This window comes from Zalophus californianus, chromosome 1 (assembly GCF_009762305.2).
Source record: "Zalophus californianus isolate mZalCal1 chromosome 1, mZalCal1.pri.v2, whole genome shotgun sequence".
Lineage (NCBI taxonomy): Eukaryota > Metazoa > Chordata > Mammalia > Carnivora > Otariidae > Zalophus > Zalophus californianus.
Window position 1 is genome coordinate 198,262,916 of NC_045595.1, and position 72,089 is coordinate 198,335,004.

The 72,089-nt window shown below is 40.2% G+C and overlaps 1 protein-coding gene across 5 annotated transcripts; it reads right to left on the minus strand.

The window, feature by feature from the left end:
• Nucleotides 1-1,156: 1,156 nt before the first annotated feature.
• Nucleotides 1,157-55,494, minus strand: ADAMTS5 (ADAM metallopeptidase with thrombospondin type 1 motif 5). 5 transcript variants are annotated; one of them, XM_027584304.2, is made up of 11 exons: nucleotides 53,146-54,989; nucleotides 42,226-42,358; nucleotides 31,313-31,480; nucleotides 22,674-22,957; nucleotides 21,290-21,473; nucleotides 20,744-20,919; nucleotides 18,721-18,896; nucleotides 13,832-13,950; nucleotides 8,371-8,444; nucleotides 5,530-5,640; nucleotides 1,157-1,578 (listed from the first exon to the last, which is right to left on the minus strand). In XM_027584304.2, the coding sequence occupies exons 1-10, from the start codon at nucleotides 54,241-54,243 to the stop codon at nucleotides 5,551-5,553; spliced, it is 2,502 nt and encodes an 833-aa protein (XP_027440105.1). In that variant the 5' UTR covers nucleotides 54,244-54,989; the 3' UTR covers nucleotides 1,157-1,578; nucleotides 5,530-5,550. The 5 variants fall into 5 exon arrangements, with proteins under 5 accessions (XP_027440105.1, XP_027440106.1, XP_027440104.1 ...); XM_027584305.2 differs by lacking the exon at nucleotides 5,530-5,640 and having other exon boundaries at nucleotides 1,558-1,578; nucleotides 53,146-54,987; XM_027584303.2 differs by lacking the exon at nucleotides 1,157-1,578 and having other exon boundaries at nucleotides 4,834-5,640.
• Nucleotides 55,495-72,089: the final 16,595 nt, after the last annotated feature.

Genomic DNA, 72,089 nt, shown 5'->3' on the forward strand with positions numbered 1-72,089 from the left:
AAGACTTTCATGGGGGGAGGGGAGAGGTAAAAATGAACCTTCATAGTTATGGTACTTCTGAATCAACTGTGTTTGGAAGAAAAATTAGGATGTAAGAATGGTAGAGACGTTTTTCTACAGTGGTCCTTATTTTGACCAACTTACTGGTTTTAAATCTACCCTCCTGGTTATATAAAATAATCATAATTTTTCCTCCCCATTATTAGCCTGTAAACTATATGAAAACATATACTATGTTGTTCTAAAGTCCCTTTCCAACTTTTTTCATCATACAAAGTAGAACATAGTTTTAAGTTCATTCATCTTTCCCATTTCTTTCCGTAATGGAGTTTCAGTCTGCTGATATAATTCCTAAATTAGGATTTCCAGGATTAAAATAAAAACTCGAATCAAGTAAAAATGCTTTCGTCTGCAAGAAAAAGAAAATCTAGTAAGGACTTAAAACCTTTAAAAAGTTCCCATTGAACGAGAATTTCACAGACGGTTGACTGTTGGCATTGGTTAAACTGCTCAAGGACCCAGTCTCTCCCTGACCATCTGCCCCACCATGGTGAATATGGACACAGGAAGGAGGGTGGAAGGGATGTTAGCATTAACAGCATCTGCAACATGCAGAAGAGAAAGAGGATTGCTAGGTATAGAGTTCTATCAATGAGCTTCAGGAGTCTAGCTCTTTTCTTGGCGATTATATTGCATGAATGACATTGTTTTTTTTTTTTTTTAGATTTTATTTATTTATTTGACAGAGAGAGAGCACAAGCAGGGGTAGCAACGGGCTGAGGGAGAAGTAGGCTCCCCGCTGAGCAAGGAGCCTGATGCGGGACTCGATCCCAAGACGCTGAGATCATGACCTGAGCCCAAGGCAGATGCTTAACCCACTGAGCCACCCAGGTGTCCCAAAAGACACTGTTTTTAACTGTATTATAGAAACAATTCTACTACAATACGATTTCTCTGTCACTTCCATATGCATCTCCCTGGCTTTACGTCCTTGAATCCTGGAACTCTGTGTTATTTGCTAACATACGCCAATATTATTACAGATCACATTACATAAGTGATCAGTACATATGTTTTTAAAAATTACCCATGTGAACTAAATATGCTCTAAACTTAGGAGCAAAATTTTCACTTGCAAGTTGTTTATTAGAAAATTGTCATTTAGAACATACATATTTTTCTTTCTGTTACATTGGAATTACTTGTTGAGCTACTGGAAGTCCATGAATTCTCTAGAAATTGTACATAATATTTTGTGTGCGTGTGCATTTATTAAGTAAACCTCAGATTTAGTCAGGTTATTAAAGTATTATTTGGTTCAAGAAATTTAAGCTTCTTATACAATATAGATTTAACCGAAAAAAGGATAAATGGAAGATCAAAGGAAAAGTACTTTGAGAGGAGGATTATTTTCAGGAAAATAGGACAACCAGAAAGGAAACTTTGTTGGGAGATTTTCGTTTCTTTCTATGATCCTAAAGTTAAAAACAAACAAACAAACAAAAACACCTTCAGTAACAGGCCTGGGTTTCATGTCAAATTCTGTCACTGAGCTCACATACTGGAGAGGAGTCAATGCTGAAATTAAAAATAAAAAAGTGTTAGGAATCTATCTTTATTGGATTATAGGCATAAAATAATTGGCTCCCGAAACACTCTACTCCAATATTAAATGGTTTTGTTCTTTCACTAGGAGAAAGATATAATACACAAGTGTCCTTTCTAAAAGCTCCTGATCCATTCTCAGCAGTGCACACTTTTATAATCTTGGTTGATGGATTTATATATTGATTCATCCATAATCTGACTGGCCCCCGTAGGACCAATGGCAGAAGAACTGGTAGGATTAGAAGCAAGGTCCATCACTTTAAAGGAATTTGAACTTGACCATTACATAAAATAGAGTTGTATTAGATGCTATTTGTATCTCTTAAATGACACATTTTCTGAGTCCTCATCCTTTTAAGGTAAAGTAGAAGGGTTTTACTTGTTCGTGAAATGACTTGTAGGTGATTGAACAATTTATTTTGCTATTATATACATCTGGCTTAATATGTTTTGGAAAAAAAGATTTATTATGTGTTCAACTCCACATGGACGATTGATACTAAAGCCTTTCTTTACAACATTAAATTTTGGGCCTTCTTAAGTCAGGCACTTGTGGTCCATAGAATGGCAACAATTTTTAGACATGCTGAAATGTTATTTTAGGGAAAGGCATGCAGATTGTGAAAACAAAATCAAAACAAATAACAATAAAAATCAATTCATCTTCCCCACCCAACCAAGGAGATTCCCCAGAGTCAGGGCGGGTACACCAAGTTAATTACAAGACTGTGTGACTTATTGTCTGTAGCTTGCTTGTTTTATACAAAAATAAATATAAAGGGTAATGATTTCCACTTAATTGTTAACTATTATGCCTTTGCAATTCTAAACAGTGTTGTTTCTGAAATGAAAACCTCCATTTTTATGTGTGTAGAAATGACATGTTAGCAAGAAAAAATAACTTTAAAAGGCTGATTAGCCAAACTACAAAAAATGGCATATTGTATGGTATCAACTTTTGGAAGAATCAAGAAAAGATCTCTAAGTGTGGCCAGTTCACACATAGTGGGATTTTTAATTAGTTGTGTTAAAACAGAATGTTTTGAGATTTACAGGTCTCAGCCGTGAGAAACCCTGTAGATTCCACTTGGTTCTCTGGAAACACCTGTTCTTGGAACCCAGAGCCACCTTGTAAGAAAACGGACCATAACTTGATGAAGATAGCACAGGAAAAGGCTTGAGATTACATAAAAGGCGAAGGGCAGGGCTGACATTGACCCTCTGACTGTCCCTGCCAAGACACTAGGCATGTGAGGGTGTGAGGGAACCAGTCTTGGCCACTCCACTCCAGTCCAGCCACCAGATGCTTCTCACCAAATGACCCCAGTTGACCTGTGGAGCAGACATGTTGTTCCACAGAGCCCTGACTCACAGAATCATGAGGTTCAATAAACCGCTGTCTTAAGCCACTAAGTTTTGGGATGGCTTGTTAATAGCAATATAGAATCAAAACATCCTTGTTAAATTTTTAACTTATTTGACAAAAACCTCTCTTCATTTATATACTGCAACAAAGGATTTGTTAGCTGCATTTTGGAAAACATTGTTTCAGGTGATACATTTTCCCGTCCATCAGCTCCTGTCCCTTTTCAGCCTGTTTTTGCTTGTTCTTATCACTGTGATTCTTACTTCACACCAAGCTTTTCACTAATCCTGTCCCCGAGTCAGGGTGTACATATGGATCTCTCGTCCAGCAGCCCAAGTGACTCCATATCAAACTTAGCTTAAATGGGCGTCTCATCCCATGCCTTCGTCTGTGCCAGTTCTAGTAACTCAGATTCTGTGTTTGTCTTGTGTTTCGCCTTTGTACTGTAGCCCCAGTAACTGGGCCGTAACCTTGTTCCTTCTGCTTAAGGGTCTAATCTGATAGTCTTTCTAATATTCTATTCTAGATTGGGATCCCTCCTTGTTTTCACCTGCGTTTTCATTTTCTATAGGTACCATAAGAATTGCCACACATTTAGCAGCTTAAAACAACACCAATGTATTATCTCCCAGTTTTATAGATGTTGAGGCTCAGCCTGGCTCCAGTGAGTCTCTGCTCTGGACATTACCAGGTTGGCATTAAGGTATTGCAGGGATATACCCCTTTCTGGGGACTCTAGGGGTGAATCTGATCGCCAGCTTCTTCATGTTGTTGCTTGAATCCCATGCCCCGCAGTGGTAGAACTGAAGTCCCTGTGTGGGTTGTTCTCAGCTTCTAGACTCTGCAGTTCCTCGACTGGTGATTACAGCAGGCCCTCCAGTGAATCCAGAATAGTCACCCGACTTTAAGGTTTGTGGGTTGGTAGCATTAATTCTGTCTGCAAAATACTTTCACATCAGTACCTGCATTAGTGTTTGATTGAATAAACAAGGGATGGGAATTATGGAGGGATATCTTTAGTATTCTTCTTTCTACAACCGATCATCTCAGGAATTAAAGATCTGTCTCAGAATCAAGGAGCTGAGTGCTTGCTACCACCCATCTACCCTGGCTTCTCTGTTTCCCTGGCCAAAATTGGCTTTCCTTTTGTCTATAATGTCAGTGTGACCTGTTTAAAATATTTCCATTACCGTATTTTGCCCACTCACTTCGACTCCACTGACAGTTTCCTGAAGCCCCCCGATGATGATTATTGACCTGGATTGCCATCTATTCATCCATTCTTCATTCCTCCATTCAACAAGGACTTATTGAGTACTTATTATATGCCAGGCATCTTCCTAGAAGTGATGATATGGCAGTGAAAAGAACAAAGAGTGCCCTCAAAGTATGTACACATATAAATGTATGTATAATAATACCAGACATATGCAATGATTACATAATGCAATTTCAAGTGTTGATAAAGGCCATGAGGAAAAATGAAGGAGGAATGGTTCTATTTGACTTAGGGTGGTCAGGGATGGCCTCTCTGAGAGGTATCAATTAAGCAGAGACTTGAAGGGAGGGAAGAAACAAGTGTTTCTCTGGGGCAGAATGTTTTAGGTGAAAGGCTCTGGATGGAGTTCATGCTTGGTACGGTAAGGAACAGCAGCTGGAGCGATGCATCAGGGTGAGGGAACTAGGAGGGAAAGTCAGGTAGAAGGTAGGCAACGGATCCCTGAAGACTTTGAAGGCCTTGGAAAGGTGACTATTTTGTACTTCGGATAAGGTAGGAAGATGTCAGAGAATTTTTAGCAAAGAAGCTAACTGATCTGACTCCTGATTTTCTGTGATCAGTCTGCACCATAGGAAGCAGGAGGCCTGATTAGGAGGCATTTGTCGTTGTTCAGGGTAGAAAACGTTGGTGGCTTGGACTAGGGGGATAGCGGTGGAGCAGCTAAGAAGCAGCTGTTCTTGCATAATCTGGTGGAGGGAAGGGAACTTTGTTGCTTGTTCCTGGACACTAATATCCTATCTGGCACGCCCACTGCGGTTACGGCTCCAGGCACCTCCTCTGGGTTCCACCTGTGTAGACTCTTGCGTCTTATCTTCTGCCCAGTCCTACCCAGCTCTAAAGTCTGAGCTCTCATCTTGAAACCGCGCCTAAAACAATGCAATGAAGATCCAAGGAAGCGAAAGAAAACAAACACCTTTGAAGAGGCAAAGAGATAATAAAGAGGCTCAAGAGCAAAGGAACAATCTAGGTACATTCTTACAATGCCTGGTAGGTACCAGACATACGTAAAAGATGAGTAAGTTAACAGCCCCCAATGCTTTTGTAGATGAAAAATTCGGTTAACCTAAAACTAGTTCAGCCGCTGTTTTTGGAATGAGTCTACTTCCAAGTGATTAAGGAATACACTTTCCTGCTCCCCAAGATTGAGATGCTTTCAGTAATGAACAACCACAACAAAAGGTCTGTAACTCCAATTCAAGGCAAACCCTGATGAAGGCTGAAATAGGGAGACAAGATGCTATGGGCATCTAGAAGTGAAAAGAGAAATCAGTATTACAGCAAAGGTTATGAATTCATGTCAGATGAGGTCCTGGGCCTGCTTCGTATCTTTCTCCATTTCCAGGAACAGCCCGGATAGTTGATCATCCTGAGATTTGATTCTTTTCACCTGTGAGATTGACATGACGGGGGAACAGAGGAAAAGAAGTTACAGCCCCTTGCTTGTGTCTGCATTTAGACAGGTGATCATTCATTCTGTGGGAAAACATGAGTTTAATTGAACAGCTAAAACAATAAAACATCAAGAAAGATTCTCACGGAATCTAGGAATTACAGATGATTTGGACCTTTCCAGTGTCTGTAGTGCCATTTCTAACCATTCTGTTCACTCTCCTCCTAATCTCAAAGCTCCCCTCAGGACCATTTTTATGCCTTTGACCTTGTCTGAACCAGCTCGTTATGAGCTGTGAAGGAGTTTGCAAGGTTAAATACTGATTTTTTAAAAAAAATTCTTCCCAGCAATTTGCTAGTTTTCTAAGTCGAATTCTTCTCCTCTCTCCTTAAACAACAGTCCTTTGTACACTCTGAGCACTTGCCTCTCTTCTCGCTGCTTCTCTGATTCTCCATAGTTTCCTTGCTGTTTTTATTGGAATTTCAGGACTGCTCTTGCATTTACTCAGGGGGCCTACCACACATGGGGCCATCGAAACACTCCCCACATGTCTCCAATCTCACACAGTCCTCCATTCACCACACAGTTGCTCCCTCAGACTCACATTCCATGAGGACTGAAGACTCTCAGTGCTTCAAGAAGCTAGAAATTGATAATAAATACCTAAAGTTCTTATCACAATGCCTGACACTTGCTAACGGCTAGGTCATCATTAACAGTTATACAACGTGATCGTCATCTGCAATATCGGGATCTTAAGACCAACCTCATACTGGTCATGGGGAGAAACACGTGGGGGAAAGTTTGTGAGATGTCTAATACAGGGCATGACCCAAAGACATGGTCAACCAATCTTAGCAGTATTATGATGACGACTAAGTTTCTATACCATCTTTTAAAAGTTTAGGTGTTTAGAATTACTTCTTTAAAATCTATATATCCTACTAAGAAGGGAATTTAAAGCACAAGGGTTCTGAAATATTATTTGATATGAGGGAGAAATTCCATGTTTGAATGTATACTAAACAGTAAAGATTTCAGGTTTAGAAGGAATCAATGTCCTTAGGAACCTTAATGCCATAAATTTGTTACCAAATGAATAGGCTTTTCTAGTGAATGAATGCCAATTCTTTTTGAATTTCCATGCATGCATTAGTATTGACTCACTTTTTATGTGGCATAAGTTTATCTTTAAAAAAGTAAAAATGAAGCAGGTAGATTGTGATGCTTGCTGTTCCTAATTTAACACCAGAGTTTCAACACTAGACAGACTTTAGGGGGTGATAGTCTGGTAAGAAGAACTTAAAACAGAAAGTCCAAAGTCCTGTAACCATTGTAGAAGAAGTATGAATTGTCTATGCCAAATGGAAGAAGAATGGTAGAAATTACAGAGACCCTAGGGCTTCCTTAAGTCCCGGCTTGGTCCTACTGTTGTTATGGGAAAATTAGAAATAAATGGACAATAGCTTCCAACTCTAAAACATATTATATGCAGTACATACTTTAACCTAGTTTACAATTAACATTTATTATGCCCACTGAAACCACAAAGCCAATGTTTAATTTTACAGTTTAAAGTCACACATAGGGAAATGCTTTACAAAATAGGATATTGTTCCTTAATGAAAAATATTACAGTATACGTCCCAAACGACTCAGTTCAAGTAGTTTTCCTGAATAACAGAGCTGTCGTGGAATGCAGGCTACAAGACACAGTAATGCTTTCAATAGTCAATTCAGGTTCAAAATTTGCCAAAACTGAAGAGACATTTTAAACAAGACCCGTCTTAGTTTTCCAAGATTTTGGTTTTTCAAATGCATTAACATTTATGGAAAAATATCATCACTTCTGAAAAGTTGAAGATAGTAAGCAGTTTACATTTTACTGCTTATATACAACAACATGTCAATCTTCAATATTTTACTCTACCTTGAAAGCATGTTTCAAGATTTAAAAATGGCAGTTGTACCCACTTAGGTTGATCACCTGTCTTAACTCACAGACTCTACTATAGGAATCAAATATTTGTGCCACTGGTTACATCAAATTAAATACATTTCTGCAATCTGTTTAGTTACCTGGGGTCTATTTACAAAGAATGCGTATGATTTCTGCTCATACATCATACTAAAATGTAAGCAGTATTTGTCAACTCCTACGTTTATATCATGCCTGAGCGTGTAACCCAAAAACACCATCCAGAGACAATGTATTTTTCTTAATCAAAAGTCTAGTCTCACAAAGTCACACAAAACATGATCTCGTATTCTATTCTTCTATTCTCCTATACTCAGTCTGGGTTGAAGTGCTTCTAATATGCTGTGGATTGCTAAAGAAAAGACCAAGAAGTAGTAGCCAAGTGTTTACCATGGACACAAAATATCGCAAAGCTAAAAAAAGTCAGGCTAAATATACACACAAGTTTGTATATAGGAAACAAACAAGTTTGTTTGAAAGGCAGGTTTGAAAGGAACACCGATGGCTTAGTAAGTGATGAAACAGGACTCCTCTGACAGTCTGTTCTTTAGCCTGACACTCTTCAAGTTTTGATGTCACCTTAAACATCCTTGATGTACCCATAGCTTATGTCATTGAACCCTGCTAATGAGACTGACCATTAGATGCAACTTCCCAAACACTGAGTATCAAGTTGTGCCCTGCCTTGACCCAAAACTGAGTTCTCTTTTGCAAATTGAAAAATCATGTAGAATAAAATAGTAACTCACAAATCCCACACTTGACAGTTGATCGCTGAAGATATTAGCACCTTGATAAAAATTACAGTTGTTCATTGGATGTGCTAAAAGAAAATGAAAAAAGAAAAAAGAATGCTGCTTTATTTACAAATCACAGTTTTCCTCACAGTGTTAGACTTTGGATCACTCTGATGTGGCCATGCCTTAAGATGGTGGGCCATTTGGTTTTTCATTTGACCTCTAGCAGTCCACATGGACCAGTTGGTGGAGCTCCAGGATCAGAACCACAGGTAGCCAAGTTATTGCTAAAGTGCTACTATATTAAGAAGGTGCAATTAACTGGGTTAACTAATATGTACATTTCAGGCTTAGTCTCTTTTAAAACCAACAACTTCTAACAACATGTTTTTATTTTTTCTCCCACAAAGTCTTCATTGAGAATTATGGTATCACTGCACCAGAAAGACATCTGGCAGATCGAATACTTTTGTGATCTGAACATAAGGTATATTTGCATTTTTGTCTCACTAATGCAATCGGTTCTTGTTTCAATATGTTCCCATATGTTAATGGACTAGAAGATAATTATACATTATAGACATATGTTTCGTGATCCTATAACTTGAGAAGTATTTCTCTAGTTCATGCTGGCAGGGAGATTATTAGGAAGATTTTTTTTTCAGTGGACTAATTAGCTAAATTGATCTACCTGTTTGACAGTCTAAAACTACAGGTTGTTGGCAAATAAGAAAAATGATAAATAGAGAAAATATACAAGTTCCTTTTTGTGTTTCTAAGTAATAGATTACCTTGACCCTGACCTTGGTTCTATGATAAATTTGGATAATCATTTCTGTACTCATGGTTATTCATTCACTAACTTTGAAATGTTAAAAAATATAAGGGATTTTTTATCACCTCAAGTTTAATTATAAATAGATTAGTAATAGTCACCAATCCTCAGCCATAAACTATTAGCAAAATTTGGCCATTATAAATTTCAATCTTACTTCACAAAAAAAGTGAACTCTTAAGTCATACACGGGTTCTGGACTTCACTGAATCTGGTTGTTGTGCTCACATAAACCATTACAATGACCTTGTTACTAAGGAAGGAGTCAAGGGGGGGAATGTCAGAACCAGAGATTGATCTGGTCAATTGTATATCCAAGGGTGCTTTGCCTTTTTGCTGTGACCAGACTGAAATCCTAGTCAGAGGCAAGCTGATGTGATCAAAGGTGTCCCTGCTTGTCCCAAGTCCTATTTGCACTCTATGAAATTCATTAGTAGTAGTACAAAGTCACACTCTATCAAATGGAGACCCCATAGTCACAGAACTATCCATGACTACTAATATTTGAAAAACTTAAATTCAATTTGTTTACTCTCACTATCGAATCCTACCAGTACTAGAGACTAAATGATTTTAACTTTTAAAGAGTGTTTTTAAAGCAGCAAAGGACAATATTTGGTTTTATTATCATCAGTGTCTCTTGGGAAGTTGTATGTATACAAATTTCATATAATACATCAACAGCTCCTTGTCCCGGTTTATCAGTGAAATGAATGGACCTGATTTTCAACTGTGTCTTAGCTTCTATGGGAAGCTTCCAGGCTATCTATATATCAAGTTTAGAATTAGACCTTAGTTGCTTGAATAAGTGTTTTTCTTATCTGTGACTTAGAAAAATTAGTATTAATGAAACCCAAAAGACTGATTAATGTAACTACAAGTAATGAACACTACTAGTTAAGAAAGATTAAATTTAAAACTTCCTTAGAAAGGAAAAGTATATTATCAGAATAAGGATACGTGGAGAATATAAACATATATGCCTGTTTCACGCAGAAAGCCTTCTGTAAAAAAATACGAAAGCAACCAGTGCTGTATATTATGTAAACTCACAAAGTGTACTTTATACACAAACATGAAGCATAAATTAAAAGTAGGACAACAGCAAAACATTTTAAATATAGAATTTGCACATATTTTTGTTAAATAAGAATAAATATTTTTATCACACAAATTCACATACCAGTCGCAAAAACAATAAATTACTTTTTTTCAGTGCTGCAACTTTATTTTTGTTTGTGATAAATCCCTTAATTCTTAGTTTAATGGGATAAAACTGTTTCCACAGGAAGGCAAAGGAAGTTGAATTGACTGAATAGATCAAAATAACACCCTTAAACCTTTAAACAACAAGGCAGGGCTTAATTTGGCCTTTTCTGTTCCAGAAGAAAGAAATGCTGTTTTCCTCTGGGCTCCCTTTTTTCAGTGAAACTTAATCTGGAGTGTTTCGTTTTGTGGGATTAGATTCTTACTAACCTGAGCATTTTCAGACAAACTTTTTTTTTTTTTTTCCCCAAGGAAGGAGCCTCAGCATCATGAATCTCAGACTTCTTTTCACGATGCAAGTCTGTAAAGGTGAAATGAATAGTCCAACATCCAACTGGACTGAACTAGATTTCATTATGGAGGATTTTCCCTTTATCATTCTTTGTATCTACTGAACACTCCATTTCTCTGAATTTCAGTTTCTAGTCTATATAGTTTTTCTCAGGAGTTTAGATAGACATACATTCCTCAGTCAATCTATTGATACTCATATGAAAAAACTAAAGAAAACTCCTTAAAAGCATGGAATAGTGGTTTATTCCTTTTAAGCTCTCTAGACTTGTTTCATTGAGAAGTGTAAAACTTCTTTATATGCGGGAAAATAATGATAGGTCATGCTAAAAACCTCTATGAATACAGTAGAGAGGAGCAGAGTAGGAGACAAGCATGTTTGCCCTTCAGTTATTTCTTAATGTTGCTGTGAATATAGCCACAAAAGATAAAAATAAACTTTATCAGAATTGAGTTAATTGATAAAAATTATTTCAAAAATTGGGAAAAAGTAACGTTGGCCTCACTATTAATTCTCTCGGAATAGTTAAATAGTTGGTGTAATTTAAAATTTTTCTTCTGACTGATTTGACTAGCTTCCTTCCGTCTGCCTTTTATCTGGTGACCTCCATCAAATGTATGGAGGCCAAAAGTTCTATATGGGCCTCATTTCCCTAATTAATAATTTATTAAGAAAAATGACCACGTCTAAAGCAAAGACAGTCTATGAAAAGCCAAAGGATGATTATCAGTTTTGTAGAACAATTATTTGTTTTACCAAATAATTGGTAAAACAGCGAGACATCCATTCTCCTCGCCCACTAAAATGAATGTGATATAGCTAGATCAATTACATAATTCTTTTATATTAAAAATATCTTCTAATAAAAATAAACTCTTGTGAGCTTAAGGGAACTCAAACAATGGTCCCCTAACATCTTTATATGCAAATCTTTAAGAGTAGGCACATTTGGTATGATTATTATAAAAATTTATAACAAACAATTGGCTTTGTAATATTTCATAAAGAAAAAGGAATTCCAATGAAATTGAACACCTTGGATTTTCTGAGCTATGGGGTGGAGGGGTGCAGTTTACTGTTTAAAAAGGGATTTTTATGCATGTGATTGTAAAACTTTTCCATATCTAATATCCAAACTTAACAACCTACCTAGACAGACTACAGAAATAGAAGAGACAAACTTCTCAAAAATCATCACATTTCATCACTCAAACACTTAGGGGTACAACCAAATGCTTTCCAATTGGGAAAAATCTTAAGTTACAGTATCAGTAAACTTGGATTTAAAAAGAAAATGCAAAGAATTATTGCCTGTAAGGTGTGGAAACAGTCTTATTAATACTAACCACTATTTTTTTTTTTTTTGCATGAGCCACATTAATGATAACCACTTCTAGATGTGGCTAACTACAAAGTGATCTTTAATACTCCTATCAAACTAAGTCAACAAGAAGTACAAAACATTGTAGGTCTTACAGAACCCTTAAACAGACAAGCAAAAACAAACACATTTTAAAGGCTTGCTGGTAAGAGGTATACCAGTGTTGAAGGTTTTGGATGCGAACAGAAAACTCTCTGCAGTGTGTTTTGTATGAATATTACACAATATAAGGTATCAGATGAAAGCTTCCAAACGGGGAAATTGGTGTGAAAATATAAATCGAGACTATGGTGAAATACGGTTTTTTTTTCCTCTTAAATTCTAACATGAGGAAACTAGTTTTTAGGGTGAGAAACTAGTTTTCAGACTCTTGAATACTCATAACATACACACACGCAAACACTATTTCTACATCCTAATTATGCATCAGTTCGGCTGGCTGCCTAAAAAAATGCAGGCAGTCAGAAGTTTAAGGAAATGGACCCGTGTATGTATTTAAATGACTAGATACACTGAGATCCTTTTTCTTCTTAGAATTTCTCAGAAGATGCTTGCTGTCAAAATGGTTTTTGACTAAAATTTGATCTCCTGTAGTCTGAAAGTATGCGAAATCTTGTTAAAACTGCAGCAAGTTCTTAATTTCCAGTAAAACATCCACAGCTCTTTCTGGAAACCAGAAGAAGTTGAAATAGCTGCAGACCTACTTTGGTCAAACATTTTTTATAGAAATATGTGTGTGTGTGTGTGTGTGTGTGTGTGTGTGTGTATACACACACATATTTTTTAATAGAACCAAGTGATATAAAGTGACATATCAAGGGAGAATGTATGTACAAACAGTAAAAATAAGCTACTGTGTATTGTGGATGATAATGATTATGATGCCTTTGAAGACATTCTAGAAGAGGTAGGTGACAAGGGGGAGACTGGTGTTCTGCCATCTTCAAATGTCCCCTGATTCTACATTCATCAGTGTTTTTTCATTCTTGTAGCCCAGGGGATGTTCAATAACTCCCAAGTGTTTCTTAGATTCCAAGGTCACCACTGTTCACACGGAACAGTGCACATCTTCCTTTGGTCACCGAGAGCAGATTCTGCCCATAATTAGACTCCAGTTGACAATGCCATCGAAGTGCGACTTTCTGTGCTTTACGTAGACCTCTCGTTCACCACGATGGATCACCACCATTGGCCAGGACTGCTCTGTGATGAGACGCCCAGTTATCTCTGCAGAACATCATCACCACAGGCTAACATTTCTTGAGCAAACATTGCTTAAACGCGGAAGGCCTCTGAGAGAGAAGGCATCCCTTTGCTAACTTGCGGTTGGCGTCCTGGCACTGCACCGTCCTGGTGTGCCAGCCCGTGTCACAGGTTCGAGAACAGGCAAGCCATGGGCCTGTCACCCACTGCAGCTGTGGACTGGGTGAGCCCACTTTATTGCTGCCATGGCCGGTGACAGAGTTGACTTTTGGGGTGGACTTCTTGGGAACAAAAAAACTGTAACGGACATCTAACGCTTTAGTTGGATCGGTTGCAAGAATCTGCACTATGAGAATTTCCTTCGTGGCTGAGTAGCCCATCCCGTGCAAGAAGTCATCCCTGTGGCTCCAACCACTGTAGTTCATGACGGTTCCATTGATGTCGATGATGGTTTCTGAGGTGGAGATCATGTACTTCCCATTGATAAGGTACTCACCGTTTTTCTTCTTCAGGGCTAAGTAGGCAGTGAATCGAGACTGGTCTTTGGCTTTGAACTGTCGGACTTTTATGTGGGTTGCGCCTTCGGGGATCCTCACCACGTCAGTGTAACCCTTACTGGAAGCAGAAGTGTCCCCAGAGGAGAGATGAGGAGAGAGAGAGAGAGAAAAGAGAGACAGAGAGACAGAGAGAGAAGGAAAAAATAAGTAAACACTTAATAAATGGATAAACAAATCAAAATTCTCTAGAAGTCTTACTTAATCTTAACACAAAGTTTTAATGTAGTTAAGAAATTCATTTAAAATTGGCTTCAAAGATTAGTTTTCTTCTAACAAAATAAAATTACAATTAGACTATGATACTGTATACATTTTATTATGATGTTCAAAATTAGGATGATGTTAGCAACCTGCCTTTTTTAAAAAAATGCATGCCAACTTACAACATCCTTATCAAATCCTATCGTTCCAGCACAAAATAGGATATATGTAAACATAAACAAAAATCTGCCCTCAATCTCATAGAAAGCTTTAAATTAATGTGTCTCAAACTCATTTGCATATTAAAACCATGTGGAGATCTTTTAAAAATTTAAATCCCCAGACCCCAGGCCAATTAAATCCCATCTGTCAGGATGGGGCAGAGGCAGCAGGACCTTGGGAGTCGTTCCAAATGTGCAGAGTAGTTGGGGAAACATGGATTTAACTGTTGAACTAGAGACAGAGTAGAAGCTCTGCTTCTATTTCTACTAGAACACTGGATTTCTTGAGCAGACAACACATGAAATATAAAATTCTGTAAGTGGGTAACCATAGCTTACCAGTATCATCAAAAGAAAAAAAAATGAATCTTTAATGCCATAGCAAATTTCCTCGGATACATCATGTCCACGAACATTATGATAGATTGAGTGAGCTTATATGATGGGTGACAAATAAAGTAGGTCTCTAATGAGCCATCATCTCCTCAGGAAAATGGGCAAAGGCATCAATACCTCTAGTATTGATCACAGTTTTTGAAAAAGGCTACAACAGAAATACTAATTAAGTGCCAAGGGACCACACCAGTAAGGAGACATTTGTGAAACTCTTTGCCTCTATAAGCAATTTTATAATAAGGTCATCGCATGTTTTGCTTTCTTAGTTATTTGAATATAAATAAATAAATTGTGAAGTTTGATGGGTGTGAAATTTAATTACCTACTGTTAAATTCTTATTCAGGTTTAGAGGTGATAGGGCAACTGATTCATACCCTGAAAATCCAAGTGTATTTTCCGTGCCCCGCCATTCCCTCTGAATTAGAGGGGAGGCTCCTCCCCGGGGAAGCCCACTGTCTACTGAGCATCTGATGGACAAGGACTGACAGCTACACAGCTGTCAGAGTTTCTTACCGAGTTGGGAGAGAGAAGATACAATACTGATGATATTGCTTATCCAGTCAACGTGACTCATCACTTTTAGTTTTGTAAGGCATTTTGGATGAGGATTTGTTACAGGACTTTTTTTTTTTTTAATATCTAACAGCAAGAGGTCATATGCAAACCTACAGTGGCTTCGAACAAAACTGGAAGGGATGTTGGAGAGAGTATCTCATCTTACACAGAAAACATATGAAGTGGAGGTATATTAAAGTATTTGACCAAGTGCACTCTAGATCCAGTGGCAGTGCTAGGCTCAAAAGCCATGGCCCCTTACTCCTAGTTTACTCCTTTCCCGATATCCCCCAACCCCTTACCTCGGCCAGTCATACTTTCTGACAGTTACATGAAAATATGTTCTGTTTCTATTCAGAGTTTAAATGATTCTTATCATGGTGTAAAGCAAATAAAGAATGCAGGCTAAGGGAATCAGGTAGGAGAGCTTTTTTTTCTATCCTTATTCCTGAGAGCCTGTCTCAGATTCATGAGAATCCGTTGGGATTGTCAGCATTGCAGGGGTCTTCAGTCTGAGCTTCATAAGGCAACGGTCAGTGGGAGGACCGGTGCCTTGATCTCTTAGTGCCGTGATAAAATATGATTCTCTTGTTCTCCTGGTACTGAGCAATGGAAGGACTGAGTTGCCATGTACTGAGATGAAGAGCATTGAGAGAGGGGTGAATTAAGGTAGGGTCATATTTGTGAAGAGGTTTGAGCTTGATGAAATATTTTATTTTTTTTAAGATTTTGTTATTTATTTATTTGAGAGATAGAGAATGAGAGACAGAGAGCATGAGAGGGAGGAGGGTCAGAGGGAGAAGTAGACTCCCCGCTGAGCAGGGAGCCCGATGTGGGACTCGATCCTAGGACCCCAGGATTATGACCTGGGCGAAGGCAGTCGCTTAACCAACTGAGCCACCCAGGCGCTCCAATGAAATATTTTAATATGCATGATCTCACTGGATCCTGACAGCAATATTAACTTGCAAGAAAATTACTATTAATTCCATTCAACTCTCAAGAATTCTGATAGTAAAAAAAAACAGTGATTCTTGTGAGATCACACAGATCTCGATTACAAAGATTTCAGCTCCAAGATCAATGTCCTTTTTTATACATCACAGTAGGCCAAGGTAATTTATTTGGAAAAGTTAAACAGATCATTTGTACCACATAATATAATCTTGGTCAAATCAGTTTGCAAGCTATCAGGTTGCCCACCGCTTGTCACTATCAGGAATTCCTTCATCTTTTTATGGGACAACACATGTGCAGATACTGGTTGCCAACCGAAAAAACAAAATGCCAAATTTAGTATTTATTTTTAATAAATAAATAGCCACTTTTTATGGCTTATAAGTTTATGTAGAAAGAATAAACATCACATTTTATTAGTACATAAGGTATTTTTTTTTAAAGATTTTATTTATTTATTTGACAGAGAGAGACACAGCGAGAGAGGGAACACAAGCAGGGGGAGTGGGAGAGGGAGAAGCAGGCTCCCCGCCGAGCAGGGAGCCGGATGTGGGGCTCGATCCCAGGACCCTGGGATCACAACCTGAGCCGAAGGCAGCTGCTTAACCAACTGAGCCACCCAGGCGCCCCAGTACATCAGGTATTTTATTTCCTATTTGATTCCTGAATTTCTTTCTCTTCCTTCCTTCTTTCCTTGTTTTTTTTTTTTTTTTTTTTCTTCTTATAACCTAAGGTATAGCCTTTGCTTTGGCATTCATCAGCCATGCAAAATTAGATAAGCCCTAAACTTTCAGAGTCCAAATTTCGTCATTTGTAAAACAACAAGGCAGACTTCATCATTTCTAAGGTGTCTTGCACCTTTGCAATATATAAAAATGCAGTATATGATCGACATGCGGGGTATTTTATAAAGATAGCTCAATACAACTGGATGACTAATTACTAAATCAGGGGCGCCTGGGTGGCTCAGTCGGTTAAGCGGCTGCCTTCCGCTCGGGTCGTGATCCTAGGGGTCCTGGGATCGAGCCTCGCATCAGGCTCCCTGCTCAGCGGAGAGCTTGCTTCTCCCTCTCCCTCTGCCTGCCACTCTGCCTACTTGTACTCTCTCTCTCTCTGTCAAATAAATAAATAAAATCTTAAAAAAAATAATTACTAAATCACTAGCAAATAGGATTAGTAATGCGTATTTAAACTCAGAATAAATTCTTCAGCCATACAATTTTTTTATGATGTCAAGGATAATTTCCAGTTTTCCACAATAACATGGCATGTGATTGTCTTAATAAATCCTTATTGTTAATATGGTTTGCATATTACCCTCCAGTTAAAGACAACATAGCACATACATCAAGAATACGGGGGCGCTGGACCAATACCACTCAGCATAAGAGTGGTTTGGTGAAGAAAAAAGACAATCCTGCATTCCAGCAGACACTTTAGCTGGCTCCCTCATCCTCACTGATAACATAATATTTAATGCCAGGGGTGACTGGGTGGCTCATTCAGTTAAGTGACCAATTCTTGGTTTTGACTCAGGGCATGATCTCATGGGTCATGGGATCGCACCCCATGTGGAGCCCTGGGTCCGGCTCCGTGGGGCGTCTGAAACTTCTCTCCCTTTGCCCCTCCCCTCACTTGCGCTTGTGCACTCTCTCCCTCTATCTAAAATAAATAAATAAACCTTAAAATATATTTAATTCCAGAAACTGGTACTTTATAAACTTACATATTTAAAACGAAAGCATAATCAAAGCCCGTAAGAGGAAGCAGACATTACTTCTTTATAATATATACTTAAATATACTTCTATAATTCTTTATAGAGTAAACCAGGAGAGGTCACTATAAAATATTATTGTCTACACCCCTGCCACTAACTTACATTTTGCAATGAGAGATGTCTCCTCAAGAAAAATACAGCCTGGTGAAAATTTGCCTGTAAAACGAAATAATTATGATGGAAACCGGCTATCCTTCCCTAAATGATGTTTCAGGAATAATAGATCTGCCAGAGATTGCTAGCAGGGATGTCACAGCCTTTTTTCTTTTCTTTTTTTTTTTTTTAAGATTTTTATTTATTTATTTCAGAGAGAGAAAGAGAGAGTGTGCACAAAGAGAGAAGCAGGCTACCCGCTAGGGCTCAATCCCAGGACCTCAAGATCATGACCTGAGCCGAAGGCAGATGCTTAACTGGCTGAGCCCCCCAGGCGCCCCAGTCACAGCCTTTTTCTTTTCAGTGTTTGCACGCTGCAAAATCCTGACCTCAGAGCCATTGCAGTGTATCTGCTTCCAGAGGGGCTGGGTGTTTGCACTCTGCAAACAGAACTTTCTCCCCCCCGCCGCCGCCCCACCTTGGTTCTCAATGTATGATAGGTTACTGGGGCCATGCTGGACCACTTCCCACAGACAGCTTATGATGTGACACGAGGCCCCTTCTTCGGTTGTGCAAGTCTAAAGCTTTGTTTGATTCCTGTCAGGGCAACGATTTATCACCTTACCTTTTTTTATTGAAAGTTCCAACCACCTTTGTGCAACTGGAGTTGTCTCCCCCACACACGGCACACTTGTCGTACTGCAGCTTCGAGCCGATGATACCGTCACAGCCAGTGCGGACGCACTTGCCCCGGACACAGACGGAGTTACTGTATGGCCTGCATTCAGTCCCATCCGTCACCTGAATAACAAGGACCCCATTAGCGGTGGGAAGATACCTGTGCACAGGTACTTGGTTTCCATGGTAAAACAGCAAGTTCTAATTTGTGGAGTTTTGTGTTTGACTGGGATAGTGCATCGAAAAATAGACGACCAACCCCAAACCATAGTGCCCTGAGTATCTTTTTCATTCTTTTAAGATTTTTTTTTTTTAATTTATTTTTTTTGACAGATCGAGAGAGCACAAGCAGGGGGAGCAGTGAAAGAGAGAGAGAAGCAGGCTCCCCACTGAACTGGGATCCCAATACGGGGCTCGATCCCAGAACCCTGGGATCATGACCTGAGCTGAAGGCAGACGCCTAATCATCTGAGCCACCCAGGTGCCCCTGCCCCAGAGTATCTAACTGAAAAATCCTTGACGTCTTGGCAGTAGCAGATCTGAGATAAATCTGGGTTATGCCCTTTCTCTCTTGAGCTTAATTCCAAATATGCCAGGAGACCCAAGGTATTCATCTTGCTTTCTGCATGCAGAGCACAGTCCCCTGGTATGCTCTTGCCTTTGTACATTGATAGAAACAATCATTTCACTTAGCCTGGGGGACTTGTCACTTGTGTGGAGAGCAGAAAATAAGCAGGCTCAAGATCTCTGAGATCCCTCTTTGTGGCATAACTTAGATAGTAATACATTTGAGAATCTGAACTTGATGTTCAAAACCTTCTTAATGGCTGGAAAGCATTCCCTATCACGGGCTGAACTGTCAGATGCTGAAATAGAGACCAACAAATTAGTGTAGAAAGAGTCTGGGGAAGTCAGAGGGAAGTACTTACTGGGAGACACGGAATATATTTTGAATAAAGGAATCACTATATACTTAAAAAGCTAGTTATAAAAGAGTGCATATACATATATGGACCCTGTGGTTTGTGCATGTGAGTATATATAACTAACATATGTAGTCGTATATGTAAATAAACTGAGGTGTTTTGTATACAATTCTTTTCATATGTAAGTATTTGAGTGTGTATGTGTGTGAACTAAAGTAGGGTGTACTTCAACTGGCTCATAGCTCTCCAGATGGTGGCACTGGCAGGTGATATTTCTGCTCTTATTCTTTGTCACATCTTTTAAGTGAAAATGTATTAGCTTGCAATAAAAAGATAAAGTATTTTAAAAATTATGTAAGTTGGACGTTAACTTATTTTTCAGGCATATTTCATACAAATCCGAAGGTCCCTTTCAGAGGTGACTTGAAATGTAGCACCGGCTTACAAATTAGATAAACAGTATTTTAAATTGCTGCATAACACTGATTGTGAGAAATAAAACTGTTAGTAATTTAGAAAATGCTTTCCTGTGAAAAATCAGGGATAATTTCATGTGCATATATTGTAACGTCTATAACTATAGGGACATTGATTCATATTAAGGGTGCAAGTCATTTAAAGGTTTGGATCAGAGATGATGATCTTGAAACCTATCTTCATAAATCACCACAGGAATTCTTAATTAAATGATACAAAAGTAGAAAGTTTTCTTGCTTTTAGTTTCCCGTACAAATGTACCAAGGAAATTCTAGTTGTTTTCACGGCAATTTTGAAGTGAAGGTCACACCTCACCTTCCCTGACAGAGAGTTACAACTTTTCAAAAAATAGCTTTTAAAACATTTACTTGTTTTGTTTACAGCGTAATTTTTGTTCTTTGTATAAGGTTTGCAAATATAGACACTACAGAGATGAAAATAAAACCCTCCAAAATCTAGTCAGCCAATAAACAATGACTGTTAATATTTGGTATCTCTAGGCTTTATTCTACCAAATAATTTCCCGCAAGGAAGTCTACTGTTTCTGGACAGTTGGTGTGCAATTACCTTTGGAGAAAACACCACGTAGTAACCGGTGCCCTTAGCTCTGCAGGTCAGTTTGCACACGTCCCCCAGCAGGACGCCTGCATATTTGGGAACCCATTCCACAAATGTTTTGACTCCTTTTGCGTCAGACTGATACCCATTTTTGGCCTCACACTGCTCGTGACGAAAAGATTTACCTAAAAAACAAACGTGTCATGTTATTACTTTGTCTATTCTGAAACTTAGACAGAGTCTTGTGCATTTTAAGTAATTTTAACAGGAAGATGCGAACTTTATTTTTCAGAGCCTCTTTACACGCCAGCATTGGATTTTATCTGTACACAGGAGTTGAAAGCAACTATTATTTTCTTCCTACTCTCTAAATACCTAATTGTTTTTAATAATAGTTTAAAAAAATCACTCATGTATTTGTTATTGATTTGCACACTGGTGGAACTGTGTAGTACGAGATTAATAGGTTATTTCTCCAGCCTCCTTTATTTATTACTGCTAGAATACAAATTACACGTGGCACAAGGTGGTTGCTGACACTTGGGAGCTGCGTACCGTTCGGTGGGCAGGGCATGACGTTGCAGGAGCGGTAGATGGCTCTCTTCCCCGTGCAGTAACGGCCACTGTTTCTAGGTGCGGGGTTATTGCAGTGCCGATGGGCAAACTGTACTCCTCCCCCACATGAGCGAGAACACTGGCCCCAGGACCCCCAGGATCCCCAGTTGCCATGGCTTGATGTCTGAAATAGAAAACAGAAGACATTTTAACACAGAAGGGAGAAAAAAAGAACTTTCAAAATGCACATTTGGAAATCACCCGCATTCAATGTCTTAGTGACAACCCCATCACAGATATAAATTTTCACTGAATTGAACATGGCTACAGATATTGGACATTCTGGAATTATTGTGTAATTCCAATTCTAAGCGAGTCATCTCTTCTGCTCCCTGCTGTCCCCCGGCACCAGGATCTGAATGTTTCCCTGGCAGTACTGAGCACACAGGTTTCTCTGCGCTTTCTGACACGGTGCATTTCTGTTAACCACTTGAACCATAGCTAACTTTCTGTCAACTCTGATCCTTCACCTTTGACAAAATATATGATGCTAAAGATTTCGCATGATGCCTGGAAGAGTTGGTTCTATTTACGTTTTTTTTCTCCCTGTTTGGCACTGATGTTCTGCATCGTTTTGTTGATATCACACATCCCATCAGACAGACCCTCCCTCACATGCATAAATGTATTTGACCTGAGTTGGGCTTCAGTCCTCATTAGACCAGAGTCCTTTTCCGTAGAGAGGGAATGTGACAGATATTGAAGTGCACCCACCCCCCCCAGGCAAACATCACGAGCGCCCACACCACGGGGGAATAAAAGACTCTAGGTCTATCATTCTGGAAACATGGTAGCAGGAAGCGGAGAGACTTCCAGAGGGAAGAATATTATAAACTCCTTTGCTGAAGGACTGGGTGAAGAACTTCCTGGGGCTGCTGTCAGAGTATCTGAGAGTGCACAGTTGTGGGGTAATCTTTTTTTTTAAAGATTTTTTTATTTTTTATTTGACACAGAGAGCACAAGGAGGGGGAGCGGCAGGCAGAGGGAGAAACAGGTTCCCAGCTGAGCAGGGAGCCCTATGCGGGGCTTGATCCCAGGACCCCGGGATCACGACACGAGCCGAAGGCAGACGCTTAACCTTGTCTGAGCCACCCAGGCGCCCCATGCGGTAGTCTTGAAAGACATGAGCATTGTGCCCTGTGTCAGTGCTCTCCTCGGGACTTTGAAACTCAGAGGAGAGCCAGCAAATGCTTTGCTTGGGCCTCTCGAGGAAACATATTTGAACCAGGAAAGAAAGCCTTTCTGAGATGGTACCCACATATGTCATAGGAATGGACCTCAGATCCCGTGTCTCCAGGCATGGCGTGACAAGCAAATCACTTACTGAATAATATTTTTTCTTGGTTTTGTCCACACACTTGCCCTGTAGGCAGATCCTCCCTTTCCCACATGGTGTCCCCTCCACAGCTGGCAGTTTCTTGGTGAGACACACCATCTGGCCCTGGCGCACGACGGCGCACCAGAGGCGGGCGCAGACGTCCATGCCGGGGCACACGGAGTACTCGGGCCCAAAGGTCAGGTTGCACTGCTGCGTGGCGTCGTACATCTGTCCTGGCAGTTCTTCGGGGCCCAGGATCTGCTTGCGTGGTAGATCTAGCAAACAGTTACCTAGAAGAATAACCGAGATGGACCACTGTTCCGTGTTTCGGTTTCAAATTAAGAAAATCGTGGATCTGAAAATGCAGTGCTCCAGGTGCTGTGGGAGCGTCATGCACCCACAGATCTGCAGGCTGAAGCCCTGGAGGAGGGACTCCCCCGGGCAAGGAGGGGGGACTCCCCAGGGAAGGAGGGGGACTCCCTCCCGGACAGAGGGCAGCACCTCTTTGCGTTCACCAACCCCCTCCGTGATTTTCTTTTCTTTTCTTTTTTTTTTTTAAGATTTGATTTATTTGACAGAGAGAGACACAGCAAGAGAGGGAACACAAGCAGGGGGAGTGGGAGAGGGAGAAGCAGGCTTCCTGCTGAGCAGGGAGCCCCATGCGGGTCTCGATCCCGGGATCCTGAGATCATGACCTGAGCCGAAGGAAGACGCTTAACGACTGAGCCACCCAGGCGCCCCGCCTCTGGGATTTTCAATGGGCTATGTGCTCTGGGGCATAGCTAATGATGGCAGTGGGATGATCAAACAAAATTATTTTGTAATAATTAGTTATGAAAATAGCCATTGTGCTGAGGGACTAGGAGAAATCGGGATGGACCTCCAGGAAATAATATAATGGTCATAACAACAACAGCAACAACAATAATAGTAAATAAGCATTTACAACTCTAAGAAACAGTTTATCCATGTGCTCTATTTATAGGCTTCTTCACTTTCAGCTTTTCTCTTCCTCATGTGCCCACCCAAGTCTCCTCCCCATTAATTCCATAAATAATAACAAGGCCAGACCTCATTCCTTCTTGCCCTCAATAAGCATTTGGTCACACCTACAATGTTCTAGGAAACACACTAGATATTGGGAAAACACAAAAATGACCCTGATCCACCCCCACCCCCCAGGGTCTCCCAATAAAGTGGAGAAACATTTCCTCTAGACTTATGTGAAATATAGTAAAGAATTCAAGAGTCACAGAGTAAAGGAGCAGTGGGCAAAGAAAAGACATTATCTTTGGGGGATGAAGCTCATCTTTTAATCCTTCTTCTTTGTCGCTGTTTGGGTCTGTTCTTTAATGCAACTAGTAGTTGTTGGGTGCTCGAAGTATGTCACACCAATAAGTTGGTGTTCTCCTTACATAATACGGGGGGTATAAAGGAGTGAGTTTGGGGGATCAATAGAAGTGAGCACGCATGCGGGCAATGCAAATTCAGAAGATGGTACGTGCCTCCCCTCCCCTCAAAAGCTTCCCTAAGAATCCCTGACCTGTGGTTAACACCATGAATTTTCTCTGGGCCTATGGGAGCATGCACATTGCCCATCAGTTTCTGCCCATTTTTGTTTATTTGGGATTTTGGGATTTGCTCATTAACTATTCAGAGTACTAAAAATAACAAATATTTGTTACACATTTACACTATTCTCCCTTTCTTAAATGTATTCACTTATTTAATCCTCACAAGAACTCTAGAGAGCAGATTCTAGTACTTTCCTTATTTTACAAATAAGGAAACTGAGAAATGAAAAAACAGGTCACTGAGCCAAGGTCACAGAGCTATTAGGGGTTTATGCTCAGAGCCTGCTTTCCTCATCATATACCATCTCGCTTCTGCTCTGCATGTGGATAGATCTCTTGTTTTACTGCTGACCAGGAAGGTGTGTGGAGGGATCCTTTAAAGGGTGGATACCGTGCCTAATGGTAGAAACACCCAGTCTAAAGTCTAATTCTGGTGAAACCCTAAGTGGCTGAGTGTTCTTGACCAAGTCAGTTAACGTCTCTCTAACTGATTTTCAAGCTCTGTGAAATGTTTCTCTTCTCATTGTGACACTGTAAGGGTAAAAATAAGAGATATAGAGGGTGACCAGAAAAATACAAAACAATCACAGTTGATACTATGCTCAACGTATTCAACAATTTTAGATATATTAGAGTCATTCTCTTTACCTAACAAAAGAAAATCACATTTCAATCCTACTTTCCACCGAGACATGGAATAGTCAGCATGTTTTAAGTATACTGCAAACATTTTCACAACTATATTCAAGTTTCTTCAAAGTGAATGCCTTAGAACTTGTCAATCTGTGATGGAAGCATTATATGAAAATGAATACAGAGCAGAGTTCCTATTTAATTTCTGAGCCAGAATCTTTGAAGAGGTAAAGCTTCTGAAGGCAAGCCAGAAAAAGCATTAAAAGTAAGTATCCAGCCAAAGGGAACTTTGGGAGAAAAACATCAAGTTAAAAGAAAAACAACATCGAGTCAATAGGAAAGAATGACAGTAAACCTTCACTAAGCTTTGTTTAGGAGACGGTAAGATGAAGCACCGAGAACTCCGTGAGAAGTGTTATCTCACTGTTACATAAAATAAAAAAAAAAGAAGACTTTATAAACCAGGGAAGGCTTGACAGATTGCTGATGTTACAAGACTGTCAACAAATCTCTGAGACAGCAAGAATGCTCTCCAATTCTTCACAAGTGCTGTTTTAAGAAACTTTTACTAAAAAGCACAGAACCATTAAGACTGCGTCACTTAAGGATTGGCCAGGAAGTTTCTAACTTGTGTGGGTGCACGCGGCATGGGTCCACCTTGTTTGTCTCGAGCCAAAATAACTCACCACCGCTTTGTGGACTTATAGTCACTGACCACATTCTACCTCATTAGGACATGATGAGCAGAAAGAAATGTAGAATTCAATTTGAAATCAACTTATAACAAGGAGACTTCAAGATGTGGCATCTCTTTAAAAAGCTTAATACCAAAGTATAAGTTTTGTTTTGCTTTTGTTGATTTGACTATAGCTGACCCATGATGTTACATTAGTCTCAGGTCCAAAGTGTAAGTTTTAAAAATGAATCACACATTTGCTTTGCTTTGAAAGATACTGTATCTCAGCTCTATGGTTTTCCCTTAGAGGTTACCTGGGGATGACTTCCTGCTAATAATCAAATGATTTATTTCAGAATTGCCATTAACTTATTATTCCAATGTTCTCATCAGGATTTGTTGCTGCATTAGTTTCTATTTACCCTGAAACATACAGCCTATCAATTTCATCTATACATTGAATTATGTCCTTTTGCAATAAAATAGGTATAGATGTCTCTCGCAAATGGAATGCCTTCCATTGTTGTACTATGGAACAAAAATAAAAAAAAAAAATGAATCTAGAGCCCGATTCTGAATCTCATGGTGTGAAATATTTAAAATCTAATAGTGAACTGGATATACATTGTCCATTTTTTTTTTTTTTTAATGTTACAGTTTGGGGGAAGAGTGAAAGAGACAGATCTGTCAATCTTTCAGTATCATTTGCATTGAGCTCTAAAAGCAGCCAGTCTCCTACTGACTTTTCTTAATCTGCTTGGCCTTTAATTTCAACCATTTCTTCCTATCTAGTTCACATATTTTTCACTCCTATCTGGGCTTTGCTACCTACATTTTGCCTGCTTGTTCTTTTTCACAAACTGCCAACTTGTTTTTTCTTTTCCTCCCTGCTTCCTTCTTTTCTTTTGTTTTAACGTTTCCTATGTATAAAAATGGATAGTTTCCAAAAGAAAGACAACAGAAGTGTGCCCATAATGCATATTTGTTTTACCGTGTTCAGTTAAATGCTTAAAGGTGAAAAATTAAAAAGTAAAAGGCAATGATGTGTGATGGAGAAACAAAGGAAAGAAAGCGGAAGTCACCCCACGGCCACAGAGTGCACTAAGGGTGATGGAAGTCACGCCAGACCTCCGGGAAATGGAACAGAAAAATCGCTGCCTTTTTTGTATCTGATGGCCAGCACTGTTTGTCCTTCATTTTCATGATTAATGAAAATTATCAGATCAAAGTTAGTTGTTCTCTAGTCTTTTCATATTTTCTTCTCTGTTTCCAACACTATGGTTATTTCTGTCCTCTCTTCCTGTCCAGTACACATGCACGAAATTAGGCATCGGCCCAAATATCCACAGCATATCAGAAATCAATTTCTATTCCTAATGAAACTCGTCCATTGCAAACTGTCCCCTTTTACTTCCAAACATATCTCCCTGGCCTGGCAACTCAAAGTTCTTTAGGTCTTTATTTGAACGGCTAACATAAAAGAGAAACTGATGCATTACGGGCCAGGTAGCAGAGAAAATTTAAGGGCATTGAAATGTACAGAGCATGGTTGCTGAACCAAAAGCAATCGGGGGCGGGGGGGGGGATCTGTTTGTGAAACTGTCACAAGCTTTAAGGGCCCTTTTAGCAAAGGTAATGCCAAGGAAATTAGATGGAAACGTCTCCTTGTTAAAGGATGAAGCATAGTTTTTTTAAAAACACAGGTCACCATGTCCTTAAAATATATGTCTTATTTGCAGATTCTTCCAAAGGCACATTTACTGTGAATGAGTACTACCTTAAAAACTGAATGTTAAGATCTTATTTATTACCAGCCTATAGTTTCCACAGACAAAGGATTCAGGGAACTGGGTTTCTAATAGCATTTTATCTCCAGAGTTCTGTGTTTAGTGGATGGGTGTAAACTTAGCTCTTTAAACATGCTGCACGTTAATATTCCAAAGTTGTTTCTAGATTTTCCTTAGCAGTCTGCGTCAAGAGGGTTCTTGGGCTGTGCCTGTTTGGGAGGTGGCCCTTCTCATTGTGGCACCGTGGACTTAGGGATATAGCAGATGTGGCTATCTTTCTTGGCTTCAAGGTTATTAACATTTGAGAAAGGAAATTCAATAACCTGCTTTCACTGCACAATTTCCCTGCCAGTTCTTACCTTTATTTCTGAGGCCTCTCCAGCTTGCCTAGAACTAACTTGTATAAACACTGCAGAATGTCTACAAGTATCTTGGCAAGGCTGGTGGCGGGGGGGCGGGGGGGGGGAATGTTTCCCCTGAGACATGGCTCTCCTTTTCTGAATCGCAAATCTGCAAGCACAGTTATTTTAGTGTGTGCACGTGGACTTTTCAACCATAACCGAATTGCTACATAGTTCTTGGAACTAAATCAGGAAACACTCCGTATTAATGAATTTAAATTTGGCAGTGGGAGAGTGCTACAAATGTCCAGCTACTTATGGCTAATAATTTTAAAAACAAATCAAATGATTTGAATTTAATTGTGCTTTAAGACGTCATTTCTCTAGCGCCGCCAGAGGTGAGCGGGAGACAGATGAGCTATTAGCCATAAATGGATTTTCCAGATAAGGTACTCTTTAGGTCCCATCGAAAAATTGTGTAAGTTTTGTGAGAGTATCTTCCTTCACCATAGCAATGGCTTTGCTGTCTTTATATTAGTGCCACAATTTAAGTTTCCTCAATAATTGCAAATCACGTTTTTTTCTGAGTATCGATGATGGTATCATGTGGAACTACAGAGATACCTTCAGGGATCATGGTGGTGTGATACCACTTTTGACCCTTTGGGAAAAGGAGCCAGACCTCTGAGCTTTCAATGATTCAGGGCTACACATGACAGCTTTTCTGGTTTCTCCCTTATTGTCAAATGATACCCCTCCTCGCTCTCTGTCTCACTGTCTAAAGTACACCCCCAGACCCCCGTGCCATGACTCTTTCATTGCTTAAAATTGTTATGGCCTAGAAAATTAGTACAGAAAAATAGTAGAACCATTTCTATTAACTCTGAATGAATGGGCTCAGGATGGAAGTCTGAGTCATTTCCTACCAGCAAAGTAAAAGGGTTTTATCATATGGTTTTTTGGTATCAGTCCAGTCTTCCAAGAAAGATGTGTTTGTTTGTTTTCCTTTCCTCTAGGACTTTGATGTTCTCCCCGGTTCTCTCCTAAGCTCTGAAGATGAAATGTCAGAGCCTCAACCATCTCAAAAATCGTGCTTACTAGTTCCTATCACCACACTTTCACTTAAACTGACTTAAGTCAGTTTTTTGGTGGCAGGGTAAAAGTTACTAAATTATTTGAATTCACATTTAAATGACAGTGCTTAAGCGTACCACTGTTTCAGTATCTCTGAGTGCTGTTTTGAAATGAGCATAATTGAGCTTTGCTAACCCTAACTTTGGTTCTATTGCCTTGTTTGGCTCTCCGTATTCTGAAATGACTTTATTCATTATAGGCTACTGATAAAATCACTGTGTGTGTGTGTTTGTGTGTGTGTTTGTTATAACACAAGACTGCCTAACCAACATATAAAAAAGTGAGAGAGTCTAACCTTGATGAAATGAGTTAATTAATAAGTAGGCTCCTTAAGAATTTGTTGTTCCAAGAATTTTGCTAATTTAATCAACTTATTTAACATGTACATGGGAAACTCAGAAAAGATTGTATTAGTGCCAGTGAATAAAATCTATGTCTACTAAATGTATATTCTTTGGTTGTTATCTACCATGAGGATCTCTGGAATGGATATAGTGAGATGTATAAAATATGCAAATTTGTTGCAAAATTTTAAAAAGCTGAGTGTGGACTCTTAAATACAGAAGTAATGCTAAGAAATGAAGACAATACTGAAAGCACATTTACTGCACAAAAAGTAAGATCATGAATTCCACAAACATGAAATAAACGAATCATTCCAAAATTATGGCAATAAGGAACAAAATTCTGCACAGCATTGTAATTAGCTGACCTAATACTTGCACAGGAAAAAAAAAATTGGTCCCATTTTAGCCATAAGTATTTGCTGCCTTAGCAACTAAATCCATTCATTTAGGGATTCAAAGTTTAGCTCAAACTTTTGGAATGTGTAATGTGTGATACTGAAATAAAATATTAATGTTTCTTTTTCAGAAAACCTGAATAAAAGCAGCAAAAGCAGTATTAGGAGTGGAGAGTAGGGCTCCACCCAAAAGGGCCTTTATTAGATATTTGACTTGATTAATGTGGACAGGGAGATAATTAGGTAAACATTCATTACAGGACTTTATCAGCATTAAATCAGCATTGTAAAGTGAGCTACACAGAAAATTATCACTTATTGTTAGTCTAAAGGAAGAGCCCAATACATTGATTCTTAGATTTTTTTTTTCTAAATCTTTGAGCTATTGGGATGTCCTTTCAATAAACAGAGAACAGTTTATATTGAGGGAAATTGTAAACTAGGCTAGGCATGGATTGTTTTCAGGAATAGGGTATTTTAAAAAAGTTTAAAGTAGTTAAAACATTACCAGTTCACCACTAATGTAGCAAAACTGAGTTAATGAACGGATTTTTCCTCCGAGAGACCAAAGAACTGTGTGACAGAATTCTTTTTTTGTCTGAAAAGAGTTGAATTCAACAATTGTTTTGACATTACGCAGCCAAAGTTCAAGGTGGCCACCGCACTAAGATATTATGAAATATTAGGCCATAAACCTTGTGGAACTAGGAAAAACAACTATCACAGACTCCCTTTAGCCAACTTTAAACCATACAACATGAGATAATCTTATGGACAATTATGATCAAAAATTTCTGTTCATATTCGGTTCAACCGCCAGTTTTGGAAAGAGAGAAAAAAAAGGAATGAGAGTATGTCCATTTCTATAACATGAGAAACTTGAACTACATGGTGTGTGTAGTTGAACCACTTCAATTCTAATGAATCTATCCTCCTGTGCCTCTAGCAGTTTCAAGTCATAAGGGATGCTAGGAAATTAGCAACAGCTTGTTTTGAAGATTACTTAATGGTCAGAATTTATTATTTCTAAAAACCGCGACTTCTTTGGTATTTTTATATAATTTACAGGACTAATCCTCGATTTGCAGAATTTAATAAAGTAGGTTATGCTTTTGAACTGTATCTAGTGGACAAAGCCAAAGATTTTCTTTTGAAGTTCTTAAAGTGTTTTCCCACTATTCAGATTGATTTTTCTTTTTCTGTTCTGCAGTTTTCACTCTCCTTTCAGGAGAATCTGCTGTCAGGATAAAGCCAGATTCTTCCAGTGAATGCAAATCTAAAGAGCTTCCTTTCCTGGTTTTCTGTTGCCACGAAGAGGATCCGACAGAATTGTCACCTACATTTTAACCACACCCCTATAATAGGCATGTAACAAATAATTCTGAGAGTCATATTAATAGCAGGGAAACAAGATGTCTGCCAACATTCTCACAGGAAGCTAGTGGTGAAAGGCGGAATAAAAGCCAGGCTTTCAGGGCACTGGCTAGGCATTCTGTGTGGTCTCCCACACTGCTTCTCTTTTGAACTTCTCAATTCCAAAGCAAAAATACCATAGTTATAATACCACCAAGGACGTTGGCATTCTATACCAACAGACCGTCCCTCTGCTCCTTCCCTGACCCTATCTAAACAACCACTGTCTCAGGGGGCCTGCTGCTTCGTGAGGATGTCATAAAGTAGCACTGGTAATGATCCCACCCCCCCCACCCCCCTGCCAAGTGTTGTTACTGAGCCTGTGTTGTCTTAAATGATACGTACCGTGGCCATCATCCAGGAATTCTGTGATGGTGGCTGAGGTGCACTTGGACCAGGGCTTGGATGCATCGATGCTGGTTAGGATGGAAGACATTAAGCGCTTATCTTCGGTGGAACCAAAATTCTCTTCACAGAATTTGGAATCATCATGGGAGAGGCCAAGGAGATGTCCTAAAGCAGAGAAGAGAAGGAATGCAATCATGGGTGATTTTGCATTTCTACTTTTCCATGACAATTACATGAGCACTTGGTTTCCCACCTCGGGTCCCCCCTCCAAACTGTACACGAGTCCATTTTAACTGCCTTCTCATGCACAGATTGGACCCCCAGGGAAATTAAAGCTGTGTGTAGTCAGAGCAGTCACTTTGGGTGAACATTCAGGGGAAAACTGAGAAATTACACTAAGGAGTGGATGTTCCCATAATCCATCTGGATCACACATGCTCAATGACATGTAGAAACAGGCCTTATTTAGAATCCAGAATTTGCAAGGCAACTGTGGGATTATGTCATAGCCTCACTACATATTATTTTGATTACTTGTCTAATTTTCCGCCTTCTCTGATCAACCATGAGCCCCATGAGATCAGAGAGCATCTCTTCCATCCACTGTTGAAATCTCTGTGTTTAACTCAATGTTCTGCAAGTTGCAAACACTTAATAGATGGTTTTTGAATATCAGTGACTTCTATTTTCTTGGCCAAGTTAATAGGTAGCTAGCTATCCGAGAGATGACTAGGGGGGAAAAGAAAGAGAAATGAACTCGCCGATTCCAGGCAAAGGTAAGCTTGCTTTCACCCTTTCAATTCTTTCATTTGGAAATTTCTGCATGTTGATTAATCCCACAAATAAGTAACATATTTTGAAAACATACCCATTTACATTGAAGAAATGTCTAAAATCCTAAGAAGCCCATCATGGAGTGTTAGAGCTTGAAGAGAAAACAAATACTAGAAAGGTAAGTCATTGTCCAAAAGCACTCAGCGAGGCGGGTGTTTCTGCTTCGGCCCACCACACATGGTTTCTGTAATCCCACACTGCATTTCCAGTCTATCAAGCTAGGTATCCTAACCACATTCTTATTATCAAAATTGTTTTTTATCATATAAGATTAATTTTCATACAGTCTAAGGATAAAATGACATTCACCAGTAAATCTGAAATGCCAATTAAAAAAAATTCCAGGACAGTAGTTTGTAGAGACTCTAAAAAAGCAGACAAGTAGACCTTAGTTGCTTTTTTTCTTTTTTTTTTGGATAAAGCTTTATAGAATCATACACAAAGCATTAAAAAGGGTATATAAAATACTACAGAAAAGTGATTAATGCATTCTCTTTAGGCTCCTGTATGCCAAAAGCAGGGGCTTTTGGCCATTCTGCCAAAAAAGAAAGTTCAGCATGCAACAGTAAAACTCAACCGAGATGAAATCTTTCATGCCACATTCCAACTACTTTTGGCCAACTTGTTAAATCACCAACACCTCATAACAAAATTGTCCACTGAGCAGCTGCTTGCTGTTGTGGCTGAAATTAAGTGGCTAGGGCTCGGTGACCTTCCAAAGCTCCACATTTTTATGGTATTTATGCAGTTATTTACTTCAATAGCATTTGCCAGCCTAGCAAGTTTTCGATGGGGAACCCTCCTGCTCTCACATTTTATTTGCTCAGTAGCACAAATGTGCATCAGAGTTTGTGAAGTATGTCCCAAATCACATGCAAAAGACTGGCAGGACTTTGTCCAAGTTTTGGGTGGTATGTTGATTTTTTTCCTGCAACCCACAGCTCAGAAAAAAACAGAACCTTTCATCATGCCCTGTTCAAAATGGCTTAAAGTTACTTAGTACATCTAACACGTGTTGAGAAGGCATCCCGTGCTTCTTGAACTTTTCCACCGTTGAACCTTTATCAGCTAACACTGTGGGATTTGTGTGGAAATTTCGCACTTGGGCTTTTTTCCCTGGCATAGAAAAGAGAGAGGGAAAGTGGCCTAAGGCGACCTCTGCCACATAACATTTATTTGAATCCAGGTTTTATATTTTAGAAAAATGTGATTTTGCACTCTAGTTCATAAGATATTCATATTTATTTAATGAAGCAACAGTCTTTTCCTCCAAATGTATCTAAAAAATAGCACTTTCCAGATGAGTATTTTTAAGATTTATTTGAGAGAGAGCGAGAGATTGAGAGAGAGAGAGCATGAGCAGGGGGGAGGTACAGAGAGAGAGAGGGAGAGACAGACTCCCTATAGAGCAGGGAGCCTGACATAGGGCCGGAATCATGACCTGAGCTGAAGGCAGATGCTTAACCAACTGAACCACCAGGTGCTCCTAGATGAATTTTTATTATAGCATCCAAGTGATTTTCACTTCATTTGGAAGGTAAGTTTCAGATTTCTGATTTAAAATACAGGCCATGTAGCAAACATCAGATTCGCTTTGAGAAACCTGGCAGAGTACCTCAATTTTTTCTTTCATACAGAATGGCGAGGCATCTAATTTTGTATAGATTTCAATGATATAAGCAAAGCTGTTTATTTAAACATATTTTGGTATAGTTTTATGAATCTTTTGGCATGTGACTTGGCATAATATCGTGAATTTTATACTACCTAAATGTACTAATTTATCAATGTAACTTAATTGCTGCCAAAGATGCATGTAAGAAATTTTTATATGGCAACCGGAAAAGATTGCCATTCTGAGAATGAACAACTCTTAGTTCCACCTCAGCAAGAGCTAAAAGAAGATGTGAATTTTGTCAGATCTGCAAAAGTGAGTCAGGAATGGGCTGCTTAAGGGTCAACTGAGAGACAGACTCTTTGGAGGAATGTTTTGTTTTCCATGAAGAAAGTCTGTCAGCTGGCTGGGAGAGGCATGCTCTCTCAAGGACAACGGGAGTCATGGTCAACGCGAAGAACATTTAAGCACCCACGGAAACAGGCAGCTGGTTCCAGTAGCTGGAACCAGGGCACAGTGAGAGAAACCCATGTGACTTCCCTTCAGGAGCTGGACAGGAATAAAATGGAAGATCAATGTGAGGAATGTTTGGATGCTCTTCAGGAGAGACGTGACAGCCATACTAAGGGCTGGGGACAGCAAAAGAGGTGGTTATTTTCAAATGTGATCACCCAGTCAGGATGCTAAGACATCTAATGTCAGTCTGAAATGCCCATAACTTTGAGCCCTGAAATGGCAAGGGACATATAAAACCACAAGCTACTTTAAAAGGACACTCACATTAGAGAAAACACACCACGATCCTAAAAGCTCATGAACTGAAAAATCCAGGAAATTTAAAATATAATGTTGTCGCTGACAGTAATACAGTTCAAGTAGGTGTTGTGAAAGGCTTAATCAGAATGTATCATGATGTTACCGATCTCCTAGGACATCCGCCTTTTCCAGTGAGAGTTGGCTGATCAATCACCCACAGGGATGTTTAAAATTACAGGGGTGGGTGGGAGACTAAGCGTTTCTCCGCTAAGCAGGCTCTAGCGGGATTAGCACAAATGGGATTTACACAAATGCGTGCCGCAGATTAAGACAGTACATGAAGAATATAAGGAATTGTTGGAGACAATATTTACACCCCCTAAACTAACTTGTTTTATCGAGATATATTTCAGGATGAGTTTTTGGAAAAATACAGAGCAGAGTTAGTTGAGGGGTGAGGTCCTTGGAGGAGGCGGGGTGACAGAGTCAGGAAACGCACAGAGAAAGGCAATTCAGATATTTCTTTCTCGAATCCATGTAGAAAAGAAGAGTGAAGGGGAGTCAGAGCAGTTTTGAAGGTAAGAGTTTTGAAGGAGCTCAGCCAAGCTCAGATAGTAAAACCCCTCCTGAGAAGAGACAATGCAGATACTAGATTTTTTTTTAAATTTTATTATGTTCTGTTAGTCACCATACAGTACATCATTAGTTTTTGATGTGGTGATCCACGATCCATTGTTTTCGTATAACACCCAGTGCTCCGTGTAGTGCATGCCCTCCTTAATACCCATCACCGGGTGAACCAATCCCCTCTCCCCCCTCCCCTCCAAAACCCTGTTTGTTATAGTCTCTCATGGTTCATCTCTCCCTCCAATACTAGATTTAAGGCAACAATTTCCTGTCAGGGTTTCAAGTAGAGGCCCCAAGGTCTCGCTCTAAGGAACAATTAGTATTTGCATTTGGAAGAATTAGTATTTGTATTTGTACTCATATTTTTATTTGCAGGTATTAGTATTTTGTAATTAGTCACATGCAAAAGATTGAAGAGCAGTTTGCTTTAAGCAATCTTGCTCAGGATGCTATCTTAGTCAATCTTTAATTCTTGATTGATGTAATTGGAAACTTCTCACCTCAAATCCTGAGGCAATGAAGGAACAAAGGCACTCGAGTGGTGGGTGCACTTGTTAATGGCATTTGTGTTTACATACACAGTAAGAAAATAAAAGGTATTGCAGGAGTCAGGGAAACTCAGAGAATAATGAAACTGTGTAATCCAGTATTTTCCCATGTGATGCAGACCTCAGAACTCTATCTTGCTTTTTGAAATCATTATTAAAAATCAAGGTGTAAATTGCACTTTTGGAGAAAATACTGATCTATTCTTAACAGATATTAAATCATATCACAAATACAACAGCCTTGCTAATGAGTGCCCATCACACAAAATGACATCAGGAAGGAATTTCTCTGGATTACATTAAGGACATGAGTTTCACAGTAAATTATGTCAAAGCAAAATCTATAGGGTAAGAGTCTGAATTATATCGTTATCTCGGAATTAGCAAATAATTAGTCACCCGGTAATTTCTCTAGTATGATAATCGTCCTTTTAAAGGTCAATGGGTGACATTTCATTAAACACACTTCATCTCTGATATTCACAATATAGACTTAAAAAGTATCTTGCCTCCTTAAATTCACAAATGAATCACGTTAGAAAATCTGAGATCATGTATACCAGGTGAAGACACATTACTATAAAGGAAAATACTGGTCCAGCTCCTTATTCAGCTCAAGTATTACTATACCATGAGGGCTGACTTATCACATTAACCTCAGGAAGGAAATTTGCTTGTTTATCTAAACTTTGGTCTGAAAATTAAACAAAATTTCAAACTCTTGTCTCTTGACCCCAAACTGACCAATGAACAAACGGACACAGCACTACATCCTAAAAAAATAGTCACAAGAAGCTCTGTAATGTGTTTACTTAAGAAAGCACTGCTCAGATGAAGCATCTGTTTCTTAATGAAGTCATGTTTTTATTTTACCTAATTTTCCAGCTGGGATTATTGAGGTGTAAGAAGGTCTTGCCAGGGGTTGAAGAGGGAGCCAACAGCTCACATGGGATCAGAATCCAGAATCCTTGAAGAAGAGAACCAGAAGCTCCAAATATTGGATCATGCATATCTATTCAAACGCAAATCCTTATGTAGAAGTGATAAAATCCTTAAACTCCCATTTCAAAACATTAAACATAAATGGTAAGTAAATGTTGTATCAATTATATAAATTGGAAGGAAGAAAACTTAATTTTTCACCTTATAGCTAGCTGTGTCTATCTCCTTTTGAATCAAATTCAGGATTATCTCCTGGAAAATGAACACTAACAAACTATTATAGGGTAGCAGGAAGATCTTGGGCTTTAGAGCTAGGTGAATTGGGTTCAAATCTTACCCTAGCAGTATACTAGTTGTTGACCTCAGATAGGTTTAGAAACTTCTTACTAACACTTGTATCTCTGTGTGTCAGTTTTTTCCTCTCTTGGGTGTCTCATTGAGAGTACTGACCCCATAGCATTTTGTGAGGACTGAATGACATAAAAGATGCAAAGTGCTTAGAAAATGTGCTTGACAAATATCAAAAGGCCCAGGGATTGTGAGCTAACTTTATTGTTCTCACCGATATCCTGGCTTTGTTATACTTTTACTTACAGGTACTCTAATCTCAAGTAGCTTTGACAAATTTTGATATTACTAGACACTCTCGATTTGGGAAAGAAGGGTTAATTGACTGCTCATTAGAGGAAAAAATATCATGCATTACGTTTGTAATATATTTACTTTTAATGCAACCTTTAACTTGGATTTCCACACGTGTGGCAGACAATCTCTTGGCCTCCGCAAGAGGAATGGAAATTGGGATAGGATTTAAAAAATACAGAACTGACACTAAACACTACATTTCTCAGTGCTGCTGGACATATTAGTATAGACCCATTCCCACCTTTCATCTGGGGGCCAAGAAAGACACAGTGTAACATGGCTCCAGGCTAGACAGAAAAAAAAAAAAAAAAGGCTCAGCTCATGTTGATTAAAGCTTTAGGTTTGGGGGTAAATACCAAGTTTAATCCTAGTTTCCTTTCACTTCACATCTCACAGCCAGTCCTGACATCTGATTCTGGGCATTGGCTTCGGTCTACAGTGTTTCTAGGGCCTCTGCATCTTTTCAAGACCCAGCCTTGTTTAATCTAATCATCCATGGGAGTACAGTCACACGCGGATCAGCACAACCAGAGAACTCCTAACCACAGCAAAATATGGGCAGCCATGGGGTTGCCTCTCAGCCACATCCTTAGCCTCCGGCTGAATATTTGGCCTTGACTTTTTTTTATTTTTGAAGATTTTATGTATTTATTTTAGAAAACACGAGTGAGAGAGAGAGAGCGGGGGGGCAGTCAAGGGGGGAAGGGGCAGAGGGAGAGGGAGAAGCAGACTCCCCACTGAGCGGGGAGCCCGATGCAGGTCTTGATCCAATCCCAGGACCCCGAGATCATGACCAGAGCCAAAGTCAGATGCTTCGACTGAGCCACCCAAGCTCGACTTTCTAAGTTGCCTGACTTTAGCTTAGGAAGCACTTTGGAGTCTTTCATGGTGGAGAGAATCACTTAGCACATTTTATAATTAACTACTATAAAGCCAAGCTTCAGCAAGTTTGCAAATTATGGATTTCATTAGTCTAAATAAAATCAGATTGTTCCCCCTAGCATATTAGAAGCTGGCCCAACATCAATAAAATTATTATTTTGAAGAACCATGTGGGCAGCAGGTGAAATCTTTATTGTTACAAGCCAATAATAAAAGTTTGACAAGTTAAAAATATAAACTCAAAATGTAAACTTACATTCATCTGAAAACTTTCTACAGTTCACACTTGGATTGTAAAATGACCATAACCACATTTCTTAACTCCACTCAAGGCACAGGGATGGGGACTGTGTTCTTGATGGTTTAAAGCCACTTTTTAAAATGTCCTAATGGTTTAGTTAATGTTTACATATACATAAGAGCAAGGGGGAAGACAAATTATTACTGCCTATGTAGTCTATACTTATCAAAATCTTTTTTTCCAGAAGCCTGTATCGGCATCAGTTGATGATATACCTTCAGAGTCTAGCTCTTTTTATTTATTTATTTATTTATTTGTTTGTTTGTTTGTTTGTTTGTTATTTTTTAAGATCTTATTTATTTGACAGAGAGAGCACGAGAGAGAGCAAGAGCACAGGCAGGGGGAGCAGCCCGCAGAGGGAGAAGCAGGCTTCCGGCCGAGCAGGGAGCCCAATGCAGGGCTCGATCCCAGGACCCTGGGATCATGACTGAGCTGAAGGCAGACGCTCACGACTGAGCCACCCAGGCGCCCCATCTTTTTTTTTTTTTTTTAGAAACAATTAGCAGGAAAACAATTAATATGTGGTCTAGGAAAAGAGTCACTTTTCAGAATTGTTCCTTGAAACCATCCTGATTTTTACAGGATGGATAAAAAAGGTATAAGATAGGTACTTCAGACTTGCTGCTATTTATCTTACATGTTCATTTGCAAGTTAGGACATTTTTCAGATAGAGGGGGTAAAAGACCAAAGGGAAGTTTTGATTCAGATACAATGACTTTGTATTTTAAACCACTATGTGCCGAAAGAAGCAAAGTGGGGCATTGCATGAGAGACTTTAAGTCCTTTGATAAAAGCCTTATTCTTAATCAAATATATCCTCTTACTCCATATAGGAGAAATAAAGTAGAAAAATTACGGGAACAGCCTGGAAATTTTCTCCACTGTTTACATTTTGAGCACAGTCATATATTTGCGCTGTGTACACGAAGCAGATTGCACATTTGGCAATGGGCTCAAGCAGAGTCAACGCACTCGGGCAAGACTGAGGTCACTTTGTCACCGTCCGTGGCCTGTATATATAACCTCCCAATCTGGGAAGTGGTAAGTGCCTAATAAAAGGGAAGAGAGGAAATTACATAAGAATGGAGTGGAATTAGAATCCAGAGCATGGTTAGCTCAGACCCATGGTTTCATGCAACAATCTAAAAATAAAGCGCTGGAAACAGATCAGCCAGAAGCATTACCAAAGATCACAGTCGCTGCAGAGGCAGGACGGTAATCATAGACAGATGATTAGGAAATATTTTGCGAGGTTATCGTCTCTAATGTCTTTAAGGCTCGTACTTTATAACACATGCTCACAATATTTAGGCAAAAAGTGAAATTAAAGAATAATAAAGCAACTAGAAAATAAAGCAAATGAAAGCCAGATCCCCTTATGAAGGGGAAATTAAGTCCATATCCCGCACCCCCAGACCTTAAATTTCTCTGATTCGGCTATACGTAATGCAGAAAGACAAATTAAGTAGGCAGTGTTTGAATGAAGAACGGCTCATAAAGAATTCTAAAGAATTAAATAGAGCTGGCCCAACCAAGAAATTAAAGGGGACCCAGGGCAGAGTCATGGATCAAAGATTCAGGTTTGATTTTTCACATAGAAGCCTGCATTTCTCCTGCATCGTTCCCTTGTAAAACTCTGTCCAATCCTGCACTGTTAGGAAAAGGTCTTACTGTACATACACCGTTTTAATAAAACATTTGTTCTCATCAGCAACCGTCTTCCTACCTCTCAGACTGCTGGGTCGGCTGGTGTCAACCCCTGGTTTAGGAATTCAGGAGGGCCGGGAAAGGTGATGCTAGAAGGTTCTTCATTCCAGCCCAGCTGTCTTGAGAGTCAGTGCAGCAGCCCGAGAGAAGTTGCATTTACTGCCACAGTGGTATTCTTACAGAGAAACCTCCCCAATGCTAACAATGTGTGAGAGCGGATCACTGCAGGATTGAAGGAAAAGATAGCCCTTCCCTCAAGACCTCTGTAATCCCTTCCTGAGAGATCAGGATTTAGGGCTCGTCATCTTATGGATGGATGATGCCACAAATCAACTGTGTTGCTTACCCAGTCCGAAACGAACCAGCCTCTGCCTACCCAGGGATTCAGGACCTTTCTTTTGGAACGTCCATCACTCTGAATAATGGTGATTAATTACTGGTGTACTTTTGAAATCATCTCTGCTCAATTACAATCCTCTCAAGGATTTGGGCTAATTCTTCTTAGCTTCCACTGCACATTCTGAATGTTGCCTTGGGCAGCTCTTGTGTTTCTCCCACTGACTCGTGCACCGACATAGATGGGTAAGAAATACTAAGGATCTATATCTGGCTGTTTTATTATCAGTTTAATAGGTATGAATGAGAGATAACTGAAAACATATTCCCAGGCCAGAAGCTCAGGTGGCTTATTGTTTTAAAAAAGCTTTTAGGATATGCCAGGTCTTCTAGAGCAGCACACCAGAGAGTCACACCTCATTATTAGCCCACTTTATAGATGAGAGACTGAGACTGGATGTCTGAATCTCTTGCATGAGACCAAACAGAGACCATCGAGGCAGAGACGGGGCTCCATCTTGAGGCTAAAGAAGTCTAATTAATAACATGTAAATTGCCTTACACAATGACATCTTTGCTTTGAAGTTATTTTAACTTTCCAAAGAAAACATAGCAGCTAGAAATCTACCCCTTGTGAAATGTTCTCTGCCTACTACTACCAGGAATGTGAAAAAGAAGCTTTAATTTTTGTTTAAAAATTATGGTTTTAGGTTAAAAACTAAATCCGTTTAATAGAAATACAGCAAAAAAAGGTATCAGACCGTACTTTGCTCCCGAAAGGATGATGATAAAAGGTGACACATACATTTAAAATGAAATGAACTAGTTAACTAAAAAGCAAAAACAGAAGTGTATGTGGGTCTAAATAACAACCGGTATCTATAACCTACCCAATTTGGTCCCTCAAATAACTCCATGAAATCGGCACCATTATTCCTGTATTTCAGATATGAAAACAAGCTTTGAGAGTTTAAATAATAAGACCAGTAGAAAGTATTCTAGCAAGAATTGAGCCCAAATGTGTCTGATTCTAATGTCTAATCCTAAGTCCTAAAGTACTCATACACCGAGCCTGGGTCATCGCCTGGGAAACACATTTCCTAACTGGTGGGATATTTTTCAACAACGAACTCAGTCCTAAATTTCTAATTGTAAGATTCAGATGTGTTTCTTAGGACACACAAATCAGGGGACATTGGAAGACAAACCCTGTTGCCTGAGGGTCTTGGTTTCACTGTCTTGGCTATTAAAAAAGGAGACAGGACTGTTTACCATGAGCTATTGTTTACCTTTGACAGGAGCTCTGATCACTCACAATGGAATAAACCTGACAAATTTCTGTGCAAACTGATTAGCCCTGAATGAGTCAGTAGAGCCTCGAGTAACTTTTAAGAGGGACATCCCTGCATTCCATAATCAACTGTGACAAATTCCATCTAAGAGTCATGGCCGGATGCTTAAGAAGACAGGATCAGTAGCAAATTTCTTTTAAACTCTCAAATGACACTGTCAAAAAGGAAACATCTACTGTGTGCCTGGCTTTGCCTTCCTCCTCCCTAACTAGTTAACCCTAAAAGTGCAAATGTAAACAAATGTAATCCCCAACAGTCCATCTGAACCTGGAGAAATCTGGAATTAATTGCCAAGTATTTTGGTTCCTGTTGCAGCTGTTAGGAGTGTTTGATTTGGCGAGGGAAGGGAAAAGGCGCTGCATACCAATTTCGTGAGCCACAGTGAATGCTGCATGGAGGCCATCATCTTCAATCACGGCACAGCTGCGCTCCGGAGAACATATGGTCCCGACGTCTGCCATTCCCAGGGTGTCACATGAATGATGCCCACATAAATCCTGCCCGGGAGAAAGAAAGAAATCATTAAAATCAATTTACATCCAGAAGGAGCCACCTTGTAGAGCCACTTGCTCACTCCAAACGGCAAGAGTGGGCTATGTTTATGGTATCACCTGTTCAGCTCTGGAAATGGTCCAAAGATAAACTAACGGCATCGACTCTTCTATGCTTCTCTGGCTCCCAGAGGCACAGAAGGATGATGGGACTCAATTACATTTAAAAAAGATGTCCTAGGATTGCGGTTGGTCCCTTACAACAGCCGCTGCAGCTTTCCCAAAGCTCTGCTGCGTATCTGCAGGCACATTTGTCTGGGATCACTTTCACATAGAGTCCGGCTTACTAAAGCCCTAATATTCTGGCTTGAATTCATGTTAAATTTATCAGAAGCCTGGCCTAATAATTTATTTTCCATCACTGGGGCAAACTGCAACCACCTATTTGTGGCAAAATATCAGTGTATCAGTAATTCAAACGGGAAACTAAATTGTAATCCAAAAGTGTAATTCCTGGAAAGATCATCTCCCAATTTCCAAATGGAGCTGTAATTTCATAGGTTGTGTCTTCAAAAATGTATACGCTCTTACTCATAGCATTTCATGTAGATTGAAGATGTAGATTTCTCAATTTGATCAATCCACAGAAAATATATGGAGTATATTGTGTTTGTATAAGTGAGTGTGTGCATTTTTTTGGTGAGAAGTCGTAGAGCTCTTAAGAGATTCTCAAAGAAAAACATGATTACACCCCCTTAAAATGTTCATTAAAAATGATCAATTTGGATGAAAGAGACGTCACAAGATAATTTTAAGTTATGAAGCATAAAGAGAAAAAATAAACCAAAATTTTTGACATGATAGATTTGTAATGAACAGCTTTCCCTTATATGCTATTTGAGCATTAAGAGACATTAGAACTTCTTATGCTTGACTACTGTTTTCAATGAAAATTAATTAACATCATGTACATTTACATCCAAAAAAGCAAGACAATATCCTAGTAAGCCGTAAGTGAATAATCGTCGAAGGAAAGAATTTTTTAAAAAAACATCAATTATTATGAAAGATTACAGCTACCATCTTTGTATCCCCAACTACCACAATGTCTGGCTTATGCTACAAACTCAACGAACATTTGCTTAATGGAGGTGAATTGTGACATACAGTCAGATGCAATGTAGACCTTGCACACCTTAATACGCAGTATGCTAGCAAGATCTCAACAGATTCTCGGAAGTCAGTGCAAGATGTTATTAGTACATAACCAATGTCACCTACTCAATGTCAACATACTCTTCTAACTCTTCCCTATGTTGCTGCATACAAAGCTAACCAAGGTAAAGAATATCTAAAAGATATACCCTATGATCTCTCTAGTACATTTTCAGGTCCTTATTGTGTTCTATATATTATGAGATCCTAGCTGTGATGAATTACATTGCTGCCACCATGTTATTATAGCTTCAGACAGTGGAAATCTCGGCTGAGTAGCCTTGGTGAATCAAGTCACCAAACCAGCAATAGCTTCCCCAAGTTTCCTGTGTATCCTCATATGTCATCCGTGGGATCTCAAATTACAGCTGTTGAGAACAAATCAGTAGTTTTTAAAATTGAAATTGGAACACGCTTTCGCATAATAATCAGTCTTTGAGATAATAATATAGTACAATACGTTTTTAATCCAGTTTTTCTCCGATCATTTCAGTAACTTTAAGACGAAAGACTCAGTTGTCATTGCTAGACACCGTAGGTTATTTCTGCACACATTTTTTTAAACCGAGATTTATGTTTATCTTCACGATTTGGGGTTCGTTATCTTCAAATAATAAAATGCAAGAATTGTTTCCCCTTCTTATTCCATATGTCATTTATAAGCTCAGATGAAGAACCACAGTGAATGGAAATGGCCCTCCTGTTCTGAATAGAGTTTAAACTGGATTCTTAGTATCTCTCTGTTGCTGGTAGCAGTTGCTCATTAGAGGCTATCAACTGTCCTTGTTACCCTTGAATTACATTAAATGCATTTGGCCCTTTGCCATAGAAATGTGTGCATGTGACAAAATTGTGAACAGAAGCAGTTTTTTTTTTAACCACACTGAAAAAAACCCCTTGACGACATGGCCATATTCTATATATTTTTGTAACAATAATTATGTAAACTGGCAACCTCTCAATTTCATTCACAGAATTTCAAACCCTGACAGCCCTGTTATGGTTTCATTCCCAAGATTTACAATGAATGTCTGTATTTCTTTGCGATCCAAGGTTCATTTCAATGGATTAAAACTCAACCTGTGCATCGAATTATTAAGAATACAGCACATCACACTCATGTCTATTTACTGGTGGAGATTTATAACAACATTTACAGGTGCAAACCTTATTTAAAGTTTGTAGGATTTTTTTTTTTTAATTCAGAACAGGAGTAAGGAAACTAAAGTGGCAATAGCATCTATCTATCTATCATCTATCTATCTATCTATCTATCTATCTATCTATCTATCTATCGATCTATCATCCATCCATCCATCTTATGGATCTGGAGGCAGGTGAATACTGGGAAAATGTGAATCACATACACTGTCCACAGAAAAGCTAATTAAATTACAAGTGCTTACAGTTTTTCTGCTTGGTCAGTGTAGATAGAAGGTAAGTTACATCTTTGTTATGTTAAAGATGGTTCTTTTCATGCAAGATCAATATCTTCTCACTATGGTGTAGATAGCAATGCAAAGGAAGATTTAGTAAAATGGAAGGGTTGTAAAAGTATGTATGTAACTCAAAAACAGAGCTGAGATGGTCAGCAAGACCAATGAAGACTTGACGAGGAGGTCGTTGACATGGTGACCATTCACCAGGTGTAGCCATTTAGAGGACTATGAATATGTCAATATCTGTGATTCATCATGTAATTTAGAAGGCCTCGTAGCACCCAGATCTATTCTTTTGGGTGGAGTAGGGGGCAGGGATCCAGTGAAGTATGCTACCATGAGAAGCAGTTGCCCAGAAGACTGTGCAACTTAGCAAATCCCAGTGGTCAGTACTGGGTGGGGAAAGTGAACCAAGCACACATGAGAATGCACAGAGTAGAATGAGTAATAGAGGCTGTAGGATTTCTAGCCTTGACTGGTAGGCTGGTCTTTCAAGCAGCATAAACACACTGAGGGAAGGAGCCAAAAGAAACACAAGGGGAGAAGAGCAGATGTCATCACAACTGCAACAATAGAAGCCCAAATTAATCAAGAATACCTTGTACAATGGAATCTGAAGTTAAATAACAGCGACTTCTGTTTCCATAGATATTCCCATCTCGTAAGCATGGTAAAGCATGGAATTCAAGAGAAGGACACAGAAGAGGGTTTAACTAGTCTTAGATGTCTGTCTCTCTTCCCAACTCCTATGAAGAGGGATTAGTGATAGAAGAATTAATCTGGTGTGTTACATATTTAAGTTATATGTATTATACAAACATACAATGGCTCAGTCAGTTAAGTGTCTGCCTTCTGCTCAGGTCATGAGCCCCTCATCAGGCTCCCTGCTCAGTGGGGAATCTGCTTCACTCTCTGCCCCTCACTCTGCTCCTGTTCCCTCTCTCTCACTCTTTCTCTCAAATAAGTAAATAAAATATTTTAAAAAACTGGGATTGCATAAAAATATAAAAACAAAAAACACATACACTTACACACCATATTTTACATTTATCTTGTGCATCCAATTCTTGAGGTGTCATCTATCTTTCTGGCTACCTATACAGCAATCCCCGATCACAGAGGTCTTGATTTAGATCTCAAGAGAAACTATATTAATCGGGTCTATTAGTCTGATTATTATAATGACCCATATCATACAATCTCTATCCATGCTTCTGAATACAACCAGGTAATATCGAACATACAGAGCCCAGCTGGATTAGGGACCAAGGGATCCAGATTCACTTATTCCTAACACAGTTAATGTGTACCCACAATCTGCTGACACTGTGATAAATAAATATGATCTGATCTTGACCTTAAGAAACATCACGGTCTAGTGAGCAGAACAGATATGCCAAGAGGGAAGCAGATTATGACATGCTATTATGAACAGATTTTTGAGGGACTGCAGAAGAGGAACCGACAAGCTCTCCCTGAGTGAATCAATAAAATATCTCGAAGGAGGTAACTAGATATCGAGGGATGAATAGAAGTCTGACAGTTTTAGAGGAAGGGATCCTAACTAGGAAAGACTGATCAATACATCAGGGGATGGTAAAAGGTAGGTTCTATTTTGGGAGAATGACAGAAAGTTTGTCATGACTGGAGAATACAGGATTTGTTGGGTGGAAGGCAATCAGGGGAAGCTGGAAAGACAGTCTGGGCCCAGAGTTCCAAGATGGGACATTTTGTCTGTAAACATGAAGTAAGAAGGGCGAGAGGGAGGCAGCGAGTTAGGGATTGCTGAGTGGAGATGCCTGGAAGAATCATTTTGGAGAACAGGAATGGAAGCCGATTAGACACAGTGAATACAAAGTAGATCACTTTTTAATTCTAACGCCATTCGTAAGAGTCATTACGTAAGTTGTTTACACGCTTTGAGACAAAGTTCCCTCATCATTAACATAAGGAATTTGGATCAGTTGATCTCTACATCTTTCCAGTTCTACCTGTGTTGGTATTAAATGAAAACACTTCAATTTATAGTTGGAGAAATTAAAGCTCAGGGGTGGTAAATGTCCAAAGTTGCAAGCTTGAGACTGGGGAAGTCAAAATTCAGACCTATATCTAAACATCCCAATTCCTGAACCACCTTCACCAGGATACTGGTAAATCATCACACATGCTTTTCTTGACATTACTGTTATCTTTTACATTTATAATCTGTGCCTGGCCAAGTAAATTCCTTTACTGAGACAAATACTACGGCATGGTCTTTATCTCTATGGTGTGTTTGGTAAGACTCAATAATTTAGAAGCATACAAAACTCACAAAGTGTGCTGAGAAAGATATTCCAAAAAAGAAGAAAATGCAAGTGTTGGATAAGAAACCTGGACATCTTTTCCTGTACCTCTCTCTCTCTCCTGCCACATCTGATTCGCCACTGTAAGTCACTGATTCCATCTACCAAATGTCGCAGGTAACTGTTTACTCCTTCTCGTTTCCTTCCATTATTCCTTCCTGCTTGCACTGTCATCTGAGGCTTTTAAGTGGTCCCTTTGTCTCCTATAACTCCCCTGCCTGTATGCTGCAGTCAGTTGCGTTCTAGAGCCCCGATCTGATTAGCCTGCACCATGCATTCAACCTTGCACAATGCAAGCCAGGCTTCCTGTCAGCCTTCACTGCACAGTTATGACCCCTCTTGTGCACTCTTTCCTGCATATCTTATCAACCCTTTGGTGCCAAATCTTAGCCCAAACATTCCTTTTGCTGGAAATGCTTAATGAACTCACATCCACCTCATTTTAAAATTTCTTGATTTGGTCCCTGCTTCTCAATTTCTCATGCTAATGCTTTAATTTTGACCATCTCAAGTCTCTTCCTGGAGGTTACTCAAATAGCCTGCAAAGGCTCCCCCTGGGTTGAATTCAACGACTCATGTTGGAAGGCTCATTCTGGAACATACTTCTGGTCACTGCTGTTTTCTTTCCATAGATTCCCACTGGATTTAATTTACAATTTAAACTCTTAAGCAGGGTGCTTTGGACTGACTTGTGTCTCCCCCACCAAAACTTGATTCATATGCTGAAAACTTACCCTTAAGAAGCTAGTGAAGATTAAATGAGATCATTAAGGGTGGGGCCCTGATCCAATAGGATTAGTGTCCTTAAAAGAAGAGAACTCCTCTCTCTCCACACAATTTCTTCTATAATCTAGTTGCTATCATCTTCTCTAGACTGTACTTGTCACCCTTCTGTCCTCATATTGTCTAGCTAACACTCCTAACCCCCTACATTTCACATGTTGCCTCTGGGCCATTGCACAGGATAGCTGGGCATGTCTGCAAGCCTATGCCCTCCTTATGGGCCTGGCTAACTCCTAGACCTTCTTCCAAATTGAACCCAGACAGGTTAGTCAAGCTTCTAATGTCTTTCCATGATATCTAACGACCACATGTATCATAAAAATCATCATGCTATATAACAATTATCCATTTCCTTGCCTGTTTCCTGGAACAGATTCTTATGAAAGGGGTCACATTTCAAATTTCTGAATCCCTCTCTGTTTATTATTCTGTCTGAATAAATTAGATATAATATTTTGTTTAGAGAGCACTAGACAAGACTACATTCTCTCTCTGCCATTTGGCAGTCATTACTCTTAGAAGACTATCTCTTTTCATGAATGTCCTTATCTGTCCAATTATGATGATAGTATGGGTGCAGATAATAGACTGGATTAATTGTAAAGTGGTTTATGATTATGGATAGCACCTAAGAAATGCTCAATAAAAGCTGGCTGAATCCAAATAAAAGCTATCCATCCTTTGAGTGCCAATTCAATTGTACATCTGTAGTGAAGCCTATATAAAGATCCATTGGTAGAATTGATTACTCCTCCCCTCTCTTTTCACAGACTTTGTTTACAACTTAGTCACAACATTTACCCCAGTTTTCCAAACATTAGAGAGACTCGTGCGCGCATCTGCTTCCTTTCCCCTAGTGACGAGCCCCGGTGCAGGGAACAGGTATATTCTGTCTTGCTGCCTTCAGCGGCATAAACGAGTGCCTCACACATAGGGGGCAGTCCTAGCTATGCACCAAAAGTGTGTGTGAGAGAGAGAGAGAGAGAGAGAGAGACGATCATGACGTACATCCTCCTGTGTGTTGTGGTATATTGTCTGTAACGGACATTAGATTTTTCAGAATATTCTTCACTTTTTATTTATTTATTTATTTATTTATTTATTTATTTATTTATCCATTGAGGTATAATTGACTTATTATATGGGTTTTAGGTACAACATGATGATTTGATATATGTCTATGTGGTGAAATGATCACCACGATAAGTCTCTTTAATATCCATCACTATGCATAGTTACAATTTTTTTTTTGTGATGAGAACCTTTAAGATCTATTCTCTTAGCAGCTTGCAATTCACATGTGTTTTTAAAATGTCAACTAGAGCTGTTTAATCTGCTCCCAGTCTTCCCATTTCTGAGTTATTTAGATTTTTATTGATTGGGATCGATCTATAGGCTAGGAATACTGGCTAAGAGTTCACTTCAGACTTTAAATGGGATTTGAACTCAAATATGCAATTGGATTAGTCGATCTAGTCAGCAAGCAAATAAGCGGTACATCCTTCTTCTTCCTCCTAGCTTCTGGTCTCCCCCTTCAGGGCTCTCTATTGTCACAACCTAACAAAGCGCTGGCGGGTAGAGGAGAAATGCTCTCTGTGGGGCCCAGAACATAAAGAGAGGCAGACCATAAAGAGAGGTGTTAGAGACAATTGCCTTTTAACTGGCACAGTCATAGTTAACGAAAGTGAGTAGACCTTGTATTTTGCATAGTCTGTAGCTGGTTCATTTTCAGTCCAATGCTTTTGATTCATGTGAGGTTTGGGATGAGGGGACGTTAAACAATCTCCGATTTTATCATCCGCCAGGTAGGGCTTTTGTTTCTAAAGAAGAATGCGTGATCTCCAAAGTGGGTTTAAGAGTATGTCTTTGAAGAACCTATTTTAAAATAAAAGAGGAAGCCAGGGACAAGGAAAGGATTCTGGAAAGCAAAATTAAATCCCGAGGAGATCAGATTTCTACTGTTTGATGGCAGAAGTGGTGTGAATTCCAGCATGAGTGCTATTTCAGAATGAAAACGGCTCCTATTCCAGAAAATTGGCTGGTGCTAAGTTTCTCTAATTAGAGTGCTGGGGTTCGGTGAAGTGTGTTAGTTTGATAAAAGAATTACTAGCACTATTCTGCTGACTCCCAGACACAACGTTCAAGGTGGCCTGGGCTAGTAAACAGGGGTGGAAAACATATCCTCACACGTTTGCTTCATGCCCAAAAAACAAGCAATTTAAGAGAAGACATCTGGACACAAAATTTGAACAGTGCTCAGAGCCCATCAAAACATGGATTTGATGGCTTGGCGTCTGGCTGCTAAGCAACGTACTTCTTACATTCAAAACAGAGTTGTAAAAGTAGGATCCTGGTGCCAACTCAGGGTATTTCTCATTGAAGAAAAAAATAGTCATGAACATTTTTTTTAGGTCTTAAGATATCTGATTTCTATGGTAGAAGAGCTCAGATTATTTCTGCTCTAGTCCTCTCATTTTCCACAGTCTGAAGTATTAGATGGAGCTTAACTTTACATTTTGAAGTACTCTTAATGAGTGCTGCGAAAGGGTCTTGTAATATTTTTCTCAGCCCCCCTAATTAACAGCATTCTTTTAAATTAAGTATATATGTTCACCATACACATGCTTTTTCAAATATTTGGTTCCCTTCAAGTTAGATTTATATACCAGAGGGCCAACCACAAGCTAAACGAGATTTGCTTTACCAAAAGTATCCTTCTGCTTGGCAGGGAGGCCAGGGAAGGCCCATGTAAAATATTTTCCATGTGCAGCCTAGTTTGGAAAATGTATGTTATTATAATACTCATTAACATTAAGATAGACCGTTGATTTCTTTCTCCCTTGCTTTTATCTACTTAAAATGTACTGATATGTTTCAAAACTTGGAAAATAAGAATTGCTAACTATCCAAATAAAACACAAATCCAGAAAAAGCAGCAGACAGATCATTCAGAACCACCGACTAGTTTTCCTTTTTTTCTGGGAAGAAGGAAAATGATGGGGCAGGAGGTAGGCAGGAATGGGGTCTTCTATGAATTTTTATTTGTCTTAAGAGTTGCAGAATGTGCATTTGTATTCAAAAATGAAACTGAACTATTAAAATGACCTACTCTTTGGAGTAGTGTGCTTACAAAAGTATTTTTTCCTCTGTCTTTAGAGAACTTTCTTCCACAAACTCTCTGAAGCCTTCTTCTTGGCAGCTTCTTGTGATGCAGCAAAGCAAGAAATCCAGACGTGGAAAACTGCTTACCAAAAAAAAAAAAAAAAAAGAAAGAAAGAAAAGAAAAAGACTTGGAAACCAAAGAAGAAAGGGCTAGTTTTACAGGAGAACTCCACTTCATATGAAAGGCTAAAAAACAAATGTTCGTCCGTGTCAAAGATTTATGTAGCGCAGAGAAATTAAAGGATGGTTTTTAGATCACTTAATGAGAAGGCAGATTTTCCATCGTGCCTAGCATCGTGGGCTGGCAGCTTCTTCCTAAACTGTTGCCCTCTGGCACCCTTGTTTACATGTGGTTTACATTTATGTAACCACCCCATGGACCACAAGTGTTTCTCCATTCCAAATTTATCGACACTTTTCCTTCATACCAGCAGTGCCTCAGTAAAAACAGAGAATTAGGTAGTGGGGCTGTGTGATTCTGAAGCTTTCTACAAGCCATCAGTGCATTTCCTATCCTAGCTCTGGGTGCCCCATTTCATACCACGCTTTTGCATGACACTTCAAAATTTCAGAATCCTTCAGCTACCCTGGGTGGATCCCAAACACTACAAATAATAATAATAATAATAATAATAATAATAAAATAAAGAATGAGCTTTAAAAGGCAGCTCTTACCAGGTTTCCAAGAGGCATGACTTAAAGCTGCCAATCAGAGGAGAGTCATGAAGTAGGCTCAGAGCTCTGAGCAAGCCAAGGCTCCAAACCAGCCCAGACTCTGTGTCTGAAAGTCACACTTAGCGCGGTGATGGAATGATTGAGCAAATAGATACTGTGTTCCTCCCAGAACCTCTGGGCCTATAAAGATCAGTTTCTTCCCCGTCCTGTAACCATCTTCCTTAAAAGAGGGAAATCCTGGGCAAACATTCCTTCCTCATGTCTTGACTCTTTGCCCAGATCTTTGCACACTGGGGCTTCAGAAACATATTCCTCCAAACCCCAAACATGCAAGCTGGATGTGACCCTTCCCTGGCAGCTCTGGAGGGACCGGCAGTGCTTGTGGTGCATTATTGGGCTACGCAGAGGAGTTGCTAAGGAACCTGACAGGATTACTTTCCATATCCTCCCTGCCTCCCTGCCCTCCTGAATTCCTTCCTTCCCGGAAACTGAAATTCCACCAGGTGGACATGTAAGAACTCCATTAAAAAGCCAGATTGGGAAAAAGAGTCCTTCCTTTGGAAAGTCTTTCCTCAACTTAGGTCACAGAAGTGATTCAAGGAAGAAGGTATGGACCTTTAACAAAGGAAAGGTGTGGATCAAAGTGACTACAATGGATGAACCAACAAAACCCTTCCCATTAGGTTGGACAAAGTTGTATATTGAGGTTCACTGGCAAGTAGAGGAACTCCCCCACCAAAACAAGAAAGAAAGGAAGGGGGAGGGGGAGGGGAGAGAGAGAGAGAGAGAGAGAGAGAGAGAGAGAGAGAGAGAGATCTCCCATTCCAAAGACAAACTTGCTTTCCCCCTCTTCCCATTTAGCTATGTACATTTTCCCAAACATTCCAGTCCCTTCTTATCCATTTACGCATCTAGGACACCATGTCTCAGACTAGAAACAGCCTGCCTGATTGATGGATTGTCAGTGCAGTGCTAATCATTGAAGGCAGGAATTGCTGCTGGGAGACCCTGACTACCGAGCAGGGCTGAAGGCTGGCTGGGTTTCCTGCAAGGAGAAGTGAAGCACCTCCTTAGAGGCAGGAGGTCTGTGGGAGAAGCGAGGCCGTGAGCAAGACTGGACGTCCACCTACCTCCTTGCACCAGCTCCTGGACCACCCACGCAGGTTGGACTTACCTCTCTCGTAAACAGGATGGCCGCGTCATAGTGCTCCTCGTGGTCATCCCCCAGCTGGTTGTGCTGGTGCTGCCACTTGCAAAAGTTCTTGAGCGTGGTGGCCGCGTTCTTGCTCACCTCCAGGCTCTTGTCTTTGTCACCCAGCACCACCACCTTCACCACGGCCAGGCGGATGTGGTTCTCGATGCTGGCGTGGCTGTACAGCCTGTTGGCGATGGAGGCCAGGGTCAGCAGGTAATGCTGCAGGCCCCGACCATACATGCGCGCCATGGACGCGTCAGCCACCAGGAGAAGCTCCACCTGGCGGGCCCGGGAGATGGAGCGGCGCCGCCGCCGCCACCACGTCTGGGGTCCCTGGCCTCCGTCGGAGGAGGGAGCCGACTGGTCCAGGAACTGCGGGGCCAGCGCCCAGCGTCCGTCTGGGCTGCTGTGCGCCGGGGGGCGCTCGCGAGGCCCCGGCGGGGACGCGGGAGTCTCGCAGCTAGTGCGCGGTGGCAAGGCCTCAAAGCTGAAGCCCTCGCGGGTATAGACGTGCAGGATCCGCGAGGACCCATCCCCGTACACTCGCCCGGCCTCGGCCGAGGGCCCGCGCAACAGCGGCTTCAGGGTGTAGCGCGCGTGCTTAACCGCGAAGAAGCCGTCGAGACCACCGCAGAGGTCAAAGACCGCCAGGGAGCGGGGGCTGCCGTCCACCGTACCGCGGTAGAAGCAGTGGTCCCCGTGGCGCCGGGTCTCCCTCGGCCCGCTTCCTGAAGGCACAAAGCCAGCGGCGCCCACCGAACCATCCCGCTCCAGGTCCAGCAGGAACCTCCGGCCGCCCGCGTAGACGAGGTAGCCCACCTTGCCGCCGCCGGAGTAGATCTGGTCGATGTTCTGCACCAGCCCGCTGCTCCTGCGCTGCGGCGCCAGGGGGTGCGGGTGACCCGGAGGCTCGGCCCGCTCCTGCGCCTCCTCCCCCTGCCGCTGGCGGGGCTGGGCGGCAGCTGCAGCAGCCCAAGGCTGCCCGGCTTTATCCTGGGCAGGTGCCGCGTCGCGGCCGACCGCGACCTGGGGCAGGCGGAGCGCGCACAGCAGCAGGGACGCCCACCCGAGCAGCATAGTGCGCTGCCCGCAGGGAGGGGCTGCGCGACGGGGACTTTATGGGTATTTGTTATTCGCTATGGAAGTTACCAGGGCGGGAGGTGGGGGCACACACACACTTGCTTGCAAGGTTGAGTCAAGTGTCGGAAGGAGGGGGACCCGGCGGCAGCGCCAGCCTGTCCCAGCCTCAGTGCCAGCGTGCGAACTTTTCTTTGTTGGTTTGGAAAATGTTTGGATTTGTGCTCCGGAAAAAAGGGAAAAAATTAAGAGAAAAGCCGGGTTGTGGAGGTTCCGCAAATACGAGGAAAGGGGGAAAACAACAACAACAACAACAACCTAAATCCAACCCCAAGTGCAGCCACTATCGCGGCACGAAGAAAAGTAAGGATGGTGCCGCGCACCAGGCGGGCAACTGGTGCGCGCTGCCTCCCGCCCCTTGCTGTTCTGGACCCGCCGGCGGCGGGGGTTCCAAGCTCCGGAGCCCACTTCCTTTCTTATTTTGTGGGTTTCCTTGACTCTACTGGAACCAGGAGGACGGGAAGAAAGAGAGAAAAAAAGCCATAAAAATTAAAACAAAAAATGCAAGGGGCGGCCTGCGGGGAGCCAGTGAAGCGGCGCGTCCGTGCTCCTTCGGATGCAGTGTCTTCCTGACCGCGGTCATCCCCAGTCGGCCGCTGCGAGCGCCGAGAGCAGCGCGAGCGCTGTGAAGATGCGAGGAGGTGGAACAATGAATTTATAGCGGCATGCCATCCTGCAATGGCAATTTCAACAATTCGTCACTGCAAGCTGCCTCTTAAAGGGAGAGCTTCCCCCACTCCTCCCACCCTTCCCGGTCCGCGCCTAATCAGATGGGGGAGGGCGGGCGAGGGGGGTGATCTAGGAAAGGGAGACCGAGAAGGACCCGGCGAGGTGGAAGGAGGGACGAGGGAGGGAGCGAGGGCGAGGGGAAAAAAAAAAAAAAAAGTATTGGGGTAAGAAAAACAGATTAACTTGGCCTCATTTAAAGCCACAGTGGCTCCGGGTTTGTCTGATATTTCACAACCAATCGGGGTTGGTTAACCCCGGCTTACCTCATCTCTTGCAAGGGGTGTTTTGGTGTGTTTTTAAAGTTACTGAGACATTTCAAGTCTCTCCCTGCCTCCTTCTCTCCTGCTTTTCTTTCCCCTCGGTAGGAAGTTCCTGCCGCAAGTTTTTCCTCTTCGCACGCCCCTGCGCTCGGGTCTCGAAGACCTTGCAACTCCATCTACCAGCCGAGGGCTTTGAGCTTCCCGTGCGCCCCCTCGCCCCGCGCTCTTCTCGCCTCCTTCCAGCCGCCCGGGTACCGGGTTTCCTCCCTCCTCATTTCCCGGCCTCTGCGCGCTGGGACGCTCGTCGGGTTCGGGCCCCGGGTGACTAACTTCTCCCAGCCACCAGCAGAGGGGCCGGGCAGCCGGGGAGCCGCAGGCGCTTCCTGGCGCGCCCCTGCGCCCTGAGTGCTTCGGTGCCCCGGGCAGGGCCGCCAGCCGCCTGGGAACTCCGCTCCTTTGTGTGCGAGCCCAGGGCTCTCCCTTTCTCCGCGCGCCTTTCATCGGTGCCCGCAATCTGTCCCTTAATCCCGGGTGATTGGAACTTCCTTCGCTTTACTTTAAGAAGGCAGGGCGAGAAAGTGTTAACTGTGGCAGAAAATTGAGCTTTTTTTTTCCCTAAGATTTGCAAAATTTGTGCCTACACTTTCTGTTCTTCCTCCTGCTTAAAGGAGAATTAGATACCCGAAAACAACCACTCATCGCTCCAGACCTTGATTTACTATCATTCTCAGAAATTCCTGTTAGGAGAAAAAAAAAAAAAAAAAAAAAGAAGACTGGGGCACAGGGGGTTCCGGTCGGTGCTTATTAGTAGGTGAGTGGCATTGTCACTGCAGGAGGACCTCCCACCCTCCTTCATTCTTCAGGGCTAATTAGTGATTACATCAGTAAAAGTGAATCCGGAATGATTAGCACAGTTCTGTCTTTCTTACCTTTAATTTACAGAGATGCGGAGGAGAGCAGGGGTGCCTCTGTGGACCCTAAGCTGCAGGTGGTTTTTCCCAGATCCTTGCTAAAAGACCTGATCACTTTTTCAGGGAGAGAATCAGAGGGTCCTGGGGTGATTCGAGGTTCTCAGGGTGGTGGTGAGCCCAGGTGGGAATCTCAGAATTGTCCAGCAATGAAGCCTAATGGCCAGTGCCTAGAGAACCCTCTGGAGTCAGTCATCTGGGAGGCAGAGTGAAGCATATCCTGAGAATTAGTTCACTTGCATAAATGAAATGATTGTTGAGACTGGGGACCACCCAACAACCCCTAGTGGATTCTGAACTACCTCCAGACTTGGCAGGAAATTGCTGTTGCTTAAGGCCATCATCCCCTTCTTATTCCACAATCCCTCAGTGTCCAAGTGGTCAGTTGCCCAAAGCTGGTTCTACTGGTTGAATGTTGTGAGGAACCAGAGATGTTCAGGATGAGGATTTAAAGAAGGAGAACCTAGATTCCAGTAGTCTTCTGTGTCCTTCCAGTAACCTTAAAGCCTTGTGGTCCTTATGTCTATGGCGAGCAAACTCCAGATGAATTTTCTTCTTAGTGAAAGTTTTTCTCCTTTTTCAAAAACCACTATATTTTTCAGTGAATCATGCCTCTGGATTTTATGCCTCTAAATTTAATTACATAATGACATTTATACTCAGATTATTCAAATGTTTAGAACTATATTGGAGAACAGGACAGAAGAAGATAAAGCTCCAATCATGAGTATCAAGTACTAAATACTTATTAGAACCACATATTCACAAAGAAAGGCACATAAACAGCTTATAAATATAATGAGTCAATTCTTACATATTCAGAAAATTTCTCCTTGGGTATAATTTTTATTTTTCTGTGAGAGTAACTTGGATACTTTAGGAAGTTCATTTGGTAATACTTTTCAAATATTACCCTAGTGGATTAGGATGAAGTGCTGTGTTCCAGAACAATGAATGTCTTGTCAGTCCAAGGAAGTAATTTGCACTGGATGAGAGTCGTCCAAGTTTTTATTTTCTTTTTACAGTAGAAAGCTAAAATATATTAGCAGTCGTGTTTAGGTGGACTAATTGCCACTTCAGTCTTTCATTATTCCAAAAAACAGTTGTATTTGTACATTTTTCATGAGAACTTTTTCCTGCATTTATGGAGGATGTGATCACACCTGATATATAGTTTTACATTTCCGAAAAGGAAGCGAGACTTTCTATGCCAGACAGTTAGAGTAGGAAGTTATCTTGGAGATCATGTAAGGCAACTTCCTCCATCTACCAATAAGAAGCTAAGAATAGAGACCAAAGTGATTGCCCATGGATAAAAAGTCCACTAGCGGCCAGTTCTCCTGAATCCTGAAGACTTTACTCTCTCCATTGGTGTTCAGTCTACGACACCTCTTAAAATCTATCCAGTTCAACAAATATCTGTTGAGGGCTGGCGGCCCTGCTGTGTGAAGTTCTCTGGAGGCACATAAACATGAATAAGCCATGACTAACGTTCAGAGCAGCTCACAGTTCAGAGATGGAACCAATCCTACCAGGAGATACTTGGGAGTGCAAGCTGGAAAATGCAAATAGAGAGGGAAAAGAGCAAAAGAAGAACTACAGGTGCTCTGAGCGATGTATTTCCAGGACAGCTTCAGTCCATAGGGTTTGTGTATCCTCCTAAGTAGTGTTTGCTCAAATTTTCATTTGTTAAAGTGTCATTTCCTCCCCCTCCCCATCTATAATTTTACTGAGGAAATAACTGATAATAAAACATTGCACTCTAACCAAACACCTGGTCCTTACCTCCCATGGAGGAGAATCACAGCCTCTCAACTCCGTGCAATAATTTTCCTTTCCCGCATCAAGATCCCTACCCCTGGCCTTGCTGACTTTTGAGCTTCCTTAGTATCATCTCCCTCTGAGGTCTGGTGGTGGGTGCAGGGAGCAGAAACTTCCCCCCACCCCCTGGGGGTTAAGGCCCTTTAGGAATGCCTTAAAGACACCGGGCCAGCCCTCTCTCAGGCGCTACTCAGCTTTGCAAGTTCTAGTTCTCAGAAGACTTGCTTCAGAACTAGAGGTTATTTTAGTCACCTCGTGCAGTGCAATTATGCTGTATTGGTTTCTTTGTGACAGGCTCATTTCTCTTAGCAGAATGTTCTCCACATTCATCCATGTTATCGCCTATAAAATCGTCAAACTCATAGAAGTGGAGAGCAGATTGGTGGCTGCCAGAGCCCAGGGAGAGGGGAAAATGGGGAATTGCTGTTCAAAGAGTACAGAGTTTCAGTTCTGCCACATGAATAAGTTCTAGAGATCTGCTGTACATCATCGACATCGTGCCTACATTTTACAGTACTGTATTGTACACTTAAAAATGTATTGAGGGTACATTTCTGTGTTAAATGTTCTCACCACAAAGCAAAACAAAACCAAAGAGTACACATAGGGAATATGGAAAGGAGTGTATTTACTATGTTAGCTTTGATATGAATCCTAAATTTTTAGAGGATGAAACTCTACCTGATCAGTTCTTCTCTCCTTTCCCAACCCTTTACCTCCTTCTACAAATCTTATTTCCCACAATGGTCTAACATGCACCTGGACGCGCCAATCCACAATCTCGCACACATTGGACACATAATACACATCAACATATGCATGCACGCACACACAGTCACCCCTAACTCAGTTTCCCCTCTAGGCTACACTGACCCATGCATAGAAAGTCCTGAGAATAAAGCTGGAATAGTAAGAGGGGGGTATCACACCAACTTCTCTTTGCCTTTTGCAAAGAAAACTTTCTTGAGACAGGCGTAGTAGATAATTTTTTTTTTTTTTTGGTAGCGAAATTTGCTTCAATTCCTGATTAAAACTATTGTCTCTGCTATCTGCCTAGGATGTATTACACAGCATTCTCTCTGTTGTGATGGATAGCATACACTTCAGAGTCAGTTTTACTTAATATTACGAAAAACAAATTTTTGAAAAGATAGATTTTTATTTTTCTTATATACAGAAAGTTTATACTGTATAAAAATCTTCAAATGAATAATGTACATGTGTATTATTTAAGACATACAGGTGTTATCTGTAAAGTAAAACCGACAAGTCAGTTTTTATGCTGACCAGCTGTGAAATGTTGTTTTAGCCTTTCTCACACAATTATGCGCATATTACTTGCTTTTATGAGTTACCCAGGTTCTTTTTTTTTTCCCCTTTTATTTTCCGGAAATCATCTCGAAATCAAACCTTACTGGAAACACATGGAAAATCAGGAATTTCCAGCCTAACGTAATTTGAAACACTTGAGTTTTTTATTTTTTCCTTCATGATGGCAAATTCAAGCAAAGATTTCGAATTCCATAATGAGTAGTAATTGCAGTAGGTAGGAGTTGTTGTTTCATAGCAACAATTAATTGTTTTTTTAAGTTAAGGTTTCATGGTTAACAACACCTTACTCAAGCTCTGGAGTGATATCACAGTCTCTATTCAGTCTCTCTGCGTTAATGTTTTTGCCTTATTCTGGTCAGTAAAGTAAGACACTGACCCGTTAATCTAAACAAAATTGATTGGTTACTGCCTCACTCCCCCCTGGGCAGGCAGGAAATAGAAACAGGAAACGTGTAGTCAATAAGCTTACCTCCCACCCACGATGCTGAGGTCACTGCAAGTCTCTTCGGTGGTTTAAGAGAGATACCCAGTATCATTTTTTCATGACTGTCCATGGACTAATACGTATCTCTCTAACACACAACTTTCCCAGTCAGACACTAACAGATGGAAGAGCAGATGATCCTCCATGAAGACAGGGGTTCAGGTAAAAGCATTGAAGTTTTTACTTACGAGGTGTCGCTCTTCCTATACTCCACTTCCCATCCCCAGAATCATTTTGGAAGCACCAAGCAAGAATGCCACCAGTACTTACTGCCTGAATGAAGGTGTGATTCTAAGTCCCAGGGAGGATCCTTCTTGCATGTCAATCACCACCAACTCTCTCCCTTTTCTCTTTCCAGCCAACCAGACTTGAGCCTGTGGGAAACTTCCTTTCACCAGTAGCTGGAACACCCCAGAATCCCAGCACGATTGCTATGTCTGATCTTTGAAAATATGAGCAGATGAGCTTGAGGCAGCAGAAAAGACAGGGAAGTAAGAGTTTGATTGATTTCTAGTTCAAGGAACTCATCTTTGACCGCATTTTCCGGCATTCTTCCCCAAAGCCAGACTCTTGCTTTTGCTTCTCTCTTTTTCTCCTTCTGGGATCCTCTTCCAATCCATGCACCCCCTTTCCAGTCCAGGTATGTGATAAAACCAAGATTCCTCTTGTCCTTCAGGCATGCGGGACATCAATTTTTTAGAGAACAGATCTGGGTAGGAAAGGATGAAGTTGTCACTCATAAGACTCAAATCTGTGTTCAAAATCATCCCCTAGAGGAAGTCCTCACTGATGTAGAAAAGATGTTAAGGTTTGAAGCTGACGGCCAAGAAAGAATTCTTGAGACATCTTTGGTGCAAAAAGGTGATTTTATTAAAGCCCGGGGACAGGACCTGTGGGCAGAAAGAGCTGCACTGGGGTAGTGAGGAGGGGCCCATTATAGACTTTCAAGTTAGGAGGGGCTTAGGGATAGTGTAAGTCTCTAAGGAGTTTGGAAGCAAGTTTTCCAGGACCTTGAGGGAGCTAGCTATTGTTGGGAAAAGGTCATTTATTACTGTCTAATAAAACCATAGTCATGAGACCCTTTAGATGTATATCAGTGGGCCATATGCTTGGGGGATGATTGCCAACACGTATATTGTGGGGGTTTAAAGATAAAGGAAGTTTCAAAAGGAATCTTTATATGTTAAAGTAGACTTATAGGACTGGGGGGGGGCAGTCAGACCAGAATTGTCTTCTGCCTTTAGCAAAATATTAACATCAAGGCAGCTGAGTTTCTAGAGGAAGGTCACTCTGCCTATTTCAAGGACTTGTCATTAGGCTGTAAGTGGTAAGGAAATTCAATTTTTCTTTTGCCTTTGTTTCCCACATCACTCACCAGATCTGCCCACAAAGGTTATCGGATCTTTGATGGCCCAGGTCAGTTTAAGCCCAAATGTTTCAGGTGACTCTGTTGAATGGCATCTGAAAGGGTTCTTTTGACACATAACTTTAGAATTAATTACCAGTAGTTGGATGTGAATTACTAAACACATATTTACAAGTAATTATATAACCTCTAGCATTTGTTTTCTGCATTTCAGATTTTCATTTATTTCTGCCAAAGCATTAATTGCATTATCATTATTTCATTTCATCTGTTAGCAGATAAAGTGGCTTTCTTTTAAAAAAGTTGAAGAAGGAAAACAGTGCAGATTAAGACTAAATAAGATGGAGGCATTCACAGAGGGAAACGTCAGGAATAGCAAGAGAAAACCTCTCACCTATATTCCACAGATAAACCCTACAGAACTTTCGGAAAACAACCAATGTGTCTTTCTCATTCATGTCCTCTTGTGTTTATACTCCTGACAGTATTAAAGTTGATAATGTGCTTGTCTTTTTGTCCCTCCTGACACATGCCACACTCTGTCACAGCGCGTGAGGACTGCTACCCTCATTTACACATGTCTCCAGCACCTCCAAAACAGACCTGTGCTTAATTGATTTCAGTTAAATCAATCTCATTTAATCCCACAGGATTTAAGTGAGGAGAGACAAAGCCAAAATAATAATAATAATAATAATAATAATAATAATAATTCTTGTTTATTCTTTACAATCTTGGCCTAAGTTGAAGGAAGAGAGAAAGAATTATAGTTCATGAAAAGAATCATGACTCTAACTCAGCTTAATAGACACTTTTGCGTTCTAGACCCCTAAATCCAGACGAGAATTCAGGTGGTTGTTGGAACTTGAGAGAGGGCTCAATGACTCTTGTCTTTCCCACCACATGATGTAATCTTTCAGACCCTTAGGATTAGTGGATATGGTATTCACATTTCCAATCACTGGCTAGTTCCCTGAAGAACTTATGTATATAGTACACAGCAATTCATAGTCTGAATTGTGGTCAGCCTATACAACTCTCTGGCATTTTTGGTTCTGTGTCTTATTTATTTCATGTCGAATACTCATTATCACGTAGCAAGTAACTAACGTAAAGAGATTGAGCAAAAACTAAAACTACGACTCTTTGTTTCTTCAAAAGGAACCATCTAAAACCTCACAATGTGACCTTATCCGGAAATAGGATTTTTGTAGATATGATTAATTAAAATGAGGTCATACTGGGATTAGGTGAGGCCTTAAGTCCAGTGACTGGAGTCCTAAAAAATCACAGATACACACACACACACACACACACACACACACACACACACACACACAGAGAGGGAAGATGGCCATGTGGAGATGACACAGAGGCTGGAGAGACACAGCAGCTCAAACCAGGGAAGGCCAAGGAACCAGGAGAAGCCAGGAAGAGGCAAGGAGGGATTCTCCCCTAGTGCCTCCAGAGATAGTGTCCTTGCTGACACTTTGATTTTGGACTTCTAGTTTCCAGAACGTGAGAGAATACATCTCTGTTGCTTGAAGTCAAAACCAATGAGACAAACCTACAACTTTTTGTTCAAAGGAGGTTAACCGTTATTGTTGTTGGTAGGAGTCACAAGAACCTAAGTAAGTCTGTCCTTTAAGACAGAAAAGAAGCTAGAAAAAGTTGAAGGGAGAATCCAGTGGTGGCTCAGATCTACCGTGTGAACAGTTTCACCTCTGCTGCCTGGAGGGATAAAAAAAGGAGGTAGTTGCAAGATGGCAAAATGTGTTTTCATGCGCAAAAAGTACACCACAGCGAATCACCAATAAAGTGAGGTTGAAGGGAAAGGCGAGGGAGTGCAAACTTTTCTGTGAAGCTACAGGTGGTGAAGACAAGACACTGGCAGTTGGATTAAGCATGCCTGGAGTAAAATGTTGATTTGAAACTTCCAGAATCATTGTATTTTTTGCCACATGTGACATCAACAACTGCATTATTTCACTCATTGCCCCACAGATGTTTTGAAGAGAAGCTTGTAAGAAGAAATAGTATGTGCAATAAGGAAAATACCTTCCCAAATGCTCATCCACGAGATGGGTAAGAAAACATGGGAATTTAAAGAGGCCAAGGATAAACTGACTCATCTACTTTTGTGGCAATGTAGCATATTTTGGGATTAAGACTCACTTGTTTTCCTGTTCTGTCATTTCCCAACCTTCAGGGACTTGAATAAGAACCCTTGAATGTTTATTGACATTCCATTAAAAAGAGTATAAGGCATGGCCAAAGTCTTCTATTTTTTTTCCTTCAAAAATGTCCACAAGTACTTTGTGCTAAGGTAGGATTTGAAAATGTGTGGGTTCTCAATGTTTTCTTCATAGGATGGAGTAGGATGCTTTCTCTTTCTTAATTTTTGTGCTGAAACAGGGAAAATAAATTTCTACCCTTTATAAAGCAGTGAATCTCAGTTATTTTGGAGCCTGCTATCCCTTTAAAAATTACTGAGAACCTCTAAATATTTGGTTTATGAACAGTCCTCAATATGTGGTTATATCTACTAATAGTTATGATAATAGAAATGAGACCTTAAAAATAAATATTTGTTGACTCATTTACTAATAACAATAATAAAACTATTCAATGCTAATTTAGATAATATATTCTTTTTGAAAAATAACTATATTCTCCAAAGTGAAAAACATTTAGTAAAGTGAGTGATATTGTTTTATATTTTTGCAAATCTCTCTATAGACTATATTTGGATTCTCATACCTTCTTCTGTATTCAATCACTGTAACATCATATGTCATGTACCTTCTGGAAAACTCCAGTGTAATGCCTTTATATTAGTATAAAAATAATTTTGATCTTGGGGATCTCCCGAAAGGATTTGAAAAACTGCTCCAGGAACTTGGTACTTGAAACCCGTGTCTTCATGCCTTGGGAGCTTTTAGAAATGCAGAATCTCAGGCCTTGCCCCAGACCCGTTGGACCTGCTTTTTCAGAAGCTCTCCACATATGTCACACACTCATTAAATTGAGAAATGTGCTGCTCTCGGATATAAATCGAAGGACACTGTTGCTTACTCTACATCTCTACTGACTTCTCCCCAGGCAAAAAGAGAGGATCAGCTAGTAGGTAAATGAAAAAGAAAACTGGTTTGCCCAATCTGGATTGGTCCGATTTCCCTGTTGGGAGTAATTAATACGGTCAATGTCAGCAAGCCTAGATGAACTTTTTTTTTTTTTTTTTTTTTTTTTTTTTTTTTTATGGGGCAGAGTTCTCTGTGCTCAAAGTTGTGTGGAGCAAGATTGGTAAATATCTTGTTTGTAATTCTTTTTAAACGTAGGTCCAAAAGACTAAACAAGGAAGTCAGAAGGAAGGAGAATCAAGTGTGTGTGTGTGTATAGTAAATACATATATTATATATATTTAAGATTTATTTATTTGAGAGAGAGAGTATGTGAGCAGGAGAAGCAGAGGGAGAGGGAGAGAGAATCCCAAGGAGACCTCGCGCTGAGTGCAAAGCCTGACTTGGGGCTTGATCTCATGACACTGAGATCATGAACTGAGCTGAAACTGAGTCGGATGCTTAACAGACTGCACCACCCAGGTGTCCCATGGGACAATTATATTTTGATCCTTAGCAGGGTCTATGGCCTATTTCTCAGCTTGTTCAGAAAGGGAGGGTTGTGATAATTTATCACTCTCCCATGTCTCTAAACCCAACAGATGCTGAGTCTTCTGTACAAAGCTTAGTCCAGTATGGGAGCCCAGTATTTATGCTGCTGCTAGTGGAGATGAAGTCATAGTCCAGAACTTACTCTTTGCTCAATTATGCTTTTTCTTTGAAAAAAGTATGCTGTATTCTTTTTGATTTAGAGAGTGTTATCTTTATTTTATTTTATTTTATTTTATTTTAAAGATTTTATTTATTTGTTAACAGAGAGAGAGAGATAGCGAGAGAGGGAACACAAGCAGGGAGAGTGGGAGAGGGAGAAGCAGGCTTCCCGCCGAGCAGGGAGCCCGATGTGGGACCCAATCCCAGGACCCTGGGACCATGACCTGAGCCGAAAGCAGATGCTTAACGACTAAGCCACCCAGGCGCCGGAGAGTGTTATCTTTAACAAGGTGTTCAGACTTATGATCAAGACAGTACACAAAACTTACGTGAGTTACATGTCTGAGTACATAAACTAATACTAAGTTTATACTTACACATGTTTACATCCCTTTGCTCAAAAATGTAACCAAGATGGATAAGGTAAAATAGAAAAAGAGAAATAGGCATTTTGTAAGAGATGTTTCTTTGGATCAGAAATAAATTCCAAGTCATAGAGGCATAGGCTTTATGGACTCCGGGACGGGTGGGCAGTGGAAACTAGGACTCTGGTTCTGTAAGGAACTAAGGGCAAAACCAAAGTGCTCTATCATACACGGAGGTCTGGAGTCAGTCTTGCTGCTTGTAGCTGCAACTTAAATCCTCTCTCTAGCATGCCTAGATCATGACATTGGGTTTAAGAAAATGGCAAATACCTGCTCTTTGCATCAATGGTTTGTAGTAAGCTATATAGTAAGGTTAGTTACGGATCTAAGCTCAGAAATGGAACCAGAGAACCTAGTGCACTAGTGAATTTATCTGTGATGTCCCCAGGGCCTCCTCTAGTGAGAACACTGAAATATGCAATATCAGGGTGTTGCGACTAATGATCATTAAGCCAGCATGGGTGAGCATGGAAGAAAAGCGAAGAACAAACAAACACATCCTTATCTAAGCGTGTGGGTGACACATACACGGAAATCAAATGTTGAAGTGTACAGCCAACACAATCAACAGTCAAAATAGGAATATAATTTCAGGAGTGAAATGAATTTCATGGAACCAGCTGATTAATACTTTAAAGTTTCTGAGGATATGTGGAGAGGTAAATGAATACATAATTTCCACGTGAAAGAATAGGATATTATAAAACAGCATTAAAGTACAATAAAAAAGAAGAAGAAGGGGGTATAAAAAGGAACAAATTAGAAATATTGGAAATAAAAAACGTCTTTTTAAAATAGAAAACTAATAATCTGTGCCTGGTTCTGACTGAGGACGCTGAGAGGTCTATGCCTTTGGAAAACAGTTTAACAATCCAGTTCTCCCAAGAATGATAGGCATGGCTTGCCTCGCAGGGGAAGCTGAGGGAATACCAGGTGTTGGTCAGGACCCAGAAGCGGAAGATGGCAAGCACTGAGGCCTTTACTGGTGTTTCCACAGCAGGGCAAGGCAGGGTAAAGAGTTTAGGATTATCTAGCTTGGATAATTTCATCAGGCTTTGGGCCACAGGTGAGGTCCCTGGTTGCCTGATGCACGGCCATGGGCTGATTAAGGCGGTTTCCTGTAGTACATGAGCTAGATAGAGGAGGTATGGCTCTGGATTGGTCAGCTTGCGTATCAAAGGCAGGTCCTGGGATGGGCAGTGCCCAGTGCCTCCCTAGTCGGAAGGCTTTTTTAAATTTTTTGTTAAGATGCCAGAACATCTCAATACACAGAAAATAAAACTATATACAATACAGCCATATACTCTGCATACAGCTGAAGACAGTGGCTTGGAAGAAGGTATTGAAGATTTAATTCATCTAGTGTGCCTCTGTCTTAGTCCATTTTGGCTGCTATGACAAAAAAATACTACAAACCAGGTGTCTGGTAAACAACAAACACTTATTTCTTACAGTTCTGGAAACTGGATGTCCAAGATCAGGGTGCCAGGATGGTCTAGGGGTCCTCTACTCACTCACTGAAAGAAATGGGAGTTTATAAGGAGTGCAGAGGCTTTTTAGTGAAACAGAAATTAAGTATAAATTTAAAAAAAAGAGAGAGAAGGAAGGCTGATTCAGGTTCAAATGGAGATAGAATTAGTGAGCTTTAACAGTGAGGAGAGAAGAAAGAGAAAATTGTCAGCTAATGTGTGGCAATATCCAAGCAGGATTTAGCTTTAGTGTTAAAAAGCGAAAATTTTTCAATTGGGGGGGAATTGGAGGAAAGTGGGCAAAAGGTACAAACTTCCCTTTATAAGATAACTAAGTACTAGGGATATAATGTAGAGCATAAGGACCATCGCTAACACTGCTGTATGGTATATAGGGATTAAATCCTAAAAGTTCTAATCACAAGGAGAAAACTTTTTTTCTTTTCTTTTTATTACATCTATCCAAGATGATGGCTGGTAACTAAACCTCTTATAGTTATCATTTCACAGTAATCATGACTCAGACCATCATGCTGTATACCTTAAACTTATAGAGGGATGTACATCAGTTATTTGTCAATAAAAAATGGAGAGAAGGGGGGTAGGGAGAGGGAGAGGGCGAGACAGAGAGACAGAGGAGAAAGAGGAGAGAGAGAGAGAATTTCCCTTAGCTAAGTTGAAGGAAAAGAAAAAATAAACAGGTTTTGTGAATGGTGATGGTGTTTGGTTTAAGAAACTAAATTAAAGTTTGAATACCTATACGTGGGACAGCACTCAGGCTAAGTAGGTAGGATAGGGCTTTCTAGTATAGTTTATGCATGAAGCTAAAGGGAATACCTCCCTATTTTATTTTGTAGAGTGATCCACAAGGTTGTGAAGAAGGCAGAGCCCAGGTAAAGTGTTGCCATAGGAAGCCCCAGCTCCCACTTCCCAGTCTTCTCCAAAGAGGAAGCTTAGAAGAGCTGCTTGGACCAGATACAGGTGTGGCAAAGGGCATTCTTAGAAAGTAGAGGGAGGACTATGCGTTTTACATCAGAGGTACCACTTTTTCCCTGAGTTTTCTCATGCTCTAACAAGTTCAATGAGGCACTTGTTTTAAACAACAGGTGGTTCCTCACTTACGTTGATTTGACTTACGATAAGTCACGTGCTCAGCGTTCTGCCAACTCCTCAGAACTCTGGCAGGAGGCCACGCACAGTTACGTCATTGGGAATGTCTGTTTTCTGACATGAACCAATACTTAAGACTTCAGATGGCCTCCCTCTGCCCGGGTTCTCTTTGACTCCTGGTCTCAAGTATTCCTTACCAATAATCAATAAAAATCATGTAGGATACATGATGTAAAGCTTTACTGCTTGCCTTTGTGAACATTCTTTCATTTTTTACCAAGTGGTACCAATGGCCAAATATTTACTGAGCACTTTCCATGTGACAGTCACGATAGCAGTCATTTTGTTTAGATGCGCGTATTTAATTCTTTAAGAAATTTATGACAAGGACATTATAAATTTTATTTCATTTACAGGTATGTTAAAACTTGAAAATGATGTGTGACTCGGGCGAAGCCAAAGAGTGGTATGTGTCCGAGAAGAGAATGACCCAAGTTTCCTGACTCCAGGTCTTGTCCCTTAATATAGAATATTGTTCCTCCCCAGGAGGTCCTTAGGTGCTTACTTTTATCCGCAAAGTATTTCTATCAGTTATACCTTCAGTGAACTAAGCATTTTTGTGTGTCTAGTTACTGCATTACTCAAGTATATCAACTTCTCTATACTGTTCAACTTTTATACTGTGCAGCATAGAAATTTATGATTTGATGAGAAACAGTTTTAATAGAGAAACTGATCATTTTATGAAAAAATTGAGCATCAGGACGTTGATTAGGAAATATCCTCTTATTACAACATTGCATCCATGGGAAAACCAAAGGGAACTGGGATCATTTCATTTACAGCCCAAGTGATTAGCTATACATTTAAGGACTGTCTTACAGTGGTTTAGGAAAAGAATAGAGTAGAAGGCAAAGTCTTTGAAAGAGAGATTTCATCTTCATTTTGTTTTAAATCATCTTCACTTTTGATTCTTGGATATAGATGATGTGCTATTGACCTAAAATCAGAGATTCAGAAATCTAGTCAATTCTTTGTGCCTTGACATCGTCCTTATCAAGGACAATACTTGTTGATGATTCTGATAGTTTACGTATCATTCTGAGGCATGAATGAACTGCCTTCTGAAATCAGCTTACCATCTACCAAGAAAGCTTGGGAGATTCTTACTACCTTGGTGAATTTTCTTGGTCTAAGATTGGATCGTTAGTTTTGCAGATAAGAAACTGGGCATTTCATTTTCCTAGTGCATCCACTTTTCAGAGCTGGAAACCCTCCTTGATACATAATTTCTTTAGCATATTACATTTACTGATAAAACCAGAAGCTCCGTTAATCCTGGAAAATGTTTCTGTCCTCTCTCATCATGTGTTCTGTCCAAGAATGGGCCCAGGAGAGGGTAATTTCTTGTCCTGGCTACAGGAGTATGATTTAATATATACAAATTTATGTACTCTCTCCTCTTCCACTACTGAGTTAGTTCTTTTGCAAACCCTTCAAATGTTTTCTAAAATAGAATAAAATACAAAAGAATTTATTCTGTATAAGGAATTGTTGGAAAATTGTATGAATTATGTAACATTCTAAAATGTCGCAAAAAACATAGTAAAATGATCACCCAGAATAACATCTTAATAGTAAGGCAACTATAATTTTTGTGTATTTTATTCCAGCTTCTAATTTTACAATTTCATCAATTTTATTTTTTATCATATAGATTTTTAAGTAAATGCTACAGGGCTTGGAGTTAAAAAATAGTATTTCCATGCCTCCACACCTACTAGTTCTGCTTTTCAGAAACAATTATTTAAAAAAGTTTAGCTCTTTCTTTTGATACTGACTTCCATAGTGATTGGTGGTAGGCTAATAATGATTTACCAATTTTGATAATCACACAATGACTTCTTACAGTAGCTATAGGTTGATCTCTTAAATAGCCTTCCTATCCATACCCAAGAATTAAATAAAGCTTGGATACAATCACTAGTTTGTGAAAGTCTTATTTTCTTAATTTGCAGGAAGCAAGGTTTTTGGCTGGGCAAAGAAAGGGAAGGAGGAGAGGAATATGAGACAGGAAAGTAAGAGAATAAATTGCTTAGTCTTTTCATTTCAGTGTGTTCTTGAGAAGGTAAGGGAGAAGCTATAAATACATGTGGTCACTCTTGCATGGTTAAAGAACAACAACAATAATTTTTTAAATGAAAAAAATTATCTAAAAAATGCATCCAACTCACTATACTTTGTGTTTTTATTTAGCTGAAATATTATGGTAATTTGTATACTTTGGTTAAAAATAAATTTATACATTTTGAACTCCAAAGATATGGCATCTGTAGTTGAAGTGAGCAAACTCTTCTTTACTTATGTCAACTAAAGGCAACATCCATAAATACACTGAAGTTTGATTGTAATAGAAAAATTTTATTTTTTCTCAAAGGACTAAATCTGGGTCAAACACACCCAAAATATGTTTTAATTATTTGATTATTTTAAATAGTGTGTCTATGAAGTAGCTTGGCATTGGGGTTGAAGAATCACGTGTTTGGTTTGAAACTCCATTCTGCCAGATAAATTTCCTCATCTATTAAAATGTCCAAAATAATATTTTCTTTATCCATTAAAATGAGAAAATTACCAGTTTCCATATCTATTACAATAAGATTTCTCTTCAGCAATGTTGGGTGGATAGAAGTTATTTTTATATAGTACCAGGTACTTTGGAACCTTTAATAATTAGAAATTGCTCTGGGCATCGGGGTGGCTCAGTCAGACTCTTGATTTCAGCTCAGGTCATGATTTCAGGGTCCTGGGATTGAGCCCCCTGCCAGGCTTGTGCTGGGAGTGGACTGCTTGGGATTATCTCCCTTTCCCTCTGCCCCCACCCTGCTTGCGTGTTCTCTCTCCCTCTCTCAAAAAAAGAAAGAAGTAAAGAAATAGGAAGGAAGGAAGGAAGGAAGGAGGGAGGGAGGGAGGGAGGGAGGGAGGGAGGGAGGGAGGGAAGAAAGAAAGAAAGAAAGAAGAAAGAAGAAAGAAAGAAAGAAAGAAAGAAAGAAAGAAAGAAAGAAAGAAAGAAAGAAAGAAAGAAAGAAGAAAAAGAAAAAGAAAGAGGAAATTTCTCTGCTGCAGAATTACAGAATAGCAATGCTGTGGAATACCTCCCAAAAGGATATGATAAAGTTTGAACTCTGCTCAGAATATGAATGGGGCCATTTTTACATCCATGAAAATGAACCATTCACAGAACAAAAAGGATGCCAAATACCATGCACATAATTCTTGCTATGGAAAGTTTCTCTATTATTTCAGTTTATCTTCTTTTGAACCAAGACATCAAACTTGTGAGATGTTTGTATGTGGTCATTGGCTTGTGAATCTTTGGACACTCGTTGATTATCAACATAATGCCCATAGACTAAGAACAATCCTGACTTTGAAGCAAAAAAGAAAATAATCATTGTTTATTTTTGTAATCTGTACCATTGCATCATGGGTGGGGATAAAAAGAGGAATATTTTGGTTTATTTCCTAGACTGTTATATTTTTTTAAATGTGTTTGGATAGCATATAAATGTAATAAGTATCTCACTGTATATAAATGTATATCATTTTATATATACCATTTTGCTGTGTAAGAATTGTTAAATTACAAATGCAGTTTCATTTGAACTTCTTTGTTAAGTTTGCTCCCGGAATTTTAGTGAAGCCCAATACTGATAGTGCCTCATTATCTAGCTGCTGTAAGCATCCTAGAATGTCCATATCCATAGATCACTGTACATTTTTATATAGTGCTACAGTCTAAAAAATTCATATAAAAGGAGGAGGAGACTCAAATGGGATGTCATTTATATTTAAAGCCAGAACATTTCAAAGTCAATCAATCATTCAAAAGTTACCAAGTTGCATTTGTGCTCAAGGAGATAGAACTTTCTTGTTGCCAGCCAATTCACCTCTTGTTTGAGCAACCTTTCACATCCTTAATGGCACATTTG

What these genes read in the sequence shown, in the direction of transcription:
- ADAMTS5 (XM_027584302.2), bottom strand. Translation starts at nt 54,243, where the DNA reads ATGCTGCTCGGGTGGGCGTCCCTGCTGCTGTGCGCGCTCCGCCTGCCC. An exon ending in CACTGTGGCTCACGAAATTG is followed by an intron (nt 31,481 to 42,225) that starts GTATGCAGCGCC and finishes TCTCTGCTTTAG; the next exon opens with GACATCTCCTTGGCCTCTCC. An exon ending in ACGTGGTGTTTTCTCCAAAG is followed by an intron (nt 18,897 to 20,743) that starts GTAATTGCACAC and finishes CTTGTTATTCAG; the next exon opens with GTGACGGATGGGACTGAATG.